The sequence below is a fragment of the Haliotis rubra genome, unplaced genomic scaffold, assembly GCF_003918875.1.
Source record: "Haliotis rubra isolate DU_JTF1 unplaced genomic scaffold, ASM391887v1 Scf936, whole genome shotgun sequence".
Lineage (NCBI taxonomy): Eukaryota > Metazoa > Mollusca > Gastropoda > Lepetellida > Haliotidae > Haliotis > Haliotis rubra.
The window spans coordinates 1-60,307 of NW_025767675.1; the positions used below are offsets into that span (position 1 = coordinate 1).

At 41.3% G+C, this 60,307-nt stretch overlaps 2 protein-coding genes and 1 long non-coding RNA gene across 4 annotated transcripts; 2 read left to right on the forward strand and 1 right to left on the reverse strand.

The window, feature by feature from the left end:
* Positions 1-16,613: 16,613 nt before the first annotated feature.
* LOC124264667 lies at positions 16,614-27,843 on the forward strand. The gene is made up of 7 exons (XM_046699402.1): positions 16,614-16,740; positions 18,591-18,703; positions 21,669-21,784; positions 22,888-22,914; positions 25,274-25,391; positions 25,789-25,898; positions 27,689-27,843. Exons 2-7 carry the CDS (start codon positions 18,603-18,605, stop codon positions 27,799-27,801), a joined length of 585 nt encoding a protein of 194 aa, XP_046555358.1. The 5' UTR covers positions 16,614-16,740; positions 18,591-18,602; the 3' UTR covers positions 27,802-27,843.
* A 1,876-nt stretch (positions 27,844-29,719) lies between these two features.
* Positions 29,720-30,910, forward strand: LOC124264668. The gene is made up of 2 exons (XR_006895214.1): positions 29,720-30,791; positions 30,872-30,910. It is a non-coding gene; the product is annotated as an uncharacterized LOC124264668 (long non-coding RNA).
* Positions 30,858-46,700, reverse strand: LOC124264666. Of its 2 annotated transcripts, XM_046699400.1 has the most exons (10): positions 46,590-46,700; positions 44,668-44,785; positions 40,426-40,541; positions 39,165-39,188; positions 36,568-36,591; positions 36,226-36,246; positions 34,004-34,039; positions 32,557-32,653; positions 32,071-32,180; positions 30,858-31,102 (listed from the first exon to the last, which is right to left on the reverse strand). In XM_046699400.1, the coding sequence occupies exons 1-10, from the start codon at positions 46,624-46,626 to the stop codon at positions 31,002-31,004; spliced, it is 684 nt and encodes a 227-aa protein (XP_046555356.1). In that variant the 5' UTR covers positions 46,627-46,700; the 3' UTR covers positions 30,858-31,001. The 2 variants fall into 2 exon arrangements, with proteins under 2 accessions (XP_046555356.1, XP_046555357.1); XM_046699401.1 differs by lacking the exon at positions 34,004-34,039.
* Between the last annotated feature and the right edge of the window lie 13,607 nt (positions 46,701-60,307).

Here is a 60,307-nt window from a genome sequence, read left to right on the forward strand (position 1 = left end):
ACAAACTCAGCAGCAACGGCTCGTCAGGATCAGAAGTAATAGGTGACCTCATCAGCTGTACAGTATTACCTGTCTGGCTATCGATATAGAATCGATAATCGTTAGTTAAATATCGATCGATTATCGATAAATATAGGAAAATAACTGACCGAAAACGCCAAAGGAGTCTGGAAAGAAGGCATAAATATCCATCACTGGTGAGGTGGTGACATGTAGCCATGGGCTCACTAACAGAACAACGTCCTGAACATAATGAATTTAGAAGCAACTCATCAATCAAAACCAAGAACTTTGTGTATTGTGAATAAATTACAGCACAATTAGATCTGCAAAAGTGTGAATGATATTATCGATGACGCTATTTTATATCGATATTCGGTAGTACGTTTCTATCGACGATATTTTCGATTATCGATCATTTTAGCCAGCCCTAAGTATCACCACATTGTGCGCGGTGTACATTGTAGATACAACTCAGGATGTTTCCTCGAAGCATCAGCTAAAGATTAAACAACTGTTTTAACGTAAGCGCAGACTGAACACTAGCCCTAAAGACATGTTAGTAGTGAATGTCGTATTAAAAGGAAAATTGTCTGATTTACAACAGGTATATAGTTTAAACTTTGCAATGTAGTCACATTTTCAAATGTAACAAACGTTTCCTTCTTGCATGTACAATCCTGAACACAAAGTACGCTTTCAGAAAGATGTCAAATGTAACACATGTTATATTTGGGATTACCTTTCTCAGTTGTTGTTTACAGATTTGTTTACGTTTGGAGATGAGACTTCATTCGGGATTCGAGGAGAAGCACCTAATTGCCAGCACACGAAGTCAGCGATCAACCCACTCAGCCCGGCGCCATTTCACTGAGTCTTAAAACCTCAACAAAATCCCCATGTGAACAAATCCAGTTTTACCGTATGCGATTACCAATCACACCCATGCCCTCAACAAAGCTTGCATAAAGGGGCGTTTCTGAAATGTTGCTCCTAGTTCCGAAGACACCGTCCACTACCATGAGCCAGCACAATAACCTGAAGTTGCCCCAAGCGGGCATGATTTAGAAATATTGAAATGCTCATTTGCGAAATATGATAGAAAGGTGTGCTTGTGCGAACGACTGGGAAATCTGGACCAAAGAGTCAATCATGCAACGTCCTCAGATGATAAAAGGAGCAATCTCGACTGTCTGTCACAGACAGATTTGAAGGTAATACATGTATAGTTAAAGAATATTGACAACTGGATCCTCAGAATAAGAATAGTAATAAGCAGTTTGGAAATGAAGAAGGAATTCGCTCGGGGTGCTCTTAATGGCAGACGCAATAGTTCTGGCTTATATGTCCATGGGAGAGACAGTGACAGTAAACGTTTGTACAAAGATATCCAAAACCAATCCTCTGATGACACGGTACTATTAGCGCAGAAGGAAAATCGTAAAATTTTACGTTTGCATTGCAATATGAGATTCGTTTTGAGTGTTAGTGAATTTTTCTTTAATCTTGTCTAGTTTGCATCATTTATTTATCGACTTAATAAAAGCAATGAACGTATGGCAGAAACCTCTTGTTACCTTTAGTATGAGTAGTGACTACTACGGAGCAGTGACGTCACTCATTATTCTAAGCGTTGTGTTCATTCGTGGTTATAGTGCTTTCCGTAACCCGAAGAGAACAAATACCCCTCGTCGTCATGTCGGGAGAAATATTCCCCAGCCAATCAGAATGCGCGTATGCTTAGAGACAAAATTGGGTCAAAATAGTTAGTTGAAATAATTTTTCATTTTCGGCTTGCATAATATTTTCCCCAGACACTTCAAGTAAAAGTTTAATTACTGCATGGTCCTCCTGGGTTTCCTGATTTTTTATAACCAGGATATATGTTATGGCGTAGGAAAGTATTTAGCATGTTAAACATATCCTTTTAGGTAATTGGCGTGGATGCATGTTTCAAATGAAGCTGAGTTTGTACCCTTGAAAATAGTCCGGCTTGCGGCTAAGACTATTTCTTTCTCTCTGCGCTTTTGCGCTCAGACAGTCAAGTTCAGTAAAATGGCTACGAGGAGGGTACGCGTCTTCTTTCCGGCTACGGAAAAGAGACGAAATGAATTGACTGCGTTAATGTTGTGTATTATTGCGCCACTACGGTGGTATCTGACAGCCACGCATGTAGTAATCTCTATTTATCTTGGACTGTGGCCGGATGAGAGGCGGCGAACACAAACCCCAAAGTATCCCATACCTGAATACACGTTAATGCATGCTATGAAACAAGTGACGTATGTGTATTGTCTCAAACCATGTCATAAATTGCTGCGACACTCAATTTTATAATTACGGTAGTGTGTCAAGAACAGTCCAACCTGGTAGAGGGAATGGCCCCGTAATGTACCCGTAGCATCAAAATTAATAAGAACAATACAGATTTCATGACCCTTTCTCGTGAAGAATCAGGTTAGAATTGATCTTCCAGCAACCCATGCTTATCGTAAGAGGCGACTAACGGGATCGGGTGAAGGTGAATCGCATGATTTGACTGACACATGTCATCCCGGATCTTAAAATGCGCATTATAACGGTACTCATGATGTTGATGACTGGATTGTCTGGACCGCCACCATGGCTGGAATTATTGCTGAGTGTAATCGTTTAACAGCAAACAGAACAAACATGACTCGACGGGTTATTCCATGAGTAAATATTATGGCAAATACCCCATGTTTGCCTGTAGTGTGAAGAAGAACTTGTATTTATGAACACAGATGGATGGTGATTGATCTGACCAGTTCAGGGTAACAACCGAACTTGGTGTAACAATAATTACCAATAACAGTATCAGGATTACTGGATTCCTGTCATACAGCTAAGCCTTCAATCCAGTCTCTGAGGAACGTGGTGTAGTGGTTAGAGCGTCCTTGCAGAGAGATGCGGAAGGTCGCGGGTTCGATCCCATACCAAAGACGTTAAAATATGGTACTTGTTGGTCCCTGCCTGGCGCTCGGCATTATTAAGGTACAACAAAGGACTGAGTCAACTCGGAGTCAAAGTATACTGTGTCTAAGTGGGGTATTCATGCTTCACTGCGGCATGGCATTTCATTGATGAATAGCACTATAAAGAGAAAACCAGTTAAATCTGGGCTAGTACAAGCAGCCGCACACATACACATGCATGTCGTCGCTATGAGCGAAATATTCTCTCAGCACGACGTAAAACCGACATTTCCACCTCCACCTCACCTCTGAGAACTGCCTACTACACCGACGGAGATGTCACGCATATTACTGGGGACGATATAGAAAAGGAACTCATAACATACATATTCAAACACGAAAGGGGTGATGAATTACCCTACTGGTTAAAAGCATTCGCTCTCGTCACGCCGAAGAACCGGGTTCAATTCCCCACATGGGTACAATGCACCGAAGCCAATTTCACGGTGTCCCACACGGATATTGCGGGAATATTGCTAAGAGCGGCGTAGAGACTAAAGCTCACTCACTCAAAATGAAGATTTGACAAACATTCCTTGAAGGATGACAGCGGCACAAACACGACACAAACCTTTAGAATGTGCAAGGCTGTATATCATTGGAATATGCTCGTATGTTGGAATATGCTCAGCATTATCAATCGATGCGCCCAGTAGCCATTCGAACTTATTAATAGGCTACACAGACCAATGGTATTGCAAAATATATTTTATCTTCAAATATCCTCTCTGTATTCTGGACGCAATGTTTATTTAGGTAAAGATACAGAGCATCATTTGAAGTGACCAGTAGGGTAGACCGTCATGATGGCTGGAGTACCAACAGAGTTGGCGTACGGGTATGGGACTGCCATTGGACCGCTGCAAATAAATTCATTAAGATGTAGTTATTATTATTACATGATTACAAATGTAACGCTATTAGGCCTGGAAGCATAACAGCAATTTACACCTGACCAGGTATGTAATATTTACCATTTAAAGCCCTTGTAACCAAGTGTTGGCTGGAAACTTTTCTGTTTACCAAATGATACAATTCCAACGACCGTTTTGTCGACATGTAAACACATAAAGGGGCTATTGCTGGATAATAGATCGATAATCGGAAATACCGTTGATAGGAAACGTTATTAAAGAGTTATTGATATGAAAATAGTGTCATCGATATATGTGCTTGTTGACTGACGAAGGTTTGGTTTTACGCCGCTTTTAGCAATATTTCCAGCAACATCGCGGGGACACCAGAAATGGGCTTCACGCCAGCACCATGTGAAGTTCAGGCACGGTCTTCAGCGTGACGAGCCAACGCCACTAGAGTTACCCACCGCCCCCATCGATATATGCACACTTTTTGTGATTTTAATATAGTTATAAAGAGAGTAAAGAGGCGACAAACCTTGGGGATCGGGTGGTCAGGCATTGAGGTGAAAATACTGAATAGAATATATTTCTTACACGAATGGTCCAGGTCCTGGATTCCATCATCTGTATCTGGCTTGCGTGAAGGCAGGGTTGTTAATATCACGCTGTGGAAGTCTGTTGAGACACATCTGGAAACGTGTGAAAGCAGCTCTGCAGGGAACCAGTTCAGAGAATCCAGTTAAAGGAATCAGTTAAAGGAATATGTTATGGGAATCTGGTAAAGGGAATCTGTTTGGAGAATCAGGACGTGCCATATGAGTGAGTGAATGTGGGTTTTACGCTGCTTTTAGCAATTAGCCAGCTTAATATCACGGCGGGGACACCAGAAATGGGCTTCAGAAGTTGTACCCATGTATGGAATCGAACCCGGGTCTTGGGCGTAACAGGCGAACGCTTTTAACTATCAGGCTACCCACCGTCATGAACTGATAATCCACAAGTGAGGTGAGATTGAAAGTGGGTTTTACGTCATGCTAGCGAATATTTCACTCATATACTGACGACAGTGATAATCACGAGTGGTTATGGATATAACATGGGTGCTATAAGCTGGAATTCACGCAGAGTGTTATAACTCCTATGAGCCAAATCCAGGTGGTTCATACCCCTAAAGACGTAAACGCTCGTCAGAAAAGGTAACCACGGCGTCTATCGGCGTTTGTTGTGATGGCGAGGATCAGACCTCCACGATATTCTGCTTTCCGGCGTATGCGAATCCATATCCATGGGGCCAAAGGGGCAGGCTGTATATACTAAAATGTAGATCCTGATCGCACTGGAATAGTTGTTCCAACCATATACAGTAGCGGAAAGCTTACGAAGAACTACTGTTTTGTTTCATTTTACAATCATAGCTTTCTATATCAGCGTAAAAGACGAATGAAATAAAATCATTTAAAAGTTCCTCGTTATCAATGAAATTTGTATTATTTCGACAATTATGTTATGTTCTCGTGTTTTCAAGGTGACGAAATTGACGATGCCTTTGCATGTGTTTGCTTGACAACCATGATGGTCACGAACACCCTGATCTCTTTCCAGTAGCATAATCAGATATATTATACTGGAGTCATAAACACACAATGGGAATATATATAGTTAGGAATTGCTCAAAGGGAAGTTTGTCGCTTTACGTTGGAACGTTGTCACACCTACTACATATTAATGTCTTCGGTCGCTGTTCCGTTGGGGGGTCGACTCAATGAAGCTGGTGGTGCAGGCTTTTATGTCGATGACGTTGCATTCCACTCCTGGGACATTGCTGTAGCTGCACATGCTGAAGGATGTGGCCAATCCACAAAAGTCGATTAAGAACAGATTTCGAGATCTAATTGCTGAATAATTGTAGCGTTATAATGTCATATGATGCTCAGCTTAGTCACTGTTGTTCGTTAGAAACACCTGTATTGATGTCACAACACGCCAGTAAAGTATACAATAAGCAAGTAGTAATGAAACAATCACGCACAATATACGGAACAACCCAAAGCACTGTTCTTTCCAACTAGAAGACGATGCAAAGGGAGTTACATGACCAGCGAATGCTGGCACGTACAATATATACACAATATGCACAGCGAACATTTACGCATATTCAGTATTTTCACCACACACATATACAGTATTTTCACCACACAGCATATACAGTATTTTCACCTCACAGCATATACAGTATTTTCACCACACAGCATATACAGTATTTTCACCCCACAGCATATACTATAAGTTATCACATCGTGTCCAGGGAAATACGGGGTTTTTATCAGTCCCGAGTAAGGATGTATACAACCTTATGAGGGACTGATAAATCACTGTATTTCGAGATACGATGTGATAACGCATTTATCTAGCCGAATGTTTTTACTAAATCCAACAACGTTTTGCTTCAATTTCATTCTCAGTTGTTGTGGCAAATTGTTTCCTTGCTGCCATGTTGACAACAGCTGATCGACTGACCTCAGTGCAGCGCACGTTACTAAAGGCTTGGTGATACACGCTTTTCTCACTTCGCGTGGTCACCGAGGCGTGGCGGAATAATATGACTTTTTTGTACTCCCTGCTCGCGGATCGTGACGGGTGTACATAGTAATTTATCAGAGTCACGTGAACCAATCAAAACTCGACATTCTTACATGAGGCTGGATAAAGTATTTTAACCACCCAGCATACACAGCATTTTCACCACACAGCATATAGAGTATTTTCACCACACAGCATACACAGTATTTTCACCACACAGCATATAGAGTATTTTCACCACACACAGCATATGAATATGTTCACTACACAGCATATACAGTATTTTCACCATACACAGCATATACAGTATTTTCATCACACACAGTATATATAGTATTTTCACCACACAGCATATACAGTATTTTCACCACGCACAGCATATATAGTATTTTCATCACACACAACATATACAGTATTTTCATCACACACAGCATATACAGTATTTTCACCACACAGCATATGCAGTATTTTCACCACACAGCATATACAGTATTTTCATCACACACAGCATATACGCCTATGGGGGTATTTTTCACCACACAGCATATACAGTATTGTCACCACACACAGCATATATAGTATTTTCACCACACACAGCATATACAGTATTTTCATCACACAGCATATACAGTATTTTCACCACACAGCATATGCAGTATTTTCACCACACAGCATATACAGTATTTTCATCACACACAGCATATATAGCATTTTCACCACACAGCATATACAGTATTTTCACCACGCACAACATATACAGTATTGTCACCACACACAGCATATCAAAGTATTTTCAGCACACACAACATATACAGTATTTTCATCACACGACAGCTTATATTATTTTCACCACACATAACATATACATCATATTCACCATACAGAGAATAGTATTTTCACCACACACAGCATGTCAGTATTTTCACCAACCACAGCATATGCAGTATGTTCACCGACCACAGCATGTACAGTGTTTTTACCACACAGAATATACGGTATTTCCACAAAACTCAGCGTATAATTTATATTTACAACACAAAGATATCCACATATTCACCCCTACATCATATACAACACACACGATATATTCACAACACACATAACATGCATCATCTTCGCCATGTTGACAATTGATGCTAAGAGATAAACAAGTAGTCTTACCTGAAATTATGACAATTGTATAAAGTTTCCACATTTTGTCAGGTACGCCAAAACAACCTCTGTCTTCCAGCCAAGTTAAAATGAAATGCAGGGTATCAGACCATCAATAGCTATTGCGAAATCCGGGAACGGGTAGCTGTATTGGGCGTGTGTGAGAATATGTCTACGCTGTTCTATTTAAAGGTTAGATAGGTTCAGGTTACTGTACCGTAACGCTGGTGGTTTTGAACGAATGTTATTTGCGACACGATGGCATGTGAATGACAGACTAAATGCGTCTTTAATATGTTTATCAATGCAATACTAGAGTATTCATTTCAGGATTGCAGTTAAAACTGTATGTTAACTTTATTACGACTCATTGCAAAGCAATGGTTTTTTTTCTTATATTGCTTATTTGTTGTTTTGCGCCGCACTCAGCAATATTCCAGCTATATGGCGGAGGTCTGTAAATAATCGAGTCTGGACCCAACAATCCAGTGATCAACATCATGAGCATCTATTTACGCAACTGTGATACGATGACTACCTGATCTGGTGTATTGTACAAGAATCACCAAGCATATATATGTAACCATATATCGATTATTTTATACAAATATTACTCCATGTCATAATCAATTGTATCTGAAGACAAGAGGGTTCCTCTTCTTAATTGGCATAATTCTGGGGAAAATATATAAGGAAACACATAAAAGTGCAAGTGTTCCTTTATTCTTTTCCTGCATGCTTTGTTTTACACTTTGAATGGAAATCAGGGAATAAGCAAATATACACAGCGATCAAGTGGTGTTCCGTTTTTTGTTTCTCCCAGTATATACACTTCATCGCACACCAATTTCTTCTCAGTCAGTACGGGTTGTGCAATATATTCACCGGAAAATGGATATCGGGTGTCTTCGTCCATTAACCCTAAGAGCTCATTCCTTCGAGACAGCACGGTGTCATCGCCCTGACATCATTTCTGTACATCCCATTGATCCCACTGTCAGTGAAGGCAAACACTGCGGGTACTGTTATAATCACGTAGAACTCGAGCCGGGAGAACTTCTGCTGACTATGGAATCCTTGAAGGGACATTCTCAGTTGCGGTACGCTCGATTCAGGTTGTGGTGGTGGAATTGGGTTTAACGTCGTGCTTGTAAATATTTCGCTCATATGACGACGTGCATGCGTGTGTATGTGTACTAGCCCAGACATAAGCTGGTTTTATAGTGCTAGCCCACTGAGATACCATGCCGCAGTCAAACATGAATACCCCACTCAGACACATCATACTGACTCCGAGCCGACCAGTCCTTGTTGTACCCATTAATGCCGAGCGCCAGGCAGGGACCAACAAGTACCATAGTTTAACGTCTTTTTGGTATGACGCGGTTGGGGATCGAACCCGCGACCTTCCGCATCGAGTCAGGTATTAAAAGCTATATGTTTGTAACATGGATCAGAGTAAGTTAGACGAGATTTGGTGAAAGTTGGACCAATCTAAAGCAGAAATTACTAAATGTGTGGAGAACAGATTGGAGTATTTTCGTGGCGAATTTCTAAAGATGTCTAAATAACTGATTTAAAGGCTGCTAAGGATACGATGTGGAAAAAAGAAGAGAATAAGATTCGATATACTTTCAATTCTGAGAGTTTGGATAGTTCGGAGCAGTTTAAGTTTGCTCTTGAGTGTACTGCACTTGACATACCATATAAGTGTTGTGTTGTTCGTAGTACTCAGTGGAGTGTTGGAGAACCCACTGTCAGTGAAGGCAAACACTGTTTGTACTGTTATAATCACGTAGAACTCGAGACGTGAGAACTGCTGCTGAGTATGGAATCCTTGAAGGGACATTGTCGCGTTGACGCGCTTAAACATACATGTAAAAACGGAAGACGTTAACGAAGAATGACACCAAGCTTTGGTAAAACTATAAAATGTCATCTAAACCCCAGTCCGATAATGCGATAAATGGTCAAATGTCGCGTTGCTGCATGGCGCAATGCCGTGCGATAGTTAAACTGGTACATTTGTGTACGGTGTGGTAGGGTTAACGATGTCCCATCCAGGTTTCCGTAGTTGAGCGGTACCCTCCAGATCAGATACTCAATAAAACACGCGTTCTCGGGACGATACTTATACTCCAGATATGATTGTACATGCACCCATGGTGTGTGTGGTGTGTGGTGGTGGTGGTGTGTGGGGGTGGGGTGGGGATGCGTGCGTGCGTGCGTGCGTGCGTGCGTGTGTGTGTGTGTTGTGTGTGTGTGTGTTGCTGGGTGGGGGTGGTGGGGTGTATGTGTGTTTTCTATTCACTTGGGATTCGGACCTTTGTGCCAAAGATGCCAGAGATGCCAGAGACGCACCCTAGAGATCATCTTCCATCCAATACAAATCATTTGTGGAAAAATTATTATCTGAGTCAAGCCTATGAATCGCAATTGCACAAAATGTTTGCTAAATAATTTGGTTCCAATTCCAGTTTCGAACATAGATTTCCGGTTTGTCCGTCTGTCTTTTAAACTTGCACTGTCAACGATCACGTTCATTTCGTAAGTTCATTGATACGAGGGCAGTATATAAGGTATCTGTGATAGTGTCTGTCTTGAACCCTTGTACTGCCCACTAACACGTTCATTTCGTCAGATCACTGACGCGCATCAGTAAAGGTTGTCTGTGATGGAACAAGTCCATTTCACGAGTACACGTTATGCCTCGCCTACAGAGATGCCCACTCCATCACATGTAGGTCAAAACTTTATAAGGAAGACAAACGAATTCTGTCAATACAGGCATCAATCGTGTAACGACCAGGCTCAACGATAGAAATGGCCCGAACCATCTGTCAATAGAGGCATCAATCGCGTAACGACCAGGCTCAACGATAGAGATGACCTAAACCATCTATCAATAGAGGCATCAATCGCGTAACGACCAGGCTCAACGATAGAGATGACCTAAACCATCTATCAATAGAGGCATCAATCGCGTAACGACCAGGATCAACGATAGAGATGGCCCGAACCATCATTCTATCAATAGAGGTATCAATCACGTAACGACCAGGATCAACGATAGAGATGACCTAAACCATCTATCAATAGAGGCATCAATCACGTAACGACCAGGCTCAACGATAGAGATGACCTAAACCATCTATCAATAGAGGCATCAATCGCGTAACGACCAGGATCAACGATAGAGATGACCTAAACCATCTATCAATAGAGGCATCAATCGCGTAACGACCAGGCTCAACGATAGAGATGGCCCGAACCATCTATCAATAGAGGCATCAATCGCGTAACGACCAGGATCAACGATAGAGATGGCCCGAACCATCATTCTATCAATAGAGGTATCAATCGCGTAACGACCAGGTATCAACGATAGAGGCTCCAAATGACCTAAACCATCTGTCAATAGATTTATCAATCGCGTAACGACCAGAATCAACGATGAGATCAACCATCTGTCAATAGAGGATAACGAGGCTCAACGATGATGGCCTAAACCATCTCAATAGAGGTATCAATAGACCAGGCTCAACGATATCAATCTGTCGTAACGACCATGGACCTGAATCAACGATAGAGATGACCTAAACCATCTGTCAATAGAGATGGCCAACGATAGAGATGGCCAAAACCATCTATCAATAGAGGCATCAATCGTGTAACGACCAGGATCAACGATAGAGATGACCTAAACCATCTATCAATAGAGGCATGAATCGCATAACGACCTGGATCAACGATAGAGATGACCTAAACCATCTATCAATAGAGGCATCAATCGCGTAACGACCAGGAACAACGACAGAGATGGCCCAAACCATCTATAAATAGAGGCATCAATCGCCTAACGACCAGGCTCAACAATCGCGTAACGACCTCAACGATAGAGATGGCCCAAACTGGGCTTTATGGATTCATTAACACTGGGTTATAAAGCAGTCTAAACCGATGAGATTTTTGTAAGCAGATACAAGCTGAACTCACACAGCATAATACAAATAGACTATCAGGCGAATATCCACCAGTTACCAACACTGACATCTTTCAAATCGGTTTTTAAAATATGCAGCCCACTCATTACAAGTATGAATTCATAACATTACGTGCTTGCGAGTCTGGACCAGATAACCCAGTGATCGATATCATGAGCATCAATCTACGCAATTGGGATACGATGATATGTGTCTATCTGACAACGCGATCCCGTTTGTCGCCCCTTACGGCAAACATGGATTGCTGAAGACCAGTTCTAACCCGTATGTTACGACGTCAGTGTTTTATTACAATTTACGTTTTTATTACAATTTACGTCGTAACAACGGGTCTTCAAGAGTGAACAAAATATGAAAATGACACTTCATGCAAAGATCGTATCTAGGTAATTAGCATAACATTGCCAACTTGTCTTCTGTTTTCGTATTTTCTTGGCGCACATACAAAGCACACGTAAATTTATTTCAAAAGGATATACCACTCACTTCTCTGGTACACTTTGTTTATTTAAGGCATGCCTTGACAACGTCACCGTTATGGATTTCGAATACAGTACTTCAGTTTTCAATAGACTTTTGTCCCAGGTGATGTAAATGTTCTATTATAAACTCTGTCAAAAAGAAACGCAACCCTGTCCTCAGATATGAAAATTCGTTTGAATGAAGTTATTGCTTCAAACTAAATTTTATTCGAGAATGTATTGAAGTTATTACGTAATTAATGAAGATTACCATCAAACAGCTGCATTTGTACGCATAAGTGTATTTTTATTGCTTATTCCGTCACAACGCATGAAATGACCCTCATGGTGACTTCGCACAAAAACACATGCAAATCATGAAAATGGCAGTTAATGTGGGGGTGTATATAAAAGCCCATGTGCTTCCGTATTATATTCATTCATTTGTCGCCGAAAAGCTATGTTAAAAATGCCACGATTAGTGCTGCCGACCGAAATATCGCCATTGGTCGTGTTCAAGCCGGAGAAAGTTTTTGGAACTGTTGCACGGCACCTAAATGTTCACAAAACAACGATATCCCGACTTTGGAGCCGCTACAACAACTTCAATTTGACCAACGATCGCCCGGAGAAGTGGAAGGCCAGAATCACGACCCCCTTCAAGATCGGTACATCCGGGTCCATCACCTGCGTAATCGGCATGCCCTACCAACCGTGACTGCGCCGCCAACAAATACCAGGTTTGAGGAGAGTGTCAGCTCAAACGATTGGAACCGTCTGAAAGAAGCGGGTTTACGTGCCTGTAGACCAGTTGTTGGACCTGTACTACGCCCCTACATCGACGCCGAGGACTCAGGTGGTGCAACAACGTAAGGATACGGACTTTACAAAACTGGAGGCGAATCTGGTTTTCTGATGAATCACGTTTTCTTTTTGCAACGTCACGACGGAAGACAGCGTCTGTATAGGAGACGTCATAAACGTTTTGCGCCATCTGCGTCCGACAGGTGGACAGATTTGGCGGAGAAAAGCGTCATGGTTTGGGAACCATCTCCATACAAATCGTGAAATCAGACTTGGTGATCGTTCAGGGAACCTGACAGCCCAACGTTACATCAACCACGTGTTAGAGCTTCACCTTCTCCCGATTATTGACCAACAGACACAGATTTTTCAACGGGACAACGCCCGGCCTCATACTGCACGTGCAACAATGAACTTTCTGCAGAATTCCAACGTCAATGTCTTGCCATGACCCTCTAAATCACCAGACCTCAACCCTATTGAACACCTGTATGTACCCAGGATACTCTGGATCGACGCGTACGTCAACGTCAGTAGATAGCTATGACGCAGTACATTCAATTGAGTTCAATTCTTTATTCAGTTAGTGTTGACCATCGGTCCCAAACTACATACATGTATGGACAGGCATAGACAGGTGTTAAAATTCAAGTTAGTGACATTAGTACTGACTGACTGACTGACTGAGTTTGGTTTTACGCCGCTTTTAGCAATATTCCAGCAACATCACGGCGGAGGGACACCAGAAATGAGCTTCACACATTGTACCCATGTGGGGATTCGAACCCGGATCTTCGGCGTGACGAGCCAACGCTTTAACCACAAGGCTACCCCCACCGCCTCCGTGACATTAGTAACTGACATTGCATGATAAATACACATTGCAGAGTTCGTAATTAGGGTACAACCGTTGGTTGACATAGGATAATAAAACTTAGATTTATAAGTATATAGGCAATATTTTGTGGGTATATAATTTTCACTGGCTATGAGAAGGGCATATTAAAGGAAAGTGGTACTCCTCTGCCAAATATGCCATTTGTGGCATGCACAACACAGTCTTTATTTCTTTCAGCATTGCTATACCTTCCAGTTTCAATACTTAAAGGATGTGAGATGCGTCACAATTAGGGCTGCGCAATATAACCGGTTTACCGGTATTTACCGGTTCAGACATGAAAACGATACGTATTGCGATACGCTGATCGAAAACCGGTATTTTGACTTGCATTCGGAAAACTTCGTAACACTCGGAAATGTTCGGATATGTCCTTGTTTCATTTGTGCCAAACGTTATTCACATTTCTATTTTATCATGATTAAAAGTCGTTATTAAAGCTTAATCAAGCCTAGTGATTTTGTTGTGGTTTTGCTCTATATATCAAGAAATAACTCGATTATAAGTAGTTTTTTGTTTGAAAATACTTCATGCAATATATTGTAATACATATCGCAATACATGCTTTCGCATCGCAATATATCGCAATATGAAAATTCTCTGCAATACCCACCCCTAGTCAAAATTGGGGGAGAGCAACCCTAAATATGTTTATAGTTCCATAATAAAGATATAGCTCTGTACCAAAAGAGACTTTGAAAAATGAAGTACGCTGTATAGATGATCGTTGTGTTGCCCCAAATACCAGGAATTGAAGAGGCTCTGACGTGGGAACCTATATACATGTATAATGTGCTTTAACAAATTGTCCCCACATAGGTACAATGTGTGAAGTACATTTCTGGTGTTCCCCGCCGTGATATTGCTGGAATATTGCTGAAAGCGGCGTAAAATTAAACTCACTCACTCACTTTAACAAATTGTGGTCTTACCTTTATCCAACAAACCATTTTAAAATATGAAGGGCTGTGATGGAGATAACTGATCACCCTTGGCGCTGTTGAGGAATTCAGAACCCCGAAAATAGACATGATGCATGGTCAAAGTTTAACCATGATGACGTTAACTGATAATAAACATCCAGGTGTCACGTTTTCGTAAGGAGACGGGAATTTCAGCGTTATGGTTTGGCTGGATTGACGAGTCTAATTGACATCCTTCAGACCGACAGATACAGTACAACCAGAAATTATTGAGAATTTAAAGATTGTAATTTTCTTTCTTTTTTGCACTCATTACTCAGGTATTAAATGTGAATATTAGCAGAACATAACTCCAGATTCAAAGACAGGTGAACAGTTAGTTTTTTGTCAAGTCATCATCGGCAGCAATGCAGGCTTCAATGCGGCGGGGCATACTACTGATCAAAGAAGTTAGAAAGTCGTGTCCATGCTGTCCCAATATCGGACCACCTCTTCTTTCATTTCAGCAATATTTGTCAGATTTTTCTTATTGACACTTTCCTTCATAAGTCCCCAAACATTTTCTATTGGGATTTAGGTCAGGGCTATAGCTTGGCCTATTTAATAATGTCATATTTTGGGTCCGATACCAGGCCTGTGAATGCTTTGAACGATGTTTTGGGTCGTTGTCCTGCTGGAAAATACAAAAATTTCCATAGAACACGTGAGCAGATGGAAGTAAATGTCCCTCGAGAATATCTGTGTACCGCTCACTGTTCATATTCCCTTCATTAACACAGAGGGGCGTTGCCCCTAACACAGATATGCCACCTCACACGTTAAATTTCGGACTGTACTTTGGGCGCTGAAACAAAGGTTTTTCGGTTTGTTTGGTCCAGAATTTCAGTGTATAAGGAAACAGCCACACAGAACTTTCATCTGAGAAAATCACATTGTCCCACTTAAAAGTTCTATGCTGTAAGCACCAGTTCAACCTTTGCTCCTTTTGTACAGGTTTCATGATCGGTGATGGAATTCCTCGACTTTTCTGCCAACCCATTGCATGCAGCTCAGTTCTAATTGTCTCCTTACAGACAGCCACAGTTCCTCTATCAATCATATCCAGCCTTAAGTTTTCTAAACTCCTTCGTTTGTTTTTAGAAACAAGAATACCAAGCCGCCTCCTGTCACCGACAGTCAATTTTCTGGGCCTACCTGCGCCTCCCTGGTGCTCAATGCCATATCCATTTTTCAAAACACGATAAACAGTGGACAAAAGGGATGCCTGTTCTACTTGAAATCACTTTAGCTGATCTGATGTCCTTGTTATAATACTCTAAAATCAACTTCCTCTTCTCTAAATCATCCATACTGAGGATCACTGAAAATGTCGTCTGCTAGCAAGTAAACAAAGGGGGATAACTCTTCACAAACTAATAAAAAAGGATTAACGGAGTTGTCTCTCTTGAATGAAACCAAGCACTAATTTTTTTTAATTGATAGCTGGTCAAGGTTGTTTATACTAGAAATCCAATTAAACATATTCCTAAAATTCTCAATAATTTCTGGTCATACTATAGTTAAGGAAAGCCTCCCTCTATTCATAATCAGGTTGCTCAAGAACTGTGATGTACTTCGCGAGGTACGACCCATTTTATCACAAAACAGATCTTGATTTTCGATGATTTCGTCTTCTTCCGCGCCGCCATTTTGTGTGACGAAATGCAAGTAATAACACTAGTTGAACCTGGCCGATAGGAGTATCCCGTTATCGCCACAGATGTCGCTCAGATCGAAACACGAAATGTGTTCGAAAAGGGAGGAAACCGAACTCTCTTTTATTGGGAAGATGCCCGAATTCCCACACCCACCTGCATATAACTAGACATGCACTTTATGTCAATACATTTCTTTTTACCTGTGTTTGTAAAAGGAGGAGGCTTTATTCAAACAGTTCTATATATTTCAGCATGGATACTAACCAGATATATCCGGGTGTGATTTGCACACCCGTAGACGTCGTCATCTCACAAGGAGCCTCCCGACATGGGGAGCAGCGCAGTTTATTTCTGCTTCATTTCAGGTATGATCTTCTAAATTATGAAATCTCAAAGTATTCGGGCGGTGCTGTAGCCTAGTGGTTAAAGCGTTCGCCTCGTCACGCCGAACCCCGGGTTCGATTCCCAATATGGGTACAATGTGTGAAACCCATTTCAGGTGTCCAACGCCGTGATATTGCTGAAATATTGCAAAAAGCGGCGTAAAACCATACTCACTCACTGACTCACTCACTAAAAGCGGCGTAAAATTAAAGTCACTCACTCACTCAAAGTATTAATTTTAACGTGTATTATTCGATCAGATCAATTTGTAGTTGTGGATGGACTGATTCATCAGTCCAAATGGGAAATTTTCAGTTCATATGTGTTAAAACTAAGAATGGTTGCGGTTCCTGGAAGCTCTATCTTTCCTGCAATAATGCCTTTATGTGTTAAGATTACATACCAATGCAGCGTAAATAATAATGTTGAAGTGTGCCGTTGAAATGTGTCAAATGTATGAGGAATGTTCTTGTGTAGTTCGGGGGTCAGTTTATGTTCAATAAAACATCCAAAATTGTACTAACAGCTGTTCTCAGCAAGGCTTTCCTGCAGGAAAAAGGTCGAAAAGGGCTATAGTGCCACTCTGCAGCTGATATATCGCTGTTGTAATATTTTGAGTGTTCGGGAAACACCCCACAAGAGTGTCATCGGCTCAGACCAGATAATCCGTTTTGTCTGTGGAATACAGATCGGAATTTCATGTGTACAATATTCTAAACTTAAGGGTTTAACGATCGGACCAGTTGTTACGTCTCTTGACGGAACTCTTGTATAAGACAAATCGTTATGGAGATCAAGTTCTTTATTGTATACACAACGTTTCAGGGCTATTCCTTGCCCCTTCGTCAGGTGAATGCTAACTGATTGATATACAGGACATATATACTAGTAATGTACATGAAGCAAGACTTACTTCTCTGGAATTTTAGTTTCTTACTTTCTCAACTTCTGGGGCGGTGGGGTAGCCTAATGGTTAAAGCGTTGGCTCGTCACGCCGAAGACCCGGGTTCGAATCCCCACATGGGCACAATGTGTGAAGCCCATTTCTGGTGTCCCCCGCCGTGATGTTGCTGGAATATTGCTAAAAGCGGCGTAAAACCAAACTCAGTCAGTCAGTCTCCACTTCTGCCTTACAAAGACAAATCAGTGTAATAAATCATCATACAGCCCAGCCTTCCTTTGACTGAACAAGCCCCGTCTTGTAAAAGGTCAATTGTCAGATTGTTAAAGGTGACTTCGACAGTTACCTGCAGCTGCTGGCTGGCTGAGTATGGTTTTACGCCGTTTTTAGCAATATTCCAGCAATATCACGGCGGAGGACACCAGAAATGGGCTTCACAAGTTGTACCCATGTGGGGAATCGAACCCGGGCCTTCGGCGTGACGAGCGAACGCTTTAACCACTAGGCTACCCCACCGCCCCCAATTACCTGCGGTTTGGGTGACCCTTGTGAGGCGAGGCGAGGCGAGGGAGGGGAGGGGAGTCTAGGCTTCTATGGATTCCACCAAACATTACCGCCAACATTACCTCGCCGTGAAGGGGTAGCCTAGTGGTTAAAGCGTTCGCTCGTCACGTCGAAGACCCGGGTTCGATCCCCGCGTGGGTACATTGTGTGAAGCCCATTTCCGGTGTTCCCCGCCGTGATATTGCTGGAATGTTGCTAAAAGCGGCGTAAAACCATACTCACTCACCACGCCGTGGTGAAACTGGAATGCTGTTGAAGGCTGGGCTGTAACCAAGCTCCCTCACATGTATTTATTTCGAGTAAGCATGATGTTGATTTGGTTTGTGCTTTTCCAAATGTACCATTTGAATACACGTGTATTTCCAGCTCTGGTGCTCAATGCATAAGAATGCACAGACAGAATGTGACGTAAACAGACTGATCAGATGTGGTCGAACCTTCTTAGACATAAGAGATACCGACATACAGGAACTATGCAGGTACGTCGTCTATATGTCTTACAGTCTTGCTTTGTTGTGTATTGTTTCATCTGTGTGATCGCAGACACTTGGAGTTAGTACATCACTTGGAGATAGGTACGGTTTAACATCGCAGGTCGGATAGTCAAGTAGTACCCGTGAAGATCCGGGTTAGAATTGATCTTCAGCAACCATGCTTGTCGTAATAGACTACTTACGGGACAGGGTGGTCAGGCTCGCTGACTTGGTTGACACATGTCATCGTATCCCAGTTGCGCAGATCGATGTTCATTCTGTTGATGACTGGATTGTCTGGTCCAGACTCGATTATTTACAGACCGCCGCCATATAGCTGGAATATTGCTGAGTGCGGCGTTTAACAACACCCACACAACCAAGGATAGTCTGGTGGTTAAAAGGGCCGGTCGTTCAGATTACTGCGTGACCCTTAAGCTGGAAGAACGTGATAACGCCAAAGTTGCTATACCTGATGTGACCATGCAAGCTCGACATGAAATCATCCTCACTTACATAAACGATTTTAAGGAACCTCAAAAAGCCATCGAGTGAGTGAGTGAGTTAATATTTATAGTCACACTGGCAATATTTCACCCATTTCGTGACTTTTAAAGTTAAAATTCATAATAAACGCAATTAAATTATAAAAAAAACCATGTGGACAAGATTATCACAGATATAAATCCAAAACTAAAGAAATTAAATCTAAAACAGTTCAACTAAAGAAGACAATACAATATAAAACAGGCTGCAGATCGCCACCAACTGAAGGTAGATCACCATACTAGGGACCATGGGGACTTACAGTACCTTTGCTACCTACCTGGACACGTAGCCATCGAAAGCCCTTATAAGTTCAATGATGTGTTTGTTTAATATCTGTCCCTGTCCTGGCAACATGAGAGCGACCAAACCATCTCCACAATTGTTACACGGTTTTTTGATAGATTGAGCCCCATCCGGGATTCGAACCCGCACCAAACCTCCAAATCCGCAACTAGAAATTATGGAGCAATAGGGTCCCTACTACTCGCTACGAGTTAGACATATAGTTAAATGGGGATTGGATGTAACATATCGGCACGTATGTCACCGTTCCCCTGGGGATCATGTTCAGCCTTGAGTTGTTCATGCTATCAACCACTGGATTTTATGTTCACGATTCCAGATACGAGAAGTTCCAGTTTAATTGGATACACGATGAAACATTTTAAAAACGCTCATGTTATTTCATTTTAATCACTTCACACTTCAGGAGATTTGTACGTGAGCTGATTGGCAATTTCGCCGCTTTGAGCATTACCACAGTTATAGACTAACAACTAGTCTCTGAAATGAACATATTTTACTGAAAAAAGTTCATAGCAAAAAAATATAATGAAAAGGAGCCCTGAGACTTGCCACTTTTTCTAGACTTGTGTGGGCTTTCTTTGATAGATTTGCTTCAGGGTCTGTACGACAGACTAACACAGTTACTGCACGGTGTGTTTGCGTAATGTGGGAGGGAATCCCGAAACGATGTAGCTCTTAGACTTTACTGATTTGGTGATGTCAACGAGTTCGGGTATTGTGTTGACAAACATAGAAACATTACAGAAACAGGACTCGAGTCCAAGACCATAGGTTGCTGATGTGCCAAAGATATGCAACTCTGCACAGCCATCATGTCCCTCGTTATTTGTAAGCGAGTAAATTTGCATTGGATAGTTTTTGACCTTCATCCTGGAAGGCCAATTTAACTTGTTAAGAAGTTATACAGGTGACAAACGTTAATGTTTTAGCTAATCACGCCCACCACTACGGACATAATGCATACACATCAGTAATCATAATACTGACTGAGTTTAGTTTTACGCCGCCTTTAGCAACATTCCAGCAACATCACGGCGGGGGGACACCAGAAATGGGCTTCACAGATTGTACCGGGGACCCAGAAATGGGATTCGATTGTACCCGGGTCTTCGGCGTGACGAGCCAACGCTTTGACCACTAGGCTACCCCACCGCCTCAGTTATCATAATAAGGACTTTGGATGTAAAAGAAGGATTTCAAACACATTCCAAACTTCATATTGCTTAATTTATCCATTATCATTGACGATGTGACTGATTGTTGTTTGTCTATCACTCTTGAGAACCCGTGAAGATCCGGGTTAGAATATTGATCTTCAGTAACCCATGCTTGTCGCAAGAGGTGACTAACGGCATCGGGTGGTAAGACTTGGTTGACACATGTCATCGGTTCCCAATTGCGCAGATCGATGCTCCTGCTGTTGATCACTGGATTGCCTGGTCCAGACTCGATTATTTACAGGCCGCCGCCATATATCTGGTATACTGAAATATTATGTTTTGTGTCATCCACTGTTTTGTTGACACTGCCGATGTAAAAGTTTAAGTAAATCGACACACCCTTATACCCTTGACGGGCAAAACTGAGAAACACGTAACGGTTGTTCACGACCCAACATGTCGTGTTTTCCCGTCATCATGTTGCAAAACGTGCGTAACGGTTGAGCAAAATCAGTTGCAAAACGTGCGAGCAAAATCAGTTAAGTAATTGCAGTAGTGTAATTTTCAACAACTTGCACAACGACACCTATAACGAGCAGGCTAACTTAACGCAAAGATAACTCAGATGATAAAACTAGATCGACTAAAAATAACTCCGATATATTCTTCTATCCAATGTTTGAAAACATGTACACGAACGTGTTTTTGAAGTTAGTGAGCGCGTCCGTTACTGTCGTCAAACGAATAAGAAGCACCTAGACTTTGTTGGTTATGGCAATAGCCGGAGTGGGTAGGGCCAGGGTTGTAACGATGTACAGAATAGCATTGCACAGAGGGGTAACTGCGCACCTAGTTCTAAGTGTGTAAACAACATTGTTATGTTATTTCCCACACAACAGGAAAATGATCTTGAATGTTTATGCTGTGCACACATTCACGTGCAAATATTTACACAGGACCTACATGAAGTACAAGGAGTGTGTGTTCGGTGTTGTGGGATGTAACGGCGCAGAAACCGTCGCTCAGGTCGAGACACAGTTGGCACGGACCGGAACCGACATAAAGAAACTGTGTAAGGAACTGTATATGTATGTATATTTATGACGTCATGGTGCTAATTGATGACGTCATTTGATAATTGTGTGGCTTAGCTCAGATGCTGATTGATTGATTGTTGTTTTACGCCGCACTCAGCAATTCCAGCTATATTGCGGCGGTCTGTAAATAATCAAGTCAGGACCAGTCAGTCCAGTGATATACAGCATTAGCATCGACCTACGCAATTGGGAACCGATGACATGTGTCAACCAAGTCAGCGAGTCTGACCACCCGATCCCGTTAGTCGCCTCTTAAGACAAGACTAGTATGGATTACTGAAGATTCTAACCCGTATCTACACGGGGGTGCTCAGACGCAGATATGTTTTAAGGAGTTGTGAGGAATACGTTGTATGCTTACTGTGACTGCTGTCAGGTTCCACTGACACATAACACACACCCCCACCCCCACCCCCATAAATATTATCTCTTAACAGGTACATATTATCTTAACCGTTTTCATTTGGATCCTTCAGTGAAATGAATCTTTCAACTTCTCTCATACGACAATTAGTTGTATTTAGATTTTACGACACGCCTATTGAAGATCCCATCATGTGAACTCTGCGTTAAACTTTCAAAAAATAAGTGAGACCTTGTTAATATGAGGTCTCAATTTTCTTGTCACCTCGATTGGAAATTTCGATCATAACCAAAGAACACACTCAACCCCAAAAGTACTAGAATCCGTACTTTACTAAGAAAGTGTAATCCCAAATATAACATATGTTACATTTGGCCACTTTCTAAATGGCATTGTGTATTCCAAAGTACACATCATTCTGCAGGTCAGACACGACACTTGTATAAGCTGGCCACAAGCCTGGCCGCCTTTGTGTTCATTCGGAAAAAGTCGTTATACTTCGTTTTCGAGATTCTGAAATCAGGTTTGCTCGTTTGAGCAAGTTCTTGAAATGTAGTGAGATTTCGCTGTAGTGAGATGTTATTCAATTCAAGCAAGTATTATTTCCATAACAAGCTTTCTGTCAAAAGCAGAGTCATTGTTTCAGTGTGCAAGAATGATATCAGGTGAATCGTGCATCTTGTTCACTGACCTGCTTCTTTGTATTTATTTCAGGCTCTGCCAGTGTGACGTCAACAAAAGGTATAAATCAAATTACATCGAGTTACTCTGTACCATACATAAAGTGAGTGAGTGAGTTTAGTTTTAGCAATATTCCAGCAACATCACGTCGGGGGACACCAGAAATGGACATCACACATTGTATTCATGTTGTGAATCGAACCAGGGTTTTTGCTGTGACGAGCGAACGCTTTAACCATTAGGCTACTCCACCACCCCACCCATTTGGGGAAACGAACCAGGGTTTTCGTTGTGACGAGCAAACACTTGAACCACTAGGCTACCCCATCAACGCCCGTACATACCTCTTCATGTCCATAACACATTATAACATAACTAATAATAATCAATACACGAGCATGATCTCTTTTTATATATCTTTATGATGCCATTTTAGTTTTGGAACTGACCGTAATATAAAATATGGAATTATTGTTTTCTTTTTCTACTTTGTTTTTTATTTTGTTTCAGTTCCTGAAGACGGCACACGATTTCCGGGTGAATGCAACGTCTTCAGCATCTACTCCTGTCTCGACGTCTTCATTGATGACGTTCAGAATGCTGGGAATGATTCCGAGATAATATGTTCGTAAGTAACATGGAACGTTTGATATTTGTTAAGTCTTAGAAGTCGATTTCCTCAACCAGTCTTTTACACGTGCAAATATTTACACAGGACCTACATGAAGTACAAGGAGTGTGTGTTCGGTGTTGTGGGATGTAACGGCGCAGAAAACGTCCTTCAGCTCGAGACACAGTTGGCACGGACCGGAACCGACATAAAGAAACTGTGTAAGGAACTGTATATGTATGTATATTTATGACGTCATGGTGATAATTGATGACGTCATTTGATAATTGTGTGGCTTAGCTCAGATGCTGATTGATTGATTGTTGTTTTACGCCGCACTCAGCAATTCCAGCTATATTGCGGCGGTCTGTAAATAATCAAGTCTGGACCAGTCAGTCTAGTGATATACAGCATTAGCATCGACCTACGCAATTGGGAACCGATGACATGTGTCAACCAAGTCAGCGAGTCTGACCACCCGATCCCGTTAGTCGCCTCTTAAGACAAGACTAGTATGGATTACTGAAGATTCTAACCCGTATCTACACGGGGGTGCTCAGACGCAGATATGTTTTAAGGAGTTGTGAGGAATACGTTGTATGCTTACTGTGACTGCTGTCAGGTTCCACTGACACACAACTCCCACCCTGACCCCAACCCCATCCCCACCCCATAAATATTATCTCTTAACAGGTACATATTATCTTAACCGTTTTCATTTGGATCCTTCAGTGAAATGAATCTTTCAACTTCTCTCATACGACAATTAGTTGTATTTAGATTTTACGACACGCCTATTGAAGATCCCATCATGTGAACTCTGCGTTAAACTTTCAAAAAATAAGTGAGACCTTGTTAATATGAGGTCTCAATTTTCTTGTCACCTCGATTGGAAATTTCGATCATAACCAAAGAACACACTCAACCCCAAAAGTACTAGAATCCGTACTTTACTAAGAAAGTGTAATCCCAAATATAACATATGTTACATTTGGCCACTTTCTAAATGGCATTGTGTATTCCAAAGTACACATCATTCTGCAGGTCAGACACGACACTTGCATAAGCTGGCCACAAGCCTGGCCGCCTTTGTGTTCATTCGGAAAAAGTCGTTATACTTCGTTTTCGAGATTCTGAAATCAGGTTTGCTCACTTGAGCAAGTTCTTGAAATGTAGTGAGATTTCGCTGTAGTGAGATGTTATTCAATTCAAGCAAAGTATTTTTTCCATAACAAGCTTCTGTCAAAATCAGAGTCATTGTTTCAGTGTGCAAGAATGATATCAGGTGAATCGTGCATCTTGTTCACTGACCTGCTTCTTTGTATTTATTTCAGGCTCTGCCAGTGTGACGTCAACAAAAGGTATAAATCAAATTACATCGAGTTACTCTGTACCATACATAAAGTGAGTGAGTGAGTTTAGTTTTAGCAATATTCCAGCAACATCACGTCGGGGGACACCAGAAATGGACATCACACATTGTATTCATGTTGTGAATCGAACCAGGGTTTTTGCTGTGACGAGCGAACGCTTTAACCACTAGGCTACTCCACCACCCCACCCATTTTGGGAAACGAACCAGGGTTTTCGTTGTGACGAGCAAACACTTGAACCACTAGGCTACCCCACCAACGCCCGTACATACCTCTTCATGTCCATAACACATTATAACATAACTAATAATCAATACACAAGCATGATCTCTTTTTATATTTGTTTATAATGCCATTTTTGTTTTGGAACTGACCGTAATATAAAATATGAAATTATTGTTTTCTTTTTCTAGTTTGTTTTTTTATTTTGTTTCAGTTCCTGAAGACGGCACACGATTTCCGGGTGAATGCAACGTCTTCGACATCTACTCCTGTGTCAACGTCTTCATTGATGACGTTCAGCATGCTGGAAATGATTCCGAGATAATATGTTCGTAAGTAACATAGAACGTTTGATATTTGTTAAGTCTTAGAAGTCGATTTCCTCAACCAGTCTTTTACCTGGGTACAATGTGTGAAGCCCATTTCTGGTGTCCCCCGCCGTGATATTGCTGGAATGTTGCTAAAAGCGGCGTAAAACTATATTCACTCACTCACTCATAAGTAGGTGGATCGGTGTTCTTGTTGTCAATCACTGTTTGTTCTGTATGAAGAGTGCGACTGAAGAGTAATGCACGTAAAACAGAACCAACCAATAACCAATAACCAACCAACCAACCAACATACCTACGTCCTTCATATTGAAAACTGAAGAAGTTCTTATTTATGTAAATTGCTTGTTATTGTTATTCATGTATGTCTATCTCTGATTTCATCATTATTTTGCTGCAGGGTTGCCCACCGGTTTGTGACGTGTCTCAACAGATTGACACCTTGCATTGACAACCCTGTCTTCACACAAGCCATACTGACTCTCGAACAGAGGAATCTGCGCAGTTCATGTAAGACCATTAGTTTGTTGTTTATCTTCTTGTTTAAATTCAGTGAGAAATGTCAAAATGTGTGAAAACATAGTTACATTCTAATGAGTGTTCGATTAGGTAGAAAGGTGAATCGCTCGTCATGCGGAAAACCCCGGGTCGACTGCCCACCTGGGAAAACGAGTGAAGCCCATTTTTAGTGTCCCCCGTTTTGATATTGCAAGAGTATTTCTAAATGCGGAGTAAAACCATACTCAATCTTAAAAGTAGAACGATTTCAGCATGTAGACTTCCTGAGTTTCACACCTTTGTTCATACAAACCCCAGGGGCGGTGGGGTAGCCTAATGGTTAAAGTGTTCGCTCGTCACGCCGAAGATCCGGGTTCGGGTCCCCACATGGGTAAAGTGTGTCCAACCCATTTTGGTGCCCCCTGCCTTGATAATGCAAGAATAAACCCAACACAGTCACTCACTCACTCATACAAGCCATTGGTTCGCCATCTCTCGTGAGAATGTAGGTCGTTGTGAATTAGAACCAGCTGACTGAGCGCGAATGAATATGGGTATCGCCGCTATCAGCCCGAGACTTAATAACAGACATTCGAGGCTCGTGAGTCTCCAACAAAGAAGGCAAAATTCTTTTCAATGTGTTTGTAAGGTGTTGGTTCGGTAAACTGGCATTCTGCCTACCAAGTAGAGCGTGACTTACAGGAAACAGTATGGGAAACAGTATGCAAAGTCATCATGACGTCACAGAGGACTTTTGTACCTCACGAAAATGACACTTGATCCACCAGCGGTATCCTGACACACTACAGCATCGTTGGCAGACGTGTAGGGACCTTGGAGGGGATTATGTGAGTGAGTGAGTTTAGTTTTACGAATCTTTGAGCAATACCCCAGCAATATCACGACAGGGGACACCAGAAATGGGCTTCACACATTGTGCCCATGTGGGGAATCGAACCCGGATTGTCGACGTGACGAGCGAACGCCTTAACCACTAGGAAGGGATTATGTTGAAAACGAACAGTGACATTTTAGCCACTCCTCGTATAACTGACTGACTAACTGACTGAGTTTGGTTTTACGCCGCTTTTAGCAATATTCCAGCAACATCACGGCGGGGGACACCAGAAATGGGCTTCACACATTGTGCCCATGTGGGGATTCGAACCCGGGTCTTCGGCGTGACGAGCCAACGCTTTGACCACTAGGCTACCCCACCGCCCCCACTCCTCGTATAAGCATGTAGTACTTAACATTATTAAAATATTCTTTGTGCTTGTCAGTCACTTTAAGAATCCTGGAAGGGACATTGTCGCGTTGTCGCATTGTCGCCTTCTCAAAAACAAGCAAAATGAGGCAAAATTAACCAAAGCGCGACAATGCGACAATGCGACATTTCGGCCATCTGTTTCAAGGTGAAAATATGTCGCGTTGTCGCGCATTTTTAGACTTTTTTTACACATCTTAGATGGGGCGACAATGCCGCAACGCGACATATTTTGATAAATTGTCGCTATGTCGCGTTGTCGCTCTTTGGAGGAATAGAAAATCATTATTCAAAATGCGACATGCGACATCGCGACAATGCGACAAATGGCCGAAATGTCGCGTTGTCGTATTGTCGCGCTTTGGTTTATTTTGCCTCATTTTGCTTGTGTTTGAGAGGTCGACAACGCGACAATGCCACAACGCGACAATGTCCATTCCAGGATTCCATAGTCACTTGACTGGAGTGCCACATATATTTTCATGACAGGTGTGTATTTTATTTCAAATATGCAATTAAGTGCTCTTGTCCTCAGGTTTATACGCGGTCAGCTTCGTGAAGTCAAGTTCTTCAAGTTCCCATGGCAACCTATATGCCAGTATTGCATCCAAGCTGCTCTTCATCGTCTGGATGTTGAAGTTCAACTAAAGACCGCAATAAAGGCGATAATGTACATTGTAAATCACAACATCCTCTGTCATTTCTACCGGCATGCAGCTTGATTACTGCTATGAGGGGATGCTAGGTAACAAGTGACTCTATTTAATTTTACGCCGCTTTTGGCAATATTCCCGCAATATCACGGAGGGGGACACCAGAAATGGGCTTGACACATTGGGGAATCGAACCTGGGTCTTTTGCGTAACGAACGAGGGCCTTCACCCCTGAGCTATCCAACCGCCCCTCGTTAGGTAACAAAAAAACCCTTACATTCTTCTGCAAAATCTGCAAGTGGCGAGTGCTGCAAGTATAGCGGTGGACAAGCTTGCCCTTGTGGCGAGCACTTGCTTTCATCTGGTACTTTCAGTGATCCGTAATTATGATTAATCACCCTTTTGTCTTCTCTCCTATTTGAATCTGTTTCGACTAATACTCTGACTATGGTGTTGACGTTTCCCATATATTTGCTACGGATATACTTTTAACAACATGCATACTCTGAGCGGGACTGTGACTAAGCGTCTTGTAACTATATATAAATAAATCAGAACCACGTAAAACTTGTGTCATTTTACCCATGAACGTACAGGACCCGTAAGTAACTCACGACACTTCGCGAGATATTAGTACTTCCGGTGACAAACAACGTTTCATACCTTTTCGAATGGTCTCATGGTTGTCAGCTGACAGTAAGGAACCGATAATCCTTGCAGGAATAATCTGTACCAATTCCAAATCTAACCATCCACAAATTATCTCCCGATTACGACTGTCAAAACAGTGACAGCCAAGCATGGGTTGTACACTTGGTGCGATCTAGTAAAGTCATATTTGGCGGACGCGCAATTCGGAACGAGAAGTTGTCACAGGAAACCTGCTACCGGAAGCCTTCATATTCTCCGGAAAGTTCTTGGTGGGTTCGACTAGGCAGCGTTTCCTGGGAGAAGTCCCATTCACTGTCTGGGCTGCGTGTAGAGGGGGCAAGGGCCCTGAGCTGATGATGAGCCTTACCAGCCTGACTGTGCCAGGATCACCCGAACCCTCTCTGCTGCATATTATCTTTAATCTGTAAAACATAATGAGGGTACTTATACCGCGCACTACTCCAAACCACACAGGGGCATGCTCAATACGAGACACAAACAACACAACATTATTACCCCGGATAACCCAAACTGCATGTTAGGCGCTAGAAGGTTATAGTCACATGACATATCGCACCGGGTACCCATTTTCTGTTGGGTAAACAGAGGCAGTTTTGAATAAACTCACTTGCCTAAGATGAGACCACATGCATCACATGCAATGCTCATAGTGTTAATCCCTGGGCTAGAATCGACTACTTACAGAGCGGAGTCACAGATGTTGAATATTGATGCGTGGGGCGTAAACTAATGACGTGTTCTGGCTACCAAACAAACAGGGGACGTACTAACGGTGAAACTTGACGGTAAAGCTTCCCCACTCACTATTTGAAATCTTCGCAGCCTGCGATTCGTTTATGAAATAATATTAAAACTATTGAATTACACAACTACAACTACCCGTGAAGGTCCAGGTTAGAATATTGATCTTCAGTAACCCATGCTTGTCGTAAAGGCGACTAACAGTATCGGATGGTCAGGCTCGCTGACTTGGTTGACACATGTCATCGGTTCCCAATTGCGTAGATCGATGCTCATGCTGTTGATCACTGGATTGTCTGGTTCAGACTCGATTATTTACAGACCGCCGCCATAAAACTGGAATATTGCTGAGTGAAGGGTAAAACTAAACTCACTCACTCACTCACAACTACAACAATGCAGGCAATGGTGAAACTCACACGTATACCCCCACCAGCCCTCCCCGGACCGAACCAGGGTCTTCGGCGTGATTAGCGAACGCTTTATCCATTGGTCTACCTCCACCAACAATCACAAAGAACTGGAACCCATTCCTAATGGTAGATGGTGGAAAAAAACAACTCTAAACAGGATGTGATGAAACTGAATTTATTTTCTTTTAAAAAATATATCTTTCCGTCAAAACAAAATAGAGGATAAGGATAAAAATGTGAAATTAAAAAATAACTAACGTCAGGAAATCACAGACAAAATGGATGAAAACGCCACATAAATCATTTTAATTCGTAAACAGTAAACATGTTTTATCTAAGCGATTTAAATTAGTCAGTGTCAGTATAAGCCCATAAAATTCGGTTGAGTTAAATGATGTCCATTTCAGGGAACCAATGTTCGAGTTCACGAGGTTTCGATGCTGTGTGTGTTTGGCTACTTTATCAACGTGAAAGGATCGAGGTGTTGACAGATGACTACTGTATGTTTCACAAAATAGAACGAAAGAAAGAAGCTTAATATGTAAAGTGTGCACACTAACATATGCTAATGCTATGAGACAATGTATATAATCTGATTATTGGTCACATCGGAATCATATTTGTGTCCGTCTCAATCGTATTTAAGTCGGACATTAGCTTTGACAAAAAACTGAAATTGACAATGTTATAAATCGTAACATTGATTCCAAACAATTATAAAACAGACCTTGTTTGCTTGTTTTCCGGTTAGCATTATGGTCGAGGTATACAGTCAGACCTCGTTTATCCGAAGTTCAGATATCCGAATACCTCGGTTTCCGAACATTCTTCACAAAAAACGAAATTTTCTAGTTACAATTTACCTCGTATATCCGAATGTTCGGTTTCCGTATCCGAACGGTCAATTTTGGTAACAAAACAGCAAAAAATGTACAAATTTGCCTCGTATATCCGAACACCAAGGCTGTCGTAGGCAAGATGTCTGATGTTTACCGCTCCTCAACAGTGCTCACTGCATTGACCTTTGATCAATCCTATATCAAAACCCAAGGTCTGTTGTCGGCGAGGTATCAAAACACGATGTCTATCGCTTGTCAAAACATTGTGCTGGCTGCTAGTTAATTCATTGTTTATTGAATATTTATCACAAGGCGTGTAGGTTAATTAGAGACTGACTGACTGACTGAGTTTGGTTTTACGCCGCTTTTAGCAATATTCCAGCAACATCACGGCGGGGAGGTTAATTAGAGAAGAAACAATTAAAGTATACGAGTGGCAGAAATAACGATCGGATTGTATACATGATTTGAACAGGATCCGCTCCTAGATTTGATGGAGCTGGAGGACTTATCGTCCAGTATGTCAATACTTAGATCCAAAACAGGGCCATCAAAGCGAATGTAAGTGACGCCATCACAGACAGAGTACTGGTGCTGGCTGATGATGCGTGGTCTTGGAACACATGTGGACCTGAAAACACAATGTGACTCGTCAGCTCGGTAGATTGATTCCGACGTCAACAATCTCTTTACTTTTGTTTGTTTAACGCATTCAGCAATATTCCAGTCCTCAGGGTAGCCTAGTGGTTAAAGCGTTCGCTCGTCACGCCGAAGACCCGGGTTCGATTCAACACATGGGTACAATGATTGTGTGAAACCCATTTCTGGTGTCCCCCGCCGAGTTGCTGGAATATTGCTAAAAAGCTGCGTAAAACTAAACTCACTCACTCCTGTTCTCAGGTCGAGGCACAGTTGGCTCAAAGCGGGACCGACATAAAGAAACCGTGTAAGGAAATATACACGTATTATATTTATGACGTCATGATGCTAATCGATGACGTCATGGAACAATGTGTGTCTTAGCCCAGATGCTGATTAATTGATTGTTGTTAAATGCCGAACTCAGCAATATTCCAGCTAACAGTGGTCTGTTATAATCGAATCTGGACCAGACAATCCAATGATCGACATCATGAGCATAACTCTGCACAATTGAGATACTATGACATGTGTCAAACGAGTCAGCAAAACTGGCCACTCTGACCACCCGTAAGTCGACTCTTACGACAAGCATGGGTTGATGAAGACCAATTCAAACCGGATCTTCACGGGACGGTGATATATCATTATGGTGTCATCCGGTTTGTGAAGAGGTCATAACGGTGTTGAGCATGCTGTGTATAATTCGTCACCAAAATACCTCCTTAAGGATTCCGTGACAAATAGGTCCCGACTAACCCATACACTTCATACCTGACCACTCTTGTTCTCAGAATATATCAGCTGATGGCGTCATCGTGCCCGAATTCGTGGACACATTCTGCCAACAGTCAGCGTATGGGCGGCTGCGTTCAAGCCACTGTGATATAGCTTACGTTCCTAACTTTGTGTATTATGGGCTTCACGAATTGGTATAAATGACTGTGAGTGGTATCTTACATTGTTGCTCATATCCCATTGCTTTAAAGTTATTTCTGGCATTGGTAAACTCGGTGTTCCCTGTGCACGCCGTCAGTTTGTTCAGACACTTCACGAAGTTAGCAGCAGCGCTGAAAAAGGCAAATATTGTTTGAGAGAGTACATCATCATCATCATCATCATCATCATCATCATCACCACCACCACCACCACCACCACCACCACCACCACCACCATCATCATCATCATCATCATCATCATCATCACCACCACCACCACCACCATCATCATCATCATCATCATCATCATCATCATCATCATCATCCTTAGCTTACCCTTTTTGGCGTAACGCACTGGACATCTTACGTATATTTCCTCCCTCCTCTCTCTCTCTCTCTGTCTCTCTCTCACCGTCTCTCTCTCTCTGTCTTGTGTGTGTATACATACTTTCATTGATTACACCCGCTCAAACTCATAGATATAAGAATATTTACCGGGGACACTTACTCACAACCCATTCCACGCCCGTGTTCCATCTGAAGATTGCTGCTGCACATGTTGATTTCGTACACGTTGCATCCCCAGCTGGGTCGTGTGGTCCACGCTGCAATCCGGAATAGCTGTTACTGCATTTACAGTTATTACAAATATCATACTGGCTAACAAATGTTCAATATCTGATTAGAATCAGCGGATCTTCCCAAGACCAAGGCAAGCAACTCTGTGAGTCGTGCCTCCTCCCTGAGTATGTGAGTGAGTTTAGTTTTACGCCACACTCAGCAGATAGTCCAGATATATGGCGGCGGTCTGTAAATAATCGAGTCTGGACCAGACAATCCAGTGATCAACAGCAGGAGCATCGATCTACGCAATTGGGAACCGATGACATGTGTCAACCAAGTCACCAAATCCCGTCAATCGCCTCTTACGACAAGCATGGGTTACTGAAGATCAATTCTAACCCGGATCTTCACGGGTCACAGAGCAAATGAAGTTACTGCATACTACATTACACCGATCTACAATCATCGGTCACAAGTAATGATGTCATTATATGCATTCAAAACCAAGGGCATCTTTGAGACACATGAATAGTGTTTTCAATTTTTTTTGTAATTAATGTCTACTTTCTGAGTCCCTGTTAAGACAAAACCAAACACGCCCGGTAGTCCTTGCCTCAAATCAGACGCAATAAGGTAAAGACAACTTTAGAAGACACAGGCAAGATCATTACCCGAGTAAAAAAACCCACTATTCCTGTGCAAACTAATTCTGTTCGTGAGGTTCATATTCAGATTCACTCCCTTTCTGCACTAAACAATGACACGTTTTCATAAAGCTACTTTAAAACATAAATCTAAGTAACCAAGAATTGTTGCACCTATTAAAGCAAGATCAATGAGCTTTCGGTATTAATTAGTTCATAGTATATCATCCACTTGGTTTAGAACCTAGATTGTTAACTTGTTGAATACGTTTAGGTCATTTTTGATCATGGTACTCTCATTAAAATACATAAAACACATTTTGGTAGCATCCAACAATACGACATAATTGAACACTTTGAAGTGTAATACACTTCCAGCTCCAAATGTATTAGTCCTGGTTATCGTGAATTTAGTCCTAGTTACAATTATTGTGAGTGAGTGAGTTTAGTTTTACGCCGCACTCATCAATATTCCAGCTAAATGGCGGCGGTCTGTAAGTAATCAAGTCTGGATCAGGCAATCCAGTGATAAACAGCATGAGTATCGATCTACACAATTGGGATACGATGACATGTGTCAACCAATTCAGCGAGCCTGACCATCCGATCCCGTTAGTCGCCTCTTACGACAAGCATGGGTTACTGAAGATCAATTATAACTCGGATCTTCACGGGCAGTTATAATCATAGCAGTAGATAGAATGTTTCTGATTACAATAATTCTGAGAAATACAATTAAGTACATACCAAGAGGTGTTGTCATACCACCCCAACGTCGTGTAGCTGCAAAATAACAGTTACAATTTGTAATGAACACAAATACAAATACACGAAGGACAAACCTTAAGGAACAAGGTTGTATATTTCATTGGTTGAAAAGGAAAGCTCAACAGACTAGACAGGACGAAGGAAGAATAGGAAAGTTAGATGAGGTAGATTGGTGGAATAGTGACGGAGAAGAATGTTAAAGGAAGTCAACACGAAGAGTGCGGGGAAAGAAAGTCAGAGGAGGTACGTGGAAAGGATAAGGAGAAAAAAGCTTGAGAAAAAAGATAAGAGGAATGAAGAATATAAAACAGGTGAAGAAGACAACAGTTTGAAGAGGTAGGTACGAAGAGCGAGGAGAATACAGTGAGAGGAAGTAGGCAGGAAGATTGAGCGAGACGAAAATAGAAGTACATGTATATAGAATGAATCAGCGAGAAGAAAACTATAGTGAGTGGCTGAGTTAAAATTTATAAGTACATCGGCAGTACTTCAGCCATATTGTGACGAGAAGAAACCTGTAGGAAGTAGAGAGGAAAGAGTTTGGAGAAAAAATAGACAGAAAAGAATGAGGACAAAGGGAAAGACAATGTAGATGGAAGAGTGAGAGAGAAGAACGTTGAGGGAGTAGACAGGAGAAGAAAGCTATATATTAAGGTGGGAAAAATCAGAGAAAGGAGAAGTAGACAGGATAAAGGGTAGAGTCGGCTAGAAAAAAGTAGAGGAAGTAGAAAGTGGAGAGGAAAAGCAAGCTAAAGAAAACCAAAAGAAGAATGTGAGTGAGTGAGTTTTGTTTTACGCCGCCTTTAGCAGTATTCCAGCTTCAATTCTTGTATTCGGTATAAAGGGCAACGGCCCATGTACAACATAATACAAAATAATCATTATAATGACAGATGGGAATTTCTGAGAAATAAAGCTTCCTTAATAAACTTTGCAATATTTAACAACATATTTATCTTATTACATGTTAAAAGAATTTTAAACTTAAACATCGTGGGTGAATTACAATAATATTTTGGTATATATTTTGATCTGAGATAGTCATACAATGGTCATTTTAGACGGATGTGATATTCATCTTCTACACAACCTAAAGCACAAAATGAACATATTCTATTACTGCGTGGAATGCCTCACCGTCTGCCAATATTAACCATTAAAGGGAGCTAACATATTCGTAATAAACACAAATGTCTTCTGTATTCTCTTTCTGGGATAGCATACAAATAATATTCAATTGACAAAAGAGACTTGTATTCTTTTTAATTACATAATTTACTTGAATCACAAATTTTAGAGTATCAATTTTGTTGATTGCAGTCTTTAAGTCTTTGTACAAAAGTATTGAGAAACATGTTTTTATCGCCCACTTCATGTGTGATCCACCCCAAAGCCATAACTATATAGTAAGTGTTTAACCTTTGATGCCCAAGTTATACGATTACATTCATCTAATGATTTACATAATATATAACATTGTTTTGGATATCTAACAGTTGGCATTGCTAACAATTTTAACCAACATGTAATACATCGTTTATGATAATCAATACACAGACCATGTCTACCGCTTTCACCCAAAGCAGCATCATTTGAGACATAATACCCAACACCTAAAGCATATTTACAAAACTTAATGTGAAAACGTTCAACATGTTCAATTTGAGAAAATCCCCATACCTCACTGGAATAAAGTAAAATTGGTTTTATCTGTGTATCAAAAATCTTAAGGAAAACAGTGGGACAAATATTCTTTACCTTATACTGAGAGGTGTAGGCTTTCTGAACAAGAACACTGATTGCTTTAGACCAACATAATCTTTTCGGAAATACAAGTCCAAGGTAATTATAATACGTTGATATCTTAACCTGATCACTTCCAAACATCCATTTTTCTGTTCCCCTTAGCTTACCACCGTTTCTAAACACTAATATCTCTATTCCAGCAGGACACCAGAAATCAGCTTTACACATTGTACCCATGTGGGGAATTGAACCCAGGTCTTCGGGTGACGAGCGAACGCTTTAACCACTAGGCTATTCCTACGCCTCGACCAAAAAAAGAAAGGCAGAACATGTAAAGTGAAAAGTCGATGTGTATTGAGTGAGGAAGAAACAATTTGAATTAAACCAATTCTTAATGCGTTTGACACTAACTGTCAATTAGAAGATATAAAAGCGAGAAATAAACATTGACTTACTTAGCCCTGAAGCCGGAGGGGCTGAAACAAAAATACATACATGAAATAATACAACAGAGGCAATTTCCAAAGTCATTGCTTTCTATTTATCGTGGGATTTTTTTCAAAATGTAAAACGTTAGTCCTGAAGGAAAACCAGCCTTGACTATCCTCATAAACAGAGTTTCATCAAATTGGTTTTAATATTTACATTCTCTTTCTTGCATACCTCCTAACTATGGAATTACATATGCATCATAATGAGGATATTTGTTTGAGGCAGCGTTCAGAAAATATTTCAGTTTTATGACGGTTGTCCTTCCTGGAAGTGGAATTGTTGTTAAACTGAACTAGAGTACATACCCCAGGTTGTGGGCATAGGTGGCACTGCAAAATAGCAAAACAGATAGGACGTTTTATTAAACACAATACATGAGAGATGTGAGAAGAATAAGCTATGACAGGGAGAGAGAGAGAAAGGCGGAGGGAGAGAGAGGATGGGGAAAGGGTGAGAGAGAGAGAGAGAGGATGGAAGAGTGAGAGAGGGGGAGAGAGGAAATGAAAATGAGGGAGAGAGAGAGAGAGAGAGAGAGAGAGAGAGAGAGAGAGAGAGAGAGAGAGAGAGAGAGAGAGAGAGAGAAAGGGTGGGCGAGTGAGCGGGGAGTGAGGAAAGAAGAGTTAGAGGGGAGAAAGAGAAAGAGAGGGAGGGAGGGAGAGAATGAGGGGGGGGAGGTGAGTTTAATAACATGAGAATACTCATAAAAATGTGAGTTTGGAGGATGACAGTTAATAATTGTGGAAACGAGAGTATAGTAGAAATTAAGAGGAAGAAAAATATTGAAAAGCGAATGATTTCAGTTCTAAATTCTCTTTCCTTCTTATCTTATAACTAGCAGGTGACCGAAAAAACAACTGCTGCTTTCGTATAGCCTCATATATGAATCCAGTGTGTGAGTATGATCGTGTAGCATAACTCTTTCTCAGAAGTGAAATTTCTTCTGCTGAAACCCACAACCATCTGACATTCAACACATGTACGTAATCGAACCCTGCGATTGAATATCGAACACGACGACAAAACCTGATACCACTGATAGGAAGGCAGAAAAATGATGGAGCGTCATTGATTTATCGTTTAACGCCGCATATATCTGTATATAATCGAGTCAGGACCAGACAATCCAGTCACCAGCATCACCAGCATCGATCAATGCAATTGGGATACGATGACATGTGTCAACCAAGACAGCGATCCTGACCACCCGGTCCCGATGGTCGCCTCTTACGACAAGCATGGGTTGCTGAAGACCGATTCCAACCCAGGTCTTCACGGGTAGTGGAGAGTGAAAGTAGATGATAAAAGAAAAGAGAGTAGAAGTGAAAATGAAAAGGGACAGAGGCAAAAGGAATTTAATCAACAGGTAATTGAACAAAAACACTAAGAAAAGTAGAAGATGGCACGACATAACGGCGACCTTAATGTCAGAATTTTCAAATATATTAAACTTGGTGTAAACTGAACACAACCATTGTCCGTTCACATGGGTTTGTATGTGCCTGATCATGAGCATGGACGACAATGCCAGTCCTTATGAAATTGTGTGCGTAAATATCAATTTAAGAATACCAATGTAATGGGAAATTACTTTCTAAATTGAAATATCATTTCCATATGACGTTGATACCCTATATAGCTGTCTCTCATAAATCTGATAATGTGGATAAATCATCCGCCAAATATAAAACGTTTTACCACTAAGTTTACTTTCGATTCCGTTTTCTGCTTTCTTACTACTTAATGCTAGGAATTACACTTTGTTTCCGGCGGCCACGGTAGCCCCGTTTCGCCGAAACGTAGTGAAACGGGAACAAAACGGGATGGATGTGAGACATCGTGGAGGGACTGAATGAGCAAACGTGACAGTCAGTGATTGCCGTGGATGCCGTGCCAGATTTTAAAACTGTTCAAACATTTGCCACGGCAGTCACGGTACTAATGAGAAACCTAGTAGGCCGTAGTAAAACAGGGGGGAACGCAACAAAACGTGACAGCGCGTAATAGGCCGTAACAAAACTTGTAGTGGGTCCGTAGTGGGTCCTTATTGGGATTGGAGGCATTCCCTGGCAACTCACGCACCTTTCAAGTTTTGTCACGTCCGGCCAGGTTTTTTTTGCGTTTTGTCACGGTGTTTTCACCGTTTCTGCCCGTTTTGTCCCTGTTCTCACGGCAAGCTAGGTTGTATGGTAGCCGATTCGTCCCGTTCTATCACGACGCATCCAGGCGTGTGACCGTTTACAGGGCTGGCGAGATACGGCACGTTGTGTCCTCTGGCATTCCCTCTCTCCACCTGATGCTGTCCTTCTTGCTGTCGCAAGGACTCGATGTATGCCCCCAGCAAACATACAAACACAAAATCTTGGGGTTCATGCTGCTCTTGTGTCTCAGGATACAATGGCTGCTATTGCTTGGGAAGCCTTATGTTCATACCGTGGGCATAAAGGTGCTTCAAAATTAAAGGCTGGCCGGCGTCCACGTTTCATCCGTATAAAGTCTTGACAGAACACGCAAAACGTGTCACAATCTTGATCAAAACGTGATAAACGTGACGGAACCCGTCAGAACGCGACAGGCCGGAAAGGAACGCAATGGCATCCATAGTGAACTACAGCCCGAACTGTAGTGCGCCTTTGAACTTCCGGTATTGAGCAGCCCGTTTTCCCAACGGCTCATCACGGATACCGTGATAGACCGTGAGAAAACTTAGCAGGACCGAACAAAAGTTAACTTTGGAGGAAAAAATTGCCAAAATGCCACGGCTCACCACGTTTTACGGAAACTATTGTGGCCGCCGGGAACATAGTGTAACCCCAGCATAAGACATGTTCTATATTTCCTGCTCGGACGCATTATGTTGTGTGTCCAATGTTTCAATGGTGGATCAGCGTGACTGTGTACTTACTCCTAGTGGTTAATCCAGCCCCACCTGAAAACAAGAACAAATGAATGAAAATATATTGAAAGTTTACAACCCTTCAGACGATGAATTATAATGAAAACACAAACAAGAAACAAACCATCAGGTTATATGAACATGTTCAGCTTCGGGCCAGAGAGACATGCTATGACTAAGGTTATTATATAGTGAGGCTATTGTCCAGGGTGCCGTTGTACAATGCAACCTTAGCGCTACGCCAGTCGTACGTCTGTGTTAAGGTATGGGAGTAAAGGTCACCTTAGCGCTAAGATCGCTTTGTACAAAGGCACCATGGGCATTTTCATATTTTAGAAGCCCGAAGTTTGTCGTTAAGCTGACTTTTTGGCAGACCGAATAATAGTTCTAATGATAATGAAATCTCAATAAGCCTTACCGCCACCAAAGAATAAATGGACACAATTAGAATTTGTCTTCAAAATACAACTAAACCCCAAAACAAACTATCAAGAAGAAACAACCTTCACAAATGTCAATATGACACTGTCTTAAATATGTCTTTAACATTTGATTACGTCACTATCAGTCACTGGACGCCATTTGACCTTGTAACAGATATTATATTTGTGCTACATTTGACCTCTCTCTGAATGGCATTGTGGTATTCATACATTTGACCTTGGCCTTTGATTTCACAGCATGGGAAGAAGCTAAGACTGGGAGCTGTTCGAACTTTCGAGATTTCCCAATACTGACATAATAAAATATGGTACACTAATAAATACTGGATTTGGATGGAAATATGGCGTTTGCCTAGGGTAAAGAATTCTCCTTGCGTCTAAACATTCTAGGTGCTTCGCTTGCTTCTAAAATATCAACTAAGGAAGTGTGGCAACAACATTCCCTTTATATTACTAAGTATCTTCGTTATCACCCGTATTGCGTGTAGATTCGGATGGGTGCCACACAAATCAGAAATCAAGGTTTCATGTTGTCAAGAGTTAGATGATCATCTACCCACACAAAGCCGGTAGTATGTGGTAGATGCCGACGATGGGTTTATTTTTACTCCGCCTTTAGCACTATTCCAACAATATCACGGCGGGGGACACCAGAAATGGGCTTCGCACATTGTAATAATGTAGGGAATCGAACCGGTTCTGCGATGTGACAAGCGAACGCTTTAACCACTAGGCTACCCGCCACCCCGATATACCGAAGAGGGGGATACCGAATCCCTGTGTGTATTCTGCCGCAGGAACCTCTAGTATCTCAACGTTTTACTTACACCGAGCGTTAAAGTCCACGTTACTTCCCAGGATCTGTTTCGTCAAGTCAGCAACAATTGAAGCCCCATCACAGCCAGCCACACCGTAGACGCACTGTATGTATTCCCGGTAGAACCTAAAGTGTAAAAGCTGAGCGTAAGCTCCTCAAATTGAAACAAACATCGCCAACACAAAACGCATTAAATAGTGAACACTATATCAAACTTGTGATATTAAAACACACATCGGCCAAGTAAACAAATAACTCAAATGATTTACTATTTTCCCCAAAAATTAAACTCTCTTCATTAATTTACACTTCACTTTTATATATGACGTTCTACATACATTGTCGAAGGTATAAACATCAATTTCCACTTCATGTTAAGATGCTGTATATACACCGTTCTCCATATATTGTCGAAAGTATAAATATTAATGAATATTGATACAGGTATATATGCCATAATAGAGATATTATACCTAATTATATTAATTGTATGTATCAATGACATGGTCTATACATATCCTTAACTCAATAAATATCAGCTGATATTACGCATATTGTCTATTTTCAATTTCTGATATTAAAACACACACCAGTAATACAAAACACACACCACAAATGATTCACTATTGTAAACTTCTGATATTAAAACACACATCAGTAATGCAAAACACACACCACAAATGATTCAGTAATATAAACATCTCGTATTGAAATATAGTTCACAGGCCATGCTCTAATAAACATACAATGTATGACTCATATGCGGCCCCATTAATAAAGACAAAGAAAACAGCAACAAACATTCATTAAAAATTAATGAAATATGTTTTTCTAATTCATTTCATTTCATGTTTCAAATCATGCCCAATGTGAGCAATCTCCATGCACTGATAGTTGTACAAACATCTGAATGTTTGTACTAGGGCTGACTATCGGTATAGATGATAGAAATCGATATCGATCGATTACCGATAAATATCGGAGAAGTAACTTTGAGCACATATGCCTAAAACGTCTGAAAGAACTGAACAGATTTCACATCACTGCTGAGTGGTGGCATGTAGGCATAGGTTAAAATAGAATAATTCACTTGCATAGCGCCTAATTTCCAGACTAATCCCGCTCAACGGCGCTTTTGAGGAAAGCAGTGGGAAGGAGTTAATGGCTAAACAAAAATATTTTTAGAGACTTCTTGAAGGGTTGAACAGAGTCCACAGACTTGATGTCCATTGGGATGGAGTTCCAGAGTCGAGGGGCATATACAGAGAAGGCATTTTCAGCAAGTGGAGTAGACGTTGATGGGATGGAGAGTGGCTGCTTGGTTGAGGATCTGAGAGTTCTTGTGGGCTGGTACAGATTAAGAAGGTCTTTGAGAAACTGTGGTGAGGTGTCCACATTAAATGTGGAGTACATGAGAAGAAGACGTTTGAATGTGATACGATGCTTAACAGGAAGCCAGGCAGTGGAGTTGCCTTAGGATGGGTCAGATGTGTTCAATTACTAACCAATCAACGACCAGAACATAATTTATAATTTATAAGAAACCCATGAATAAAAATCTAACTTTGTGTATTGTGTGGGTAAAGTAAAACTTATTCAATGACAAAAGTGTATCAACAATATTATCGATGACTCTATATTTATATCGATAATCATTAATAATCTTGCCCATCGACGATAATTCCGATTATCAATTCTTTTAGCCAGCCCTAGTTTGTACATATGAACACAAAGATGAAAACAACCAAATTTCTTTGTTCGTACAGTACACGCACACATGAAAGGATTTCACGTCACTGTTGTGTCAAGCAGTGACCTAGTTCTCCTAAATGGATACAACAAGACACGTTGGCATAGTTACAGTGTGCAGTCAGCTATCACAGTGTACACCCATCTCTGTGTCTGGATCAGGCTGTTACCTATAACGCATGTGTATACAACCCATTCAGAGCTGAATACGAATAGGGACAGAATACCCACAAAGCCCTGTTCCTATATACTGGATACTCCTTTCAACGAAATGTGTATCAAGTTGCGCTGTACCTCAGCAAGTAATACCCTCTCCGTGAAGGGGTTATACAATTACATGAATGCAATCATCTGTAACAACAGACTCTGAGCTCTCTGTGTGTGATGTTATATGTTGCACGCAATAAGTTTATAGTCATAATTCATATGGGTTAAAATGAGTTATTGCAAACCCATTGAGACTATCAATCTTATGTGTACCTTTCATTTGAGAAACATCTTGAAACCTGACTATAAAGCACTGCATATTCGCTTGTCCAACTTTGCAGCGGTCTCAGTAATAAGTATTAGCATGACAGCGTGTGTCAACATTGCATTACGTTAAAGACGTATTCCAATGAATAACATTCAGTTCAAATGAGTTATGTATCTGCAAACAAACGAACGCTCGTCCTTTGCCGTGTATATCATCTATGCCTATATGAAACCCACACAAAATAAAGGCATTTCTAAGTTTTCAATGAAGACTATTAACTAAACTGACGTATAAAGAAATCACACGCCTTAAGCATTTGGGATAATTTTCTGTTTTCCTCAGTCGACTGTATAAAACACAGTGTTGTAAGCATGCCTGTTTTTCATGATTTCCACTCACATCACTGTAACGGATGCATGTGCTGTTTTGGCAACTTGTACACGATGTTTGTGACTGTTGAAACGCTTTTAAAACAAACCACTTAACATTGCATAAACAAATTCAAATGTGGAGAAAGCGAGGTTAAACCCATGAATCGTACTTTCAAATCCAGATTTGAAGGATACGTCAAAACACGTTGTTTATGCAATGTTAAGTGGTTTGTTTGAAAAGCGTTTCAACAATCACAACATTCGTGTACAAGTTGCCAAAACGGTTTAACCTCACTTTCCCCACATTTGAATGTTTGGATAAGGGATTAGGAGGTCACTGGACTGTGGATGTGAGACTATGGTCTGTTCTAATTAGTGCACACTTCTCACTATCAGTAAAAAGGGAGCTAAGGCCAATTGGTGAATTCTTTTATGTGCATACATCTATAAATAAGGCTAATCATCAGATCAGAAGATTTTAATATATTCCTTTTCATTGTTTCAGCTTTCAACAACCGCGAAGGACATGATATGGCGGCAACCGTCCCCACATTCTACAGCTTACAAGCCAGTCTGTATCGGTCCCGTGCCAAGAACGTCCCACCTCTTCCGCTACAGACTATACCTTAACCCACCCCTTTGCTAACTAATTGGTCATGGCCTGGTGGACCCAGACTCTAAACAATAGATGTGGGGAATGTGAGGTGTCCCCGATTCATGACAGGCACAAGACTCGAATTACCAGTGACAACTAAATATACAAAGGATTTCTTCATAAGTCAAACTGAGAAAGGAAGATTTTAATATGGATTATGAAAGCGTATCAACGATGGTTGGACCATTGTCAATATCTCTCAACTCGCTATGCCTTAACCAACATGTTATCTCAACTGACAATGACTTGACCAATATGTTATCCCAACTGACAATGACTTGACCAATATGTTATCTCAACTGACCATGCCTTGCCCAATATGCTATCTCAACTGATATGATGAATTTAACTCCTGACTATATGAAATGTTATCTCAACTGAATATGACTATGATCAATATGATAACTCTACTGACTATTACTTGACCAATATGTTATCTCAACTGACAGTGACTTGACCAATATGTTATCTCAATTGACAATGATTTGACCAATATGTTATCTCAACTGACAATGACTTGACCAATATGTTATCTCAACTGACAATGATTTGACCAATATGTTATCTCAACTGACAATGACTTGACCAATATGTTATCCCAACTGACAATGACTTGACCAATATGCTATCTCAACTGAATATGACTAGATCAATATGATAACTCAACTGACTATTACTTGACCGATCTCAACTGACAATGACTTGACCAATATGTTATCTCAACTGACAGTGACTTGACCAATATGTTATCTCAACTAACAATGACTTGACCAATATGTTATCTCAACTGACCATGCCTTGACCAATATGTTACCTGAGCTAAATATGACTTGACCGATATATTGTATTATTACTCATTAGTGTAAAACGCCTCCAACATTGCTAGACATTCCAGCGTTTTCTTAAACGTCCAAAGGGTATTTGAAGTATTCGAGTTGGAAAGAAGACACCGTACTACATTTCCGGGATATCAAAACCGTTTCTGAATTTCCGTGACATTACCGGCAGACCAGGGTGTTGTTAGATAGGTTCGGGAAGACCGTCTGAGTCAGTCTGTTGGTGCATGCAGTGATGCTGTTATAGTCACATTGCTGCTGCCCATCACAGCGGGGCACTGAAACTAGAAACAGAAAACAACGTTAATGGTATAATCTACAGTGATCGGACGTTACTGTGCTTAACATGTGTGTTAATGTCATATCTGTACAGTCATTTCACGAATATATATTATCTACCTATCGGACCTTTTGTAATGTTTCACATTTCTGTCTATGCCATCAATATACCCGAGTATCTCGATCTCAGTGGGGTTTAGCTTCGAGATATCTTAGATACTGCGAGATAAGTGGAAGTATTTTCACATGAATGAAAGTATCGCAACACATCTGATTTTAATCCCCATGTAGCCGCGTATATTCATATCATAATTATATTTGTTTGTGTGACTATTTTGACCCTTCGGGCGCACCATACATATATATTTAGATATGCACGTGCAAAATCAAATGCGAGCATCACGTGCAATACGTGTAGCAGTGATTAAGTAGATATGACGCTTCAGTAAACTGGTCTTATAGGTCGATGACTTAGAAAGTCAGTTGATTTTGTGGTTGATGAAACCGCGAAGATACGGGTTAGAATTGATCTTCAGTAACCCAGGCTTGTCGTAAAAGGATACTAACGGGATCGGGTGGTCAGGCTCGCTGACTTGGTTGACACATGCCATCGAATCCCAAATGCGTGGATCGATGTTCATGTTGTTGATCACAGGATTGTCTAGTCCGCGCTCGATTATTTACACATAGCAGCAATATTGCTGAGTGCAGCGTAAAACTAAAAGTCACTCACTCGTGGTTGATGAACAAAAGGGCCTTTTCAACCGCCAACCGCTCAAAGATGGCAAGTTATTGTTAAACGGTATTGAGGGTTACTACAAGAGATGGTGGTTGTCATTCATCTACCATAACCCCATTGACCAGAAAACAACAACAAAATAATAACGTTACGACAATGATGAGTTGCTGAAGATAATTCTAACCCGGATAACCAGGGACAAAAGTGTATGTACCGCGGGCTATGTTGTAATCTTAATCCATCAATGCGAACCTACCCTGGTAGGGTTGGGCAATAAAAAGAACTACGCAGTTGTCATCGCAGACGTTTGAACGTGTGTTCCGATTACGGTGTTCACTGAATATTCATATTGTTTACACAATTATTACGTGGACAGCGCTGATTGTGCGAGGAAGGGTTCTAGAAATATCTAGGAGTAAACTGCGTTTTTGCTTTTCTCGAAACTTGAGACCTCGAGCAATGTTTGAGAACGAGTTAGGTGCTTTTAGCTCGAATTCGAGATGGCCGATAACAGTTGTATAGATTCGAGATATAGGAACATTAGAGGATCTGGAGATGATGGATCCGATCGTAGTACAAATTAGCTAAATCTTCATCAAAATAGAAGAAATTGGAATGAAACACGTCGGGAAGCTACGAAAGTAGCAACATCGTCAAGATAGAAGATACAATTTATCAATAAGAAGAAGAGAACACGAGAAAGTCTGCAGCATTGTGAATTTATAGACTAAATTTATATCACAGCTGTATATATAGTTTTATAATATCATATATATAGTTTTATATGTATCGTTTATAAATACATGCACTTATGTGCTTAGACCGACACTGGATATGAAGGAATTATTTGAGAAGTAGTTAAATATCTCCTCAGTGCTATTGACTATGGAGGATGGGTCTATTTATCCAACGAATTCCAGAATGATATCAAATCTTCTCACAACCCTTAACCCCGTCAGTTGATTTTTTCATGTTTCTTCCCAATCAGCTGTAGATGTATTTTAATAACATACCACGCACATTCATAAAACAAATGATATCATTCTAATCAACATGATTCAAAATCTTACCTGCGAGAAAGACGACGATGGCAATTGCTCCCTTCATGGTGTCTGTATACGACTGTTACGCTTATCCGTGTCTTTACCTGACTGGGGACAACCACACCTGAGTGAACAAGTAGTGCCAGCAGTGGCTATTTATATCTACCTCACGAAAACATAACGAAGGGTCTTTCAATGCAGGCAGCTTGCCTCACCAGTCAGACTGGTGTGCTCTAACACATCCTTTGTCAACATTACAAGAAGTTCACGGTACCAGCGGGCCCAGTTTTCGTACGCCCTAATTACACATGTAAGTTTAAAGAGGTGTAGCTTTTGCTGAAGGTGTGAGGATTCTCTTTTTCTAAGTTAGTGAACAAATGTCCATAGATATTCCGTCATGCAGAATGAGAATTAGGTGTTACAATAGTCTTTTTCGTGAGACTTGAAAATAATGGGTGTTAAACATATTTAATATGTATATATTGAGTATGATGGTGTATGTGAAGGGGAAATGTGCCCTTGTGACATTTTTGTAGATAATGGGTGTTAAACATGATCACTCTGCATATATTGAGCATGATAGTGTATGTGAACACAAAATTTGCCCTCCTTCATTCGTTTTAACATAATGGGTGTTAAACATAATCACTCTGCATATATTGTGTATGGTGGTGTATTAAAGGGGAAATGTATCATACTTCATTTGTTTTAGGATAATGGGTGTTAAACATAATCACTCTGCATATATTGTGTATGATGGTGTATATGAATGGGGGAAATGTACGTATATGAATGGGGAAATGTACCATACTTCATTTGTTTTAACATAATGGGTGTTAAACATAATCACTCTGCATATATTGAGTATGGTGCGTGTATATGAGGGGAAATGTACCATACTTCATTTGTTTTAACATAATGGGTGTTAAACATAATCACTCTGCATATATTGAGTATGGTGGCGTATATGAAGGGGAAATGTACCATACTTCATTTGTTTTAACATAATGGGTGTTAAACATAATCACTCTGCATATATTGAGTATGGTGACGTATTGGGTGAACTCTGCATATATTGAGTATGGGAAATGTACCATACTTCATTTGTTTTAACATAATGGGCGTTAAACATAATCACTCTGCATATATTGAGTATGGTGGCGTATATGAAGGGGAAATGTACCATACTTCATTTGTTTTAACATAATGGGTGTTAAACATAATCACTCTGCATATATTGAGTATGGTGACGTATTAGAAGGGGAAATGTACCACACTTCATTTGTTTTAACGCAATGGGCGTTAAAAATAATCATTCTGCATATATTGAGTATGGTGGCGTATATGAAGGGGAAATGTACCATACTTCATTTGTTTTAACATAATGGGTGTTAAACATAATCACTCTGCATATATTGAGTATGGTGACGTACTTCATAGAATGGGGAAATGTACCACACTTCATTTGTTTTAACATAATGGGCGTTAAACATAATCACTCTGCATATATTGAGTATGGTGGCGTATATGAAGGGGAAATGTACCATACTTCATTTGTTTTAACATAATGGGTGTTAAACATAATCACTCTGCATATATTGAGTATGGTGGCGTATATGAATGGGGAAATGTACCATACTTCATTTGTTTTAACATAATGGGTGTTAAACATAATCACTCTATATATATTGAGTATGGTGGTGTATGTGAATGGGGAAATGTACCATACTTCATTTGTTTTAACATAATGGGTGTTAAACATAATCACTCTGCATATATTGAGTATGGTGGCGTATATGAAGGGGAAATGTACCACACTTCATTTGTTTTAACATAATGGGTGTTAAACATAATCACTCTGCATATATTGAGTATGGTGGCGTATATGAAAGGGGAAATGTACCATACTTCATTTGTTTTAACATAATGGGTGTTAAACATAATCACTCTGCATATATTGAGTATGGTGGCGTATGTGAAGGGGAAATGTACCATACTTCATTTGTTTCAACATAATAGGTGTTAAACATAATCACTCTGCATATTATGAGTATGATGGCGTATGATGGCGAAATGTGTCCAATTTCATTTGTTTTAACATAATGGGTATTAAACATAATTACTGGGCATATTATGAGTATGATGGCGTATGTTAAAGTGAAGTGTCTAAGTACGTGACTGTGTTCACTGCCTATATTCACCATATCCTAGGCAGGGTATTCAAATGTACATACAGGTCACCGTCAAGAGGAAGATTGGGATGTGCAAGGCGTTGTCCCAATCGGCTCGCACACAAGGAGTGGCTGTTTGTTTGTGGTACAGCCTTTGAATAATGAAGTTTGTTAACGAGAATTCCTTGTTCAATTCATACTTGTTTGGAGAATCGCCTGGCCATCCGTTTAAAACGACCAGAATTAATAGAGGGTTAGACTGTATGAATTACAATGAAACACGTTTTTCCTTTGTGTTTCCTTTTAAAACCATTCAGTTGAGAACTATTTGTGTGCGTAAGAGTCTTAATGCTCCACTCTCAGTTCTTTAAGAAAACATTGTTTTGAAAACGATATACATATGCATACAGTTTATGTATGTGTACTCAACAAATTTAGAAACTTGACAGCGATATTACTGGCAACAATTGGGAGGGGAAGGGAGTGGGGGTGGTGGTAATTATTTCTAGTTTCTGGTTGTTGTATACATAGAGCACTGATATGACAAATGAAAATGCTCTCTGAGACCGACGTGAAACATATGGTCTTAAAGTGTGCTGAAAGGCCACAACATAACAATCAGAGTTACCTTAGCGATTGCACATGCATCGGATTGCAAGCAGAGATGCGTTGCAGGTAAACACACCAAAACGTTGAATTAGAAAGCGCGTATGCCGAGAATCACAACGTGAGCGTACCCTGGGTATTTTGGCTGGACAATCAGCTGCAGCAGTTGCACGAGCTTTGGGCTGTTGTGGTCAGACAATACAGATTCTGAGGACACCGTTGCAGGTCGCCCAAGGCCAAGGACGTCGCGTTTGACTTCACACCAAGACGTAGTAATTATCACAGTTATGTCATCACCTCAATAGGTTGTGATGGCAACATGCACAAACAGACAGTTGTAAAACCGAGTGACCGGCCTCAGACCCAATCAGGGACTGATCACTGTTGCCCAAGGCAAAGCGATAAGTACCGCGATTCTTTGCAAGATCTGCGAGATCCGTAGGCTCATTGAGAGTTTTTACCTTCATTTATATCATACATGGTTTAGGGACTCTGTGGGCACGCAGTTATGCCAGATTCAACCAGAGGCAGTGGAACGGGTTATTTTTTCTTCAGTGACTACCGTACGGTATTGGGACCAAGGTTTGACTCCAGCCCTTCTATTCAGCTACGTGTTCCTGGGCGGACATTGTAACATGCCAAACTACGACGCCTACCACAGTTCTGACGCTCTACTACGCCGGTGTTGATGCCATGGATTGGCCACCACGCCCACCGAATGAACTCATTTGGGGGGTTGTCTCCCAAACCTCTATATCCCATACCCCCTACAGCCCAGTACCCCTACAATTAGTTAAAACAACATTATTATTCAACTTTTGTTAAAATGTTTTTGTTATCATCCATTAAAACCATTCTCTCAAACTCTCAGTTTGGTTATTGCTCATTACAATCATTCTCTGAATTGCTAAGTGTTTGGGCTGGGCCATTGTATGAAATAGGCAACAGGCAGGAGATAGCAGTGCACTGGATCATGAACTTTGTTGTTGTTATAAGTTGTAGGGGTTATGGGATGTAGGGGTATTGTTTTTGATGTAAAACGCCTCGGTCTGCAATATGCACCACCATGGAGGCGGTATGTAAGTATTGATTTCGGACCAAACAAGTGATTGATATCATGAGCATCGATCTAGTCATTTGAGATACGATGCGTGGACAAAGTAAGCGAGCTCGGCCACCCGATCCGGTACGTCGCATAGTTTACTGAAGATCAATTCTAACCCGTATTTTCGTAGATGCACAGATACTGCCTAAATGGAATGCATACTGAGTGGGGGCGGTGGGGTAGCCTAGTGGTTAAAGCGTTCGCACGTCACGCCGAAGACCCGTGTTCGATTCCCCACATGGGCACAATGTGTGAAGCCCATTTCTGGTGTCCCCTGCCGTGATATTGCTGGAATATTGCTAAAAGCGCCGTAAAACTAAACTCACTCACTCACATACTGAGTGGGTGCGATTGTACAATCTCACTAACTTACAAATCATAGCTACAGGTGCCTAACACAACTAAATGGACGTATCACGTGACAAATGGTATACATTTGTATGTATATCTATATAACGATAATACAGCAACCCACTTGCTACGGGTAGCATAATAAACTTAAGCCAAGGCCGTTGCAGCCGAATAACGCTACACCCTTATCTGACAAAACGCATGTGTCATTGAAAGGTTTGGTATAATTTAATAGATCTAAATAGAAACGTATTGGAAATAGACCGAATACTTGCAGATAGAAAGGAGGTAGGTATACGGTTGGACACAAAACCACCTCACCTTTCTATTACGTTGCAGAGATGAATAAAAATATGTTCATGTTCTAAATACCTTTCAAGAACTCCTTTCAATAACGACACAAGACCCGTATATATTACATGCAGGAGCTATTTGAAATTATAAAGAACCTAGATCTTAGCTGCGTTACTAAATACATGAGTATTCATACGTACATATTTATGGTGAATTTAATTTTATGTTTATAACCGTCCCCCTCCCCTGCAAAGCGTGACTGTATTCATTTGGCGTGAAACTGATCATATGAGCGTGAACTGTTCACTGTTTATGTTCACATGAATACATACTTCATAGATTGTACACGGTGTACACATAAACACGTGAGGTCGTATATGACTTTAAATATAACTAGTCATGGGTATGTACTTTCCGTCTTTGATGTGTATTTGATAACACGGTCTTTCAAAGACTTACGTAGAGGTAATCATCAAGCGTCCGGTTCATTAACGGTTAAGGATATTGTGTAACAAGTACAATAATTGTGCAATAATTAACTAAGTTTTTTTACAAAATAGTTTCATCAAGACGTTTCCTTGATGTGTAGAGAAAGAGTATTTAAGTGGGACGCATTTAGGTCACGTGCTGATAAGCCTTCAAGACATTTAGTAGGATTTAATGGCGATCTTTAAATACAGAAGTAAACATTATTATGTCTTATAGTACCTGAACCATATTTGTTTTCCTTTCTTCTAACCATTCCTGATGGTGTCCCCCGTCGTGATATTGCTGGAATATTTCTAAAACCGGCATAAAACTAGTACTAAAACTCACTCACTAAGCCTTCTTGAATTGTTTTTGTGCTAAGGAAGCAATTCTAGATTTTCTACTGGTTCTGAATGTCCCACCTCACTTCCTCTCATTTTCAATTTCCATGTAGTTCGTTTTCTCCTACAAAATATATATTTTAGAGTCTGTATCAGTCAAGGTTGTGCACATGTGCTCAGTCCCACCTTAAGACAAACACAATAACCAGAACATCTCATCATTATGGACATTTAAATGTAAGGTGACGAGGTCTAAGCAACCGACGGTGTATGAAACAGTTAAAGGTGACACAGATACACACATAGCGCCAGCAGTACATCAGCACCAACATTGCACAAGACTTGTTTTATTGTCTGTGTGTAACGCCCGAATGGAGCTGAATCATGGCTGGACACAAAAACATTCCCAGCCGTCGAGCTGCCTTTTCAGCGTATGTCGCAATCCAACCACATGACAGGGTGTGTAGGGTGACAGTGAGATGAGTCAGAACACACCTCAACACCAGCTCATGGGAACCAACTGTTTAAAACACTTCAACAGGGGTATTGACTTGTTGACTGATTCCAGTATGAATTTTCTAACGTGGGAAACATATCTACACACATGTCCACGATCGCGGTAACTGCATGCTGGTCATCCTGCTTCTGTAAATATACTCATGTCAATAATGGTTGTCATCCCCTCCCCACCCCAACCCCACACACACCCCACACCCACACCCCACACCCCCTCTCCACTAAAAAAAAATGAAGGGGTGACAACCATTATTGGCATGAGTATATGTCGCCTCCTTAGTGTTGTGATCGTTTGTATGAACGTACTTCAGCTGCCAGTAATACTGCTGCTACTACTCCCTGCTGCTGCCACTACTACTACATCCACTGCCACTACTACTACATCCACTGCCACTACTAATACCAATACTACTACTACATCCACTGCCACTACTACTACATCCACTGTCACTACTACTACATCCACTGCCACTACTACTACATCCACTGCCACTACTACTACCAATACTACTACTACATCCACTGCCACTACTACTACATCCACTGCCACTACTACTACATCCACTGCCACTACTACTACATCCACTACTACTACTACTACTGCTGACACCACTACTACTACATCCACTGCCACTACTACTACCAATACTACTACTACTACTGCGGCCACCACTACTACTTTTGCTGCCACTACTACTACTACATCCACTGCCACTACTACTACCAATACTACTACTACTGCTGACACCACTACTACTTTTGCTGCCGCTACTACTACATCCACTGCCACTACTACTACATCCACTGCCACTACTACTACTACTACTACATCCACTACCACTATACTACCAATACTACTACTACTGCTGACACCACTACTACTTATGCTGCCGCTACTACTACATCCACTGCCACTACTACTACTACTACATCCACTGCCACTACACTACCAATACTACTACTACTGCTGACACCACTACTACTTTTGCTGCCGCTACTACTACATCCACTGCCACTACTACTACTACTACATCCACTGCCACTATACTCACTACTACTACTACTACTACTGCTGACACCACTACTACTTTTGCTGCCGCTACTACTACATCCACTGCCACTACTACTACATCCACTGCGACTACTACTTCCAACACTACTACTACTACTGCTGACACCACTACTACTACTTTGCTGCCGCTACTACTACATCCACTGCCACTACTACTACTACATCCACTACTACTACATCCACTACATCCACTACCACTCACTACTATTACTACTGCTGCCTACTATTACTACATCCACTACCACTACTTTTGCTGCCGCTACTATACTACATCCACTGCCATTACTACTCACATCCACTGCCACTAGCCGCTGCCATTACTATTACTACTACTACATCCACTGCCACTATACTACCAATACTACTACTACTGCTGCGGCCACCACTACTACTTTTGCTGCCGCTACTACTACATCCACTGCCACTACTACTACCAATACTACTACTACTGCTGTTGACACCACTACTACTTTTGCTGCCGGTACTACTACATCCACTGCCATTACTACTACATCCACTGCCACTAATACTACTACTACTACTACTACATCCACTGCCATTACTACTACATCCACTGCCACTACTACTACTACTACTACATCCACTGCCATTACTACTACATCCACTGCCATTACTACTACATCCACTGCCATTACTACTACTACTACTACTACTACTACTACTGCTGCTGCCACTACTACCACTGCTACCACTACTACTACTACTACTACATCCACTACCACTATACTAACAATACTACTACTACTGCTGACACCACTACTACTTTTGCTGCCGCTACTACTACATCCACTGCCATAAATACTACATCCACTGCCACTACTACTACTACTACTACATTCACTGCCATTACTACTACATCCACTGCCACTACTACTACTACTACTTCCATCCACTGCCACTTACTACTACATCCACTGCCATTACTACTACCAATACTACTACACTACTACTACTTCACTGCTCCACTGCCACTACTACTCACCACTGCTACTGCCACTACTACTACCGCCGCCACTACTTACACTACTACCGCCACCACTACTACATACTACATCCACTGCCACTACTACTACATTCACTGCCACTACTACTACTACTACTACATCCACTGCACATTACTACTACATCCACCGCCATACTTGCCACTACTACCAATACTACTACTACTACTACTACTGCTGCCGCCACTACTACTACTCCACTGCCACCACTACTACTCACTGCACTACTACTACTACTACTACTACTGCTGCCACTACTACTACATCCACTGCCACTACTACTAAGCACATCCACTGCCACACACAACTACATTCACTGCCACTACTACTACTGCTGCTGCCACTACTACTACATTCACTGCCACCACTACTACATCCACTGCCACTACTACTACCAATACTACTACTACTACTACTACTACTCCCTGCTGCTGCCACTACTACTTTTTTTGCCGCCACTACTACTGCATCCACTGCCACTACAACTACATTCACTGCCACTACTACTACTGCTGCTGCCACTACTACTACATCCACTGCCACTACTACTACATCCACTACCACTACTCCCTGCTGCTGCTGCCACAACTACTTTTGCTGCCGCCACTACTACTACATCCACTACCACTACTACTACCACTACTCCCTGCTGCTGCTGCCACTACTACTTTTGCTGCCACTACTACTGCATCCACTGCCACTACTACTACCACTACTACTGCTGCTACCACTATTACTTTTGCTGCCACTACTACTACCACTACTACTACTATTACTACTACTGCATCCACTACCACTGCCACTACTACTACTACTACTACTACTACTACTACTACTACTACTACTGCTGCCACCACTATTACTTTTGCTGCCACTACTACTACATCCACTGCCACCACTACTACTACATCCACTGCCACTACTACTACTACCACTACTACTACTGCTGCTACCACTATTACGTTTGCTGCCACTAGTCGTAGTCGCTCTTTAGTCGTCTCCCCAGTCCAGCAGGTCTACAATGAAGAGCCGTTCAACTGTGGACCTCCAGGAATCATGGATGAAGACCACAAAATGAAAGTGATGCCAGTTGACGAGGGTCAAGACGCATGGATAGAGGTTATGAACCAAAATCAGAAGAGCCCGTCTTCAGCTTAACCATGTACGTGCAACTTCCCGACCAAGACCACGTGTAAATAGGGACATTGGCCAGCGTCTACAGCGTCTAAAGCAGCAGTCTGTCACCGGAGAAGGACAGCCATTCAGTTCCTTGACGCAGCAGGACACTTGATTAAGCTTCATTAAGTTCCCGAATCCTGTTACCTGAGACAGTATTATCACAATATGATAGTAATTACTAAAGACGTTAGAACCGACTTGGATTAGTCCGTTGTATATAGTAGGTAGTTCCATGTTTAACCTTGCATGAGGCATAGCCACTGGAGTGTAAATTTGTTTTGATAAGCGTGTAGGCAAAATGGGATGTAGGCATGGGATGGGAACATGCCTCGGGGACACGCCACGTTGAGGAGAAGGTCCGTACGCTCGTGAGTCGTTCTGGCGAGAATACATACGTTAAAACAATCTTTGGTTCTCGTTTGGCGTTTTCCCTACTCTGGGGTATTTATTTAATCAACAATTGGGTTATATGTAAACTGGATAAAGGGTGTGTAAAATAAAGCTGCGATCTAATACACAAAACATATCTTATGTTGTAATATGTTACATCTTACATTGTTGGTTCAACTACATATACTGCGTAACAAAAACAATATGGGTGATTTAATGTCATGTCTAGTACATATTTCCGCAAATCGTTCAAAACTATCACAGAATCACTCTTCACTGACACGGCATCAAACTCACATATAGAATATGACGCGTGAAGATCCGGGTTAGAACTGGTCTTCAGTAACCCATGCTTGTCGTAAAAGGCGACTAGCGGGATCGGGTGGTCAGGCTCGCTGACTTGGTTGACACATGCCATCGTATCCCAGTTGATCACTGGATTGTCTGGTCCAGACCCGATTATTTACTTACCTCCGTCACATAGCTTGAATATTTCTGAGTGCGGCGCAAAACTAACCTCACTCACTCACCACATAAAATATATGAACTAGCGACGAAACAGCGTAAAAGGCCTAGGATTCCTTGCCGATAGGGTAAGGATTAAAGTTCTAGATATCCTATCTGCACGGTACTGAAGACCACTGATATAGACCAATGCCCCGGAAAGGTTTTTGCTTTTGTTATTGTTTGTATCCCGTGGGCATCTTGATGATATACCAGAAATCTTCACTGGTTCCCGATCAGTGCTGCCCCAGCCTCTAGCCCATTTCATAGTGTTGTAGTGGAAACCACTTCAATAAGTTTCTTTGAAACACTATTTATTCAAACGACCTCATTGTTTCATTTATATGTCCAAAGAGCACCGAAATTATATCTCCTTTGTCTGTTTAACGTATTTAGCAAACATTCGGTGCATTTCTTCTTATCAGAAAACATCCCCGGGCAGGACCCTTAATTCTCAACGCTATCTAGAAATGTCAATTAACACCTCCGTACGTAAGTACGTATGCACAGATCAGTGATCTTGCGCCACATGGTGTAATGTCTCTATTTATGTTGCATCTATAAAAGCTGAATGTCATAATCAGTCAAAAAGACGCGAATGTAAATTCAGTCTATTATCACATTTCTTGGATTTGCCAACTTGATCCTGTGGTTAATTATGGTACCGGCGAAGACATAGTATCTTTGTGTAAATTACTTTTATGGTCTCTGGAACACAATATACGATTTAATGAAATACCTTCGAATAAATTTCACTTGAATAATTTCGGTTTAGACTTTTGAAGTTGGGTCAGGTTATGTTTGTCATGCCCATTCTACTTTTGAGGCAGATCACAACCATAGACTTGCACAGGTCCCTAAGGTAATAATATATAGTGTAAATGAAAATTGCTTAAAAACATACACCAAACGCCAAAAGAAACGTTACCCTCCTACCTGTATGAAGTACTTAAAAAACTATTTAAGATATGTTAGAAGGTATAACATTACAAGAAAGATTAACAACACAGCTTTATGCAAATAAAAACATATGAAACAAAATTCTCAAATGCATTCATATTTAGGTGAAATGCATCTTTTTCAGAAGAGTTAAATTGTCCTATTTTCGTCCATGCCGAAATAAACCAATAACAGTGATTTAGATGTCCAAAGAAAGGTTGAAATAAAGTTCTGCCTTGCTACAAAGATAAACAATTTAAAGTCACCATTTTTCAAGTATTAAAAGAAGGAACAACTGTTGTAGAGTGTGTAAAATTGTAAAATAATCATTTCTATGATTGTAGTCCTTTAAAACATTTTCTGCTGATTTGCATTAGTGAAAACAAGTAAAACGTGTATTTGATATTGGGACTAAATGTTTAGGAACATGTAAAATTATCTTTGTTAACATTTTGGCTTGCAAAGTAACATTTTTCCATTTTCTGTTTACACATACCAATATCAATCGCCAATATGCAGCAATATTCAAACAGTATTTGCATCCATTTCACATGTAGAATGATTCTATAGGGTATGAAGAGAGCCTATAGATACATGATATGATACACAAGTACGAGAAATATGCCACGATTAACAGCTGAAGAGAGAGAAAGAGCCATTGGGATGGTGCAGATGGGGTCCACATCCAATACTGTTGCCAACATCCTCGGATGCCACCGTATCACGGTTATAAGATTTATTCAGGGCTTGAGACAGACTGGGGTCACCGTAGACAGACCAAGAAGTGGACGTCCACGCATCCCAACGCCAGCGGAAGATAGGTACCTCGTCATTAAGGAAGGAGGGTAAAGTTTCTTTTTGCGTTTAGTATATATAACAGACTGGCGTCCTCAGCCCTTAGCCAGACTTGCTCCTTTAGGCCCTAGGTGGCGGTTATACCCCCTTCACACCTGAGGCGGAATGAGACGGAATGCCGTCGGAATGAAAATTCATGGAGATTCCTGGAAATTCGAACTGCATTCTAAAACTTCTTACTCCATTCCGAATGCACTCCAACTATTCGTGTCAATTCTTGTAACATGCCGGAATGTTTTGAACATGTTCAAAACTTTCGAGGTACATTCGAAGTGGAAAAATATCGAACAGCATTTGAAATGTCTTCTAACTGCATTCTAAGTATTCTTACTGCATTCTAAGTATTCTGTACGTGTTCGAGGGAGAATCGGAAAGGCAAGCCACTTCAAATCCTGCAAGAATGTCCCGAACGCGCCTCGATGGGAATTTGGGTGGAATATGCTTCAAACGTATCGGAATATTTCGATTGCACTTGGAATACAGCTAGAATGTACATCGAATACACCTCGAATACAGTAAGAACGTCCCGAATGCCCTTCAAATGAGCCCTGACGTCATCAGAACACCGCCGAATCGCATAAAAACGTAGCCACCTGTCACTGAAACTTCAGATATCATTCACATCTTCAAGCTGCGCAAGTTGTTTCCAGCCTCCTGGCACCACGTTGTGCTGCTCATCTTCCTCATCCACCATACCACTGTCGAGATTAGGATAACGAGTCCTTATCAAGTTGTGTAGGCAAACACAGCATTCAATGATGTCCTCCAAACACGGAAGACCTTGGCAGCATGGTGGTGAGGAGGATGTTCCAACTCTGGGCCATGATTTCAAATGCATTTTCGACTACCCGTCGGCCCCTGCTGATCCTGTAGTTGTAGATTCTCTCGTCTCTCTGGATAGTCCTATGACCATTCGGTTTCATCAAGAAGGTCCTCATTCCAAAGGCATCATCATCCCCCAGAATAAAGCATGGCATACGCTCGTCATCTTGGGGTAAGAGGAGCTGATCATGAAATCCTATGCTCCCGTCTTCAAGACAATCCTTGAGCTCGCACTCGTTGAAGATCTGAGCATCAGACATTATTCCGTAAGCACCAACGTCCACCCACGGAACTTTAAATTTCTATCCACAAGGGCCATGGGGACCACAGAGAAGAAGCCCTTGTAGTTGTGGTACAATGGGCCGCTCTTGGCAGGTTTCCTAACGGCCGCATGTTTGCCATCTAAAGCACCTACGGCATGAGGAATATTCCATCTGTTTCTGAATACCTCTTCAATGGGTGCCCATTCTTCTGGAGTGGTAGGGCAGATGATAACCTCATCCTTGTATTCCTCCTCAATGACCTTACATACTTCTTGGATGATCAGGCTGGTTGTGTTATTCTGGAAGCATGAATACTCCACTCAGACACATTATACTGACTCCGAGCCGACCAGTCCTTGTTGTAACCCATTAATGCCGAGCGCCAGGCAGGGACCAATAAGTGCCATCTTTTAACGTCTTTTAGTATGACGCGGTCGGGGATCGAACCCGCGACCCTCCGCTCTCCGGGCGGCCGCTTTAACCACTGCACCACGGAGGCTTTCTATTAACTTTCATGATAACAGTGTTAGAACATACACCGAAACGCTGCTCCCACTTTAATAAAGACGTTGTTCATCCATATATTGTTATCCTCCCTTGAATAATTATTGATGACACCTGAATGGGGAAACGGTCTTTACTTAAAATATTCTTGTACTTTTGTTTGGTTGAGCCCCATCCAGGATTCGAACCCACATTCTAGCGATGCCTGAGTCTCAGAGTGTAGTTCGAGCCCCGGATGGGACACAAGCAAACAAACGTACTAGAACCTGTACTTTAATGAGAGAGTATAATCCCAAATAAATCATGTGTTACATTTGATCTCTTTCTAAATGGTGACCCTGAA

Coding starts and splice junctions, on each gene's coding strand:
- LOC124264667 (XM_046699402.1), top strand. CDS start 18,603: ATGCATAAGAATGCACAGACAGAATGTGACGTAAACAGACTGATCAGA. Junction 18,704..21,668: donor GACATACAGGAACTATGCAG/GTACGTCGTCTA, acceptor ATATTTACACAG/GACCTACATGAAGTACAAGG. Junction 21,785..22,887: donor AACCGACATAAAGAAACTGT/GTAAGGAACTGT, acceptor TATTTATTTCAG/GCTCTGCCAGTGTGACGTCA.
- LOC124264666 (XM_046699400.1), bottom strand. CDS start 46,626: ATGAAGGGAGCAATTGCCATCGTCGTCTTTCTCGCAG. Junction 39,189..40,425: donor CGTGGACTTTAACGCTCGGT/GTAAGTAAAACG, acceptor TCTTGTTTTCAG/GTGGGGCTGGATTAACCACT. Junction 31,103..32,070: donor AATGGGATATGAGCAACAAT/GTAAGATACCAC, acceptor TTGTGTTTTCAG/GTCCACATGTGTTCCAAGAC.